General features: G+C 45.9%; 1 protein-coding gene across 1 annotated transcript; it reads left to right on the top strand.

Moving 5' to 3' along the window:
• Nucleotides 1-41,416: 41,416 nt before the first annotated feature.
• LOC146195249 (uncharacterized) lies at nt 41,417-50,995 on the top strand. Its single transcript, XM_084596202.1, has 3 exons — nt 41,417-41,566; nt 42,123-42,187; nt 50,544-50,995. The coding sequence occupies exons 1-3, from the start codon at nt 41,515-41,517 to the stop codon at nt 50,799-50,801; spliced, it is 375 nt and encodes a 124-aa protein (XP_084452328.1). The 5' UTR covers nt 41,417-41,514; the 3' UTR covers nt 50,802-50,995.
• The last annotated feature ends 21,094 nt before the right edge of the window (nt 50,996-72,089 follow it).

The following is a 72,089-nucleotide window of genomic DNA, read 5'->3' as shown; positions in this document are numbered from 1 at the left end:
GCCTCTGGTAGACCTTGTTTTGCCAGTGGGGCTGCGGTTAAAGTCACTGGCCACACATCTGATGATCTTTGACTTGTGGCTGATTGAGTGTTCTGAATTGACATCTCTGGTGTTGCTTCGGATGCCCCTCCGCTTGACGTCCCTTGCACTACCTCGGATGACCATTGGTTTGTGAGAGAATCAGCTATTGCGGTTGACATCTCTGACACTACATCTAATGAAGCTTGGATTGCTGTAAGTTCCGTAAGTGGACTTGAAATCTCTGGTGGTGCTTCGGATGTCCTTTGGGTTGACGTTTCTTGCACTGTCTCTGATGACCCTGGGTTTGTAATTGGCTCACAGGCTGCGGTTGCCATGTCTAGTACTGCCTCTGATGATCCTTGTTTTGCCTTTCAGTTGTCCGGACTCCACATCTCTGGTGTTGTTTCGGATGCCCATTGTGTTGAAATTGCTTCCCCTGCCAATGCAATTGCTTCCCCTGTTTGTCAGTGAGTAAGTGAATGAGGTTAATGTCTCTAACATGACTGCTGATAATCCTTGGCTTGCGGTGGGTTCACTGACCTGACCTGACATTTCGGTCTTGGTACGTACGCCCCTTGGCATAATGTTTCTTGCATGTCCCTGATGACCCTTGGTTTGTAAGTTGCTCCGTGACTGCGGCTGTCGTCGCTGGCACTACAACTGATTATTCTTGGCTAACAGTGGATTCAGTGGCAGCACTTGAACTCACTGGTGTTCTCTCTGATGATCCTTGGCTGGACATCTCTTGCACTTCATCTGACGACACTTGGCTCGTCAGTGGCTCAGTGACTGCGGGTGACGTCTTTGACGATGCGTTGCTTACGGAGGGTCCAGTGAAGGGACTTATCTATGATGCTGCCTCTGATGATCCTTCACTTGATGTCTCTTGCACTAGCTCTAATTACTCATGATTTTCCATTGACTCGGTGACAGCATTTGATGCCTGTGGCACTACTTGTGATAATCCTTGCTTTGTGGCCAGTTCAATAACCAGGCTTGGCATCTTTGGTGCTGTCTCAGATGAACCTTGAGTCGACGTCTCTTGCACTGCCTTGGATAAGAATTGATTTGCAAGTGTTGCTGCTACTGTACGTGATATCTCCGTCTCCAGACCTGTGGATGTTTGGTTAGTGGCTGGTTCAATGGCCGGACATAACGTCTCGCCTGCTGTCCCTGATGGTTCTTGACTCGATATACCACGCCCGGGATCTGATCCTTGGGTCGTCGATTGCTTTGTGACTAAAAGGGGCGTCTCTGTCTCTACACCTGGTGATCCTTGGCTTGTGGTTGGTTCATTGAAAAAACGTGACATATCTGGCGCCCCCTTTGAGGATCCTTGGCTTGACGACCCTTGCACTGCCTCTGATGTCCCTAGGTTTTCTAAAGACTCAGTGACTGCGTTAGACATTTCTAGAGTGATATGAGATGAACCATGCCTCGTGGATGGTCGATTTAGTAGACTTGACATCTTTAGTATTGCCTCTGTAGATGCATGTCTTGATGTTTCTTGAAATGTCTCTGATGATTCTTGATTTCTCAATGACTCAGGTACTGCATTTGATGTCTCTGGAATGACATCTTATGATCCTTCGCTATTTGTCGGTTCTGTTGCTGGACCTGCTAGATTTGGTGTTGCCTTGGATGATCCTAGGCTTGATTTATCTTGCAGTGCTTGTGAGGACCCTTGGCTTGCCAGTGGTTGAGTGGATGCCGTTAGCGCGGGCGGTACTACCTCTAATGGTCCTTGACTTGTGGCCGGCTCAGCAGCAGGATTTGATATCTCGCGTGCTTTTGTGATGAACCATGGCTTGAAGCGACGGACACTGCATCTGGAGAACTTTTCCTTGTCATCTCTGGTGGCATCTTTGATGAACCTTGGCTTGACGTCTCTGTCATTTTGTCTGGATATGATAGAAAAACAGCGGAACAGACGTGGACGGAGGTGAAGAACAAACAGGACGGCCGCTGCACTCACAACTGAAGTTTATTGAAAAAACACAGATATATAACCCAGCCAAGCAGCACCAAACCGCACATTACCAACCAAACCGCACCATACCAACTCGCCCAGATGTCTCTTCCATTACAGTCATTTTGTCTGTTGAGCCTTGGCTTGTAGCTGACTCAGTGGCTGGAGTGAACATCTCCTGCACAGTAGTCGCTGATACTGCTGCTTAACATGATGTCTCTGACATTACTCGCAATGATTCTTGATTTTTCACTGGTTCTGTGGCAGGACTGAACGTCCTTGTTGGCCCCTGTCTAAGGCTCTGGCTTGTTGGCGCAGTCGATGGTTTCGTCAAAGTTGTATTTGCTTTGGTGGTATCCGCTGATGTAGTGTCTTCCTCGTCTGAGTTCGCAGTTTATCCACATGGCCGAGATGTTGTTTGTTGCTTCTTTTTAGCTGACGTGGCTGAAAACAATAGCAAGCAGTATTTTATTACCAATCAAAAATAGACCTCAGTGAGACCCACCTATAACGAGTTTATGATTTTGCTGGTGTCCACAGTTTATAGATAGAGAGTAAATTTTTCAATGGCATTTACCGAAAGATGGATATGTATTTAGAAACGAAGTTTTGAGAGCGCGGAATAGAGAGAGAGAGATAAATAGAATAGATAGGCAGGTAGGTTAACTAGACAATGCACAGTAGGATACCCTACATGCTGGGGAGGGGAACAAATGTAGAAAAAAAAGAACGCCAAGGAACGGAGTCTGTAACATGTCCATAGATCGCGTGGAACATTTCTGGTAAAGCGGGTTAGTTAAGTTCGGCGCAGTGCAGAAAATGAGGCGCAGGCATTACTAGGACGAGCTGAATATTCTGAGCCAGTCTCTGGCAATTTCTAGTTTGGCGATGGTATTAGTGGGTGGCTCTTGGTTTGTCATTACGCGGCAACATGACATGTACGAGCGTGGAAGAGGTGGCCAAAATAGAAATCAAACTAGATACCATAGGATTACAGTCCATTCAAGCTATTACGCACCCCCGTAGCAATGCCTGTACTACGTAGTTAACCCGGTTTTATTTCTGTGTAGTCTGATTTTTTACATACTGTATTCCGTGTGGCTGTATGTTAATGTGCAAATGTGTGAAAGACGAACATATTATCAGGTTAATGATTGTGCATTTGGCGAAGTGCATGTCATCATCATCATCATCATCATCAGCCTGATTATACCCACTGCAGGGCGAAGGCCTCTCCCATATTTCTCCACTTAACCCGGTTCTGTGCTAGCTGCATCCACTTGACCCCTGCGAACTTCTTAATCTCATCCGCCCACCTAACTTTCTGCCGCCCCCTGCTACGCTGAAGAGTATGTAATCGACTGTAAATTCACAATGGGGTTGGAAGAATGCAGAAGGCGGTTGCAAATATTCTGGTGACAAATGTTTAGGGGGGGGGGGATCGTTTTTATGAATGTTCATCTCAACGTGGTTCTGAAGCTTAGCACGGCGCCCATCCTTCTAAGCGTCTCTACTAAATGAGCTAAACTAGGCGGTCTCTACATGATAGCAATAAACAGACTGATTAGACAAGGGCTATATAAGCCGCACGTAGAGCAGGAGAAACTGGTCCGTAGTAGATGCAATTGAGTGTTTGAATAGCGTTAGAAACATAAATACGGAGTGTAACTGTGCTGCATTTTTCCGATATGTATAACTTCAGTGCATATCGCATTTTTCAATATCAGCAGATAGGCGTCCGATTTTATTGCCAGGAAACTTCTCCTCATATGCGTATTTAAATAGAAACAGGATTGAAGACGATAAGGCAAATAATAGCAAGGTATTATTATTTTCCTGAGCTCTGAGGGTATTCCCTATTTCCATCGCGAAGCCCAGAGACGGGTGGACTAGATGAGGAACAGGAGACAATGGGAGTGCGATAACTACGTAGGGAAGCAGGATTTACAAATTACATACGATATTTTTAGGATTATATATTCTTTGATTGTCGTTACATATATATAGCTGTTTCTCGGGCTCATTTAGGTAGCGCAATGAAACAACCGCTAAGAGTTACGTGTAGAATAGGTCTTTGATATATTTTTCTAGTACATAAATCTCCTATATGAAAAAGGTACCTGATATAGATTAGATATTTGAAAAATGATGTGTGTTTTAAAAGCAAGAGCTAGTTGATGGGCTAGTTAGTTCTGCATTGTGAATGACCAGCGCTATTGGCGGCACACAAAAAAAGGAGAACGCACACACGCACTGCCTATCAACTAAGAGTGGATGTTCAGTACCTTAGTGTGTCCTTCCTCGTTTTCCTGTGTCCCGTCAATTGCTCTATCCCTTCACAATTTTGAAAGTACTTAGTGCTCAGCAGTGCACTGCCGGAAGTCTGGTAAACGAGATTATTGTGAGCCTTGAAAATGCGAGGCTCGAGTTTAACACACTGCCCTGCCCTCCGGTGGTAAAACGGCAAATCTTGGGGAAACGAAATTTAAATAAATGTTTTAAGTAGAAAACAAAACATCCGGAAATATTCCAGTGCAAAACGGCGCATCGCGGCGTCGTTGTTAAATCGACAATAGAAGTGTATACAAAATTACATAATTAGGCCTATAACTAGAAGTATAAAATTACACTTTAGAGATATAGTCAGGCAATTTTAAATCTTGGTAAACATCTATGCTCATAGTTAGGCTCTACTTTGATCACGTCTAGAAGGTAATTTTTGGAATATGTCTAAGCAGTGGTTTAAACACAGAATCAAAACGGGTCATTCAAATCTGCCGTGATCCGTGCGACTGCTGGAGAAGAGGAAAGCTGAGAAAGAAACCTCAAAGATGCTGACCGATGTGACGTAATCCGATGTGACCAAATACATTTGGTGCCACCTGCAAGTGCTTTTTGTGCGCGTTGTTTCTTGTCTTGTTTGCGAAACATGTCTGTTGAGTTTTGGGCATTGTTTAACATAAGGCACTGCTCTCCGTTTGCCTGCTGTACAGTCTATGGCTGCTACGATGTCGTCTTTCATAGCATGTTCGATAAGAAAAGTACACCGCGCAATGTGTCGCTGCTAAGAAGAGAGGTGATTTCAAGCCAACCAAAGCAAGTGCGCTAAGCTCGAAGCTCTTTTTTGACATCGACTGCGGGTAGAGATCGTCCCTCGTTAGATATCTAGGGCTTTTTCAAAACATCTTAGCTGTACCTGAACAAGCGCCTTCGAGTTTCTCGCCCAAAATGAGCATGCCGATTATCCCTCCCAAGAAGCGCGGTGAATAAAAGGAGGAAGAGTGAGAGGGGTGTGTACTCCTGATTCTAATATAATTTTGTGCCAACGAATAAGATCACAGTTTTATTGTGTTTATTTGCGTAAACTTCCATTAGCTTACGGAGTTTATTCCCGATACGGTATAAAAAGGCACCTTCTTGGCTGAATTGTATTTACGCGCTTCATTTTCTTCCACGGAGGTACACGCTTTAGGATTCAATGCTGAGCATCGTGACATTAGTCACCCGCAAGCGCTGATGTTTAAACGAATTAGATAGGTGATTTTAGGGTGATAGGTGAATTTAGATAGGTGAGGCTCCAGTTTTAAATTTCCGCTCAAAAAGCTATTACCTCTTTTTGTACTACATTGAATTCAAGTTCGCAATATTGTTACGGGTGAAAATTGAATAACAGCAACAGTCCGTTCGGCAGCCTCTGATCACCAGCGCATTTCTGTCTCTTCGTCTTCACACGAAGGGCCACACCAATTTCACAGTAGATGTGGTGTTACCCCCCTCGTCAAAAGAAGAATCTTCCTGATTATTAAAGAATATAAGCGAAACAAATGAAATGCAAAGGAGGAACAGTTAATGTAAAGGAAAGAAAAGAACGGCACGCAGCAAGTAGGCTGACACGTATAACGTCAGTCTGAGGGGCACGACTCAAGGAGCCTACGGTCCCTTCACGAAGGATTTCGTAATTCTCGGCATTAACACGGCGAAGGACCCTGTAGCACCAAACACCGACGCAATAGTTTTTCGGAGTGACCTCTGTCGTATGAGAAACCATACCCAGACCTGGCCACCGCGATAAAAAATTGACTTCCCGGTGACGGAGGTTGTACGCTGGGCATCACGACTTTGTGTCTGACGAGTGCGAAGCCCAACTAGTCGGCAGGCATCTTCCGCAAGCTGGGCGAATTCTTCGGCGTCGGGCATGGAGCCGGGTGTACCACCCGGGAGGAGCATCGCATGTAACGTTGTAGTAACTTCCCATCCATGAAGAAGAGGTAAAGGCGTGCAGCCGGTACTTTCTTGCGCAGCGGTGTTATAAGCAAACGTGACGTAGGGCAGAATAGCATGCCAATTCTTGTGGTCGACGTCTACGTACATGGAGATCATATTGGTGAGGGTTTAGTTTAGGTGTTCTGTCCGTTCGTTTGTCTGGGGGTGATAGGCGGTACTTCTGAGGTGAGATGTGTAACAAAGTCGCATTACTTTCTGCACGAGCTGCGAATTAAATGCTTTTCCGTGGTTCCTGATACAAGCAATAGAAACTTTATTCATGTTTATGTTGTTTTCTGCGTTGTTCTTTTTCCTACAAATATTTACGTTTTGTTGTTACGAAGTGTATTATCTGCCTCCCACCCTGTCGCGGCCTTCACCGGCCAACAGCATCGAAAAAAAATGGAGAACCCTTGCGAAGCACAGCGTTTTCGACGAAAAACTGAGCAATCTCGGCAGCAGTACAACAGTGGAGGGCTTTTGTTTTGCAATAACGTAATAAATAATAGCTGTCAACAACAATCCATCCGTGGTCTGGATATTAGGAAACGGCTCCAATATGTTGATAACAACTTGATAAAGCGGAGATTTTGGTGGAGAGATAGTTTGGAGCGAACCGGCAGGCTTCACACCGGCAGTGCTGGCAGTCAGGATAGGATTTCACATACTGTCTCACTGCGGCCACCATTTGAGACAGGAATACTTCTGACGCATTCGCGCAAATATTCGACTCAAGCACAGATGTCCAGACTAGGGTTAATCGTTACAGAAGCGCAGAATGTGAACGCGAATCGCAATAGCAATGACTAATAGGCACATTGGTTGAGAGGCTGCGAACATTCGTTTTGCACAAGACTTCGTTGCGTACCGAAAACAAGGCCAGCGCTTGCGACAGACGCCAAGGTGGTAGTGGTCTGCGGGTTTGAAGGCAACCATGCCTCTTCATGCTGGCCTGCATGCTTTGCACTATGAGCAACGAAGCGTATTGAAACGAGAACTTGGAAATCCGTCATTTGTTCGTGTCACTTATAGCCTTCCTCGAGAATAAAAGGTGAAAACAAGCTCTGCACATAAGAGATAACTTACTTCGAAGTGAACAATTTCTGACCCGCATTTAGAAAAGGCAGTATATTCAAGTATTCTCGTCGTAGTTTGTGTAGCAAGGCTCTTCGTTTTCTTGCTGGCACATATTTTTCAAATGAAAAAGGCATAATATACCGAAGAGAGAGCACCCTAGCAATCGTGTTATCCCGTTTGTTTTGACGTCAATGACAGTAAGGAACTCAATGTACATAGCGCAAATCGGACAGTTCACCTACACAAACGGAGTTTTGTCTGGATTATTTTGAGTTCGCCGCAGTATCAGCAAATCGAAGGTAATTTGAGTATTTGTATGACGATCGGAAATAGACGAGCCATGAAGGCGGGTAATTTTGCTTCTTGAGAAGGCTTTTGTCATTGAGCGGTTAATTATCACGGCAAAGATATCTGGCGCATAAAGTTCTTATAGCATGTGAATTGAGAGTAGATGCAGCTCTCATGTCAGTGAAGCGAAATTGTGGACAGGGATTCCAACCCAGAGCTTATGCAAAGAGAGGAGACATCATAAGAACTGCAGAGAAATTCTACAAGCAGGATGATCACAAAAAATTCAAATATCTTCCAAATAACTAAGCATGCGGCATAGAAAACGCAGCGAGCTACGGCTACTGACAAGAAAAAGAAGAGGATAATGAATGAATAAAGCCTTTTCGATTGAAGGGATGACTCTCGGCCGCTGTTTGGGTAATTAGGGAGTGATGAGAGTGTGAATTATCGCTTCTTCAAGATTCTTTAAACTGTTTCGCGTTGTTAACATATAATCATCTAAAGGCTCAGAAGAGGATCTAGATCGCCATCTACAAGCGAGGCCTTCAGGACTTGCAATGTCTGGTAAGCCCAGCTCCTGCCTGGACTGAGGTACGATATGTAGAACAGCTTCGTAACTACATTTTTGTGAGGCGGGCAAACACAAAAGCTTATAAGCTTCTAAATGAGCTCAAGATGTGCTACCAACAAAGCATATCAGCTCTAAGTTTGAAGGGAATGCATTACATTTCATTGAAGTGAATACGCTGCAAATATAGTTTTTGCTGCGAAAGCAATACAAAATCACATATTATGCAAAACAAAAAGATGGTCAGGGGAAGTTAGGAATGCTAACGCTCATTTCCCACTACACAAAAAAAGGATTATAAGTATTATGCTGCCCACTCAAATATTTCCCAAAGGAGTACAATGTTCTCTACTTAATTCTTTGTAATCTTGCAATGTTTGTCAATGTTGATGAGGTCAAGTTCTGGTTGCCTGCTGCATTTCATTAGCATTCGACATTAATGTTGTTGACAATATTGCATTTTTGCTTATTTTTAATTCTTGCGCTAATAAACAACTTTTGTTCATGCGATTCACTTCTAATGTCCTTTAAGGCGGTGTAGGTACCTTTCGTATCCTGTTTAAAAACTGCAGTCCAGTACTTGTTTGAAATTACATTAATTTCCCCTACAAGGAGAAAAATTAGGTCGTTTTTATTTTCTCTCCCTCTATCTGTAAAGGGGGACTTGATCACTCAAGGGCGCGACTCAAGGGCGCGACTTGATTACTCGCAATATAAGGTCCTTGAACAGACTCATGCGCTTTTTCGGTCATTTCCTTTCGCAGTGCACACGCCAATTCTGATTCCCTTTTAGTAAACTCCTTAAATAACTCTTCACATCTGGCGTTGGTTTAGACGACAGACGAATAATTGTTTTTTTTTTACATTGCTATATACGGGAGTGCGGAAGTGCCGCTCCGGAGCTATGTTCAACGCCGTACTTCCTCCTCTTGATAATGCGACAATGGAGGTCACTTATTCGTAATCTGTGTGCACTATATCGTTTGACGCAAGTAGTAAGACTTCATGCACTGCATGAGCAGGCTACTATAGGCTAGCACATCTATGCGTGCACAGGAGGCAATCTGCGCAGCGCAGTAGTGAACGTGACACCCACTGCGTTACCTTCTAAGGTTAGAGTGCTCCTTTGCAGTGAAAATTTGGCTAATTTGTTTCCATGAATTTGAGCCCTGAAAGAACACAGTACAAAACACAGGCCAGGGAGTAAAGCAAGAAACAATGCTACCCAGGAAGCCGACGGAGCTATCACACTGGTTTGACAGCATTAACACGTAATTTCGCGCAAGAAAAACGCGTTCTCCAATGTAATGCGTCGCTTCAAAGCCGCGCTGTCGTAATGTAGTTATAATTATACTGCAGCCATGTACAATGCAACGGCAGCACGCAAAAGCTATGTGTGTGCTGACCGCTCCATGCTTCCGCGCCGCGTGTAGCAGACAACGCGCCCGACAAGGAGCAAGAGTAAAGCCCCTCTATCCTTCCAAAGTACCGCCATTATTAGATCTTGCCGCCTCCGCGCTCCCCCTCAAAATTTCCTCCTCGCCACCTCTGTCTCCCCAGCCTTCTCCGCTCACCCATTCGCCGATGCGTGTCACGTGGAATCGCGTGTTGCGCTTTTGTGTATTTTTTCTTCCCGGCGCGCGCCGGCTGCCATTTTCGGACCAGCACGGCGAAGCAGCTGCACGATAGAGGGGCTTTAGCTGCACGTGGGCGCTTTAGCTGCACGTGGGGCTTTATCCGCACGCGCAAGCTTCATCGTGATGCCGTGTTGCTGTGCCTTCGGTTGCCGGAACCGACAAGGCGAAGGCAAAAGGCTTTTTTGTTTGCCATCTGGCCCGCGCAACGCGAAAAGAAGAAGAGTTTGGATGAACAGGATCGGGCGGGCTGACTTCAAAGAAGTTGCAAAAAACGCACGGCTTTGTAAAGTAAGTGCTACGGTTCATTGCCTTTTTTTAACCTTGCCGACTTCTGTCTTTTTAGGAAAGTGCATTTGTGTCAGTTGTGCGCGGTTTAAGCGTGTGTAAGCTGGCCTTTTTTTAACACGAGCTGTGCATAAAAACGAATTTATCCAGGCCATGATTTAACTCCGCTAGAAATTAGCACATCTCAACACTTTTGCAGGGCCTTGAATACAACCGGCTAGCTTCCTTCCGCGTACGCTCGCACGTATTCATTTAGTTTGCGGTATTAATCTTTTAACCTACCGAAGTAACTTGGCTATGAGGAAGGTCGTAATGTATAGCAGCGGGTAACTTAATTTAGGGCAAATGGGGTGCTTCACGGGCATTTCAATCCCACAGTACACTGGTATCTTGCATTCTGCTTCCATCTTGGCTACTGCCAGACGCGACCTTGAATTGAAGGGATGACAAGCAGCTACTTGCAAATTTTGTGTGTGTTAGCAGACAAAGGCTGTAAAGTACCATAGGCCCCTGGAAATTGATAGCGTTGCTTTAATCTAAAGCTTCTACATGATTCCTTTCATTTTGTTGTTTTTCTTAGAAAGAGTATTACTTTAGAATGGGACCAATTAAGCAAACGGGAGCCGTATTGCGCAATATGTTGCCTTGAATTTGGGGTGAAGTCCTTCCCTCACTGTGATAGCCTAATTGCCACAGTAAATGTAGCGTTTTATTATGGTGTGCTAGCGGATTGCCTATGGAAGCGCACGCACAGCAGTTATAAAGTCTTTTCTCGGTGCAGTATTCAATCGTATTGTTTTCTGCTTTCTTAGGACCATTTCACTGCAGACCAATTTGAACCTCTAATCCTGAAAAACAGCGGCATTAAAAAGCTGAAGCCAGATGCAGTACCGAGCCTGTTTGTACATAGGAAGCCAACAAAATTAAGGAAGCCACCAGCCCACCGTATGTTATTTTTTTTTTATGCATCACAGGCAAATTATGTTTTTGCATTATGTCAAACATGACTTTCTTTATTTGTGCGATACTAGGTGCAGGAATTCATACAACGCTGTGAGACTGATAAGAATATTTATTAAAGCTATTTGAGAACTGTTTGGTTGTAGAGCCCTCTTATTGCTTTGCCTTAAAGTTGTTTCTAGCCTTGTATTCCTTCATGTATTCCTTTTGTGTTGTATGATGTTATGTGACACATTTTAGTTATACAAATAAATAAAGTATTATTTTAAATGCAGTGCACTGCTGTCCACATGTCCAATTTTCCTTTCGTCACAATTTTCCCTCTGACAGTTGGCTTAGCACTTTAAAGAAAGCGTCACTTGTGCTAATGGGGGAATAGTTTTTTTTTTCGGAATCTATGCCCAGTATTGCCAGTTCAGGTTAGACGAATAAAATCTCGCTTCAAAAATTCCGCGCGGCTCGATCATTGCTTTCCGCGTTTTTCCTTCGTAGCGCGCCAGCCGTCGTCTGCTACGGCAGGTCCGTCATAGTCGGCGCCACCGTCGAGGCAGCGCGCGGCCTCGCCGAGTGGGAGAGTGGAACGGAGGAGGAGATGAATGGTTGGCGCTGACTGCCGCGCCGCTAGTTCTCGCGACCGCCACCTGGGACGCACTCCTGCGCTGGGCGGTATGGGAGCTGTGAAACTGAGTTTGTTCTAGTAACTTTGGTCTTGTGTATGCAAGAAACCTCGATCTCGCAATGCCCGCCGCCAGGAGAATAGATGGGAAGGCAGCCCAACAACGTGCTTTTTTTATGTCTGTTCAAGATCTAAATAGGTAGGTAGAAAAACGCTAGGAAGTTTATCAGAACTTTCCGCTCCAATAGGTTTCCTTCGTATTACGTAGTATCCCGACAGTGGTATTTACAACAGTGAAAGTAAACCTAAAATATAAATTTGCTCATTATAGCGTATTTTCTAAACACGCACTACGCCAGAAAACATTATTTTGCGCTTTATAGCTCGATTTGTAAGCACGTACTGCTCCCCATTTGAGCACTTGACCGTCAAGTAGGTGTGCCCTCGAAGACGACAATACTGACAGTGTGAATGCTTAGTCACCCTAGAAGGCTCTGCGCCAAGTTGCGCCCATCGCAGCGCATCCCTCAATGTACACTTCCCCATGACATTTTTGGTGGAATTCGCGGGTTCGAGTCCACCACACGCTGGACCTGAGCAGCGGCCATCACCTCGAAATTATCGCGATGACCAGAGACATGACTCCATCTACGTCTGTAACGCCACCTGTTGTAGCGGCCCACCTGATGAGGTAGATGTCGAGTGCTGGCACGCGGTTTATGAGCGTCTTAGCGAAAACAACAGGTGGGACGCTACACTGATACTGATCAATATGATTTTTCTGCACTATGGGCGCCGCAAGCATGTGGTTTGAAACCAACGAAGAAGGAAACTCCTCCTGGAATGCTTGCAAACAAAATCTCTGAGACCTGTTCAGGCAGCCTGTTGGCCGTCAGCTCACCGGCAAGAGAGAACTAGTAGCTCGCACTCAGGCATCTTCCGAATCATAGGTCACCTATACCCAATGCGTTTTGGCACTGCGCCGTAAGGTTGATAAGGAAATAATCGAAGCTGATAAGGTGAGAAACATCCTCAAATGCATTGCCGATGATGCTTTTAACTTTGTAGAGGGTCTCTCCCTCATAGCCTGAGTTTCTATAGGACGTTAAACTCACAAACCAACCTAACATTGTGCTCTGTAGGAATCGCTCTATGATTGACTCCGTTCTGCAGACGTGTCCACGCCCTGAGCAGGCTAAGCACATTCGCATTGCGCCATGCTGTGACCGGTTCTGCAAAATAGCTGCTAGCTCGACGTGAGAGGATCTATCGCCCAAACGCAGATGTCAAACCCTGAGAATTTCATTCACATCGCGCGCGATGTACTACAAGTCCTCGCTCTCGCTTTCGCTGCATCCAACCTTCCCGCGTGAAACAAAAGCCTTGCCACTAAATCTCTTATTCACGCCGTCGTCCGTCAGGTGGTTTCCAACTTGGGCGTCTTTTCTAGCCGCACCATTGAACAAGAGAGTTCCAACCCCGTCCCTCTCATGATCACTGTGCTACGCTAATCTACGCCTTCATACAAGGTTTCTTATTTGCGCAATCCTGATGTCTGGCATTCTCTTGACAATTGGCCGATCTGCTTCATGTGCTCGCGTTTAGGACACATCTCTCACCATTGCCGCTGCCCCTGTTCCTGATCTCCCATTGATTGCTAATCTGACTATGGTCCCCGCCGTTTGTCGCCTAGTTTTGATTAGAGAATCACCGAGATTGCTCTGGGTTCCGCCTCGTCCCGAGTTCAACCGCTCTCCCTCCCCGCCACGCCGTCATTCCTGTTCACCTCTTCCTCGCCAGAGTTCATCGCCATCCTCCGCCGACTGCTTCACGGCAAACTGATCCATGCAGCTACCTAGAACGTTGCATTAGTTCCGCCACCTGTAAATCCCATAGTGTCCATTGCTTATCCCTGTAATCTCCTCGATATCTTTGTGAATGATGTTCCTGTCTCGGCCCTCATTGACTCAGCGGCCTAAGTCTCGATCCTCAGCTCATCTTCTGCCGCCACGTCAAACCCATGCTGACACATACCGCTTCGCCCGCCATTGATGTTGCCTATTGTAGTACTCCTGTCATATTCTCCTGCCTGTGCACTACCCGACTCAGCGTTCGGGGTAATTACATCCCTGTTTTGTCAACGCTCTCAACCAGTGTCCTCACAATGCCATCCTCGGTAATGACTTTTTAACGAACGACTTCACTCTTATCGACTGCTCAAGCAGCCTTCTTCGATTGTACCTGCCTGTCTGCTCAGATGACACTCACTCTGCACCCCTCCCTAAATTATCCGCTCAGCTTTTTACTTTCCTCTATCACGTTTCCCGCCTTTGTCTGATGGTGACAATTAATGCTTGCCCCATAACAAAAATCTTCCTCCTCCCACCTCCAACGTCATTCTTCCCCACTTCATTTTGCTTCTCACTACGTATATCTTCTCCTGAACTTCAGTTTTTACCCCAATTTATACCCGATTGAGCATATCATGCTACATTGTCCACTCTTACAAACTGTGACATGACTAGCGTTCAAACAATGAGCCCATGTGAGAGTCTTAAAGTGTATACCTTTCTTTAATTCCGTGACTGCGGCTTGAAATGCGGTGGATGAGAGGCTGGATCTCCTTGATCTTGCTCTGAAGAAAGCGTATGATGACTGTGGCTTTAGTGTGCTGTTGAAAATGGAGACCCAACAGTAGGAATCGTGGTACTGTGGAGGTTACAGCGTTTTACACACTACGGTGATGGTTGGAGCGAACGGGGCAGTTTTGATGAAGTGGTGTTCAAATTTATGCGGTTTGTACGACAGAACTACACCTGTGTATGCGTGTAGATGGGATCCGTAGCGAGTTGCAGAGCAGGTTCAAATTGGCTATGGCAGCCCTTGGTAGTTCATAGTGTGATGTCGTGTGCGTATATTTCGTTTTGAAGATCTGGTATATTTTTGAGTATCCGTGCTGAAGGAGTCTGATCGATGTTAAAGAGGATGGGTGAGAGGACTGAACCCTATGGTGTGCTGCGTATGAATAATTGAAGGGTCGGAGAGATGAAGAAGCCGAGTGTGATATTATTTCTTTTTTTATTTGCAATATGCTGCAGCCCAAAGACCAAGTAGAGTGGACAATATCTAATAACATCCACGGACGTATTACCTAGACATCGTGATTTTGGATGGAAAGCCTCAGCGTAGCACCAGATGCATAGTCTGCGCTTACTTGTGTGAAGGGTAGACAGAATATGTTCATGGGTTATATCCAATGTGCTTTGTATATCAAGAGCACGTATGACCCGTGTGGCCTGTATGTAGATGGTGTTATTGAGGATGGTCTCTTTCAGGTGTAGCGAAATGTCTTGGGTGTAGAGACGCAGGCGGAAGCCGGATTGCGTGTGAGCGAACAAGCGGTAGTTTCGAGTTAAGATGGATTTTGCATATGAATTACATGTTCATTGAGTTTGCCGAGACTGCTTGCGAGAGAAATGGGCTTAAATGGCGTAAGGAAAGGGCTTTTCCGGGCTCAGGAATGAAGTCGATTGCGGCGTGTTACAAAGATTCTGGTAAAGTTCCCGCGCTACAGGTTTGGTTGGAGTATGCTGTGAGTTGGAAAAGTGATGTATCATCGCGGTGCCGAAGCAGTTTGTATGCAATTTGGAGGATTCATGTCCAGCAGATCTAGTACCATCTGCCTCCCTCGAACACTGGGAAGCTATTCTCGCCAGCTGAGACCCAGACATCCAGTCCCGGGCCTCAGCAAGAGCGCAAGAAGTCGCTGACAGACTTAATCTGTCAGACACCTGGAGCAGCTGAATGAAACACAAGACAAAAATCATCGCTGACAAATAAAGTTTTTTTTTCTCTCTGTCCTTCTCACTCTGGTCAGACCCGAGTGCGGTGCTACGAATGATGTAGGCATGGGTAGCCCATACCTCCGCAGTGCTTATGTTCTCATCTAGCTTCGGGTTATTTTGTGCAGGGGATTGGTGAGTGGAGAGGGGAGGGAGAGGAACGAAATGGATCGCTGTATGAGATATTGAAGGATTTCTCTGCTTTGAGCAGCAGTGGGAATGAGGCGCTGCGTGTTGGTGGCATTATGTCGTTTGGTACTGGAGGGGCCGAGTAGTTTTTGGAGGATATTCCTGATTTTTTCGTGCCTAAGGTCCCTGAAGGCTTTTGCGGTGGTGATGTGCGCGATATAAAAGCGTAGTTTACTGTACTGTCTCTGCATTTTTCATCTCTGAATGTGAGACTGTGCCTTGCCTCCTAGAGGTGCAGAAGATGAATATCAATTCGGGGTGCTCGCGGTGCGTACTGGATGTGTTTAATTTTGCGTTTGAGTGCAGCCTGAATCTTATTCACCCAGGCTTCTCATTGAAGATCGCTATTCTCGGCAGTTGCTGCCGCTAATTTCTCACGAAATTTGTTCCAAATTTTGAGATGCTGGGTGTAGGTCGTGAAAGTTTGGAGTCAACTGCACTTTAGTTTGGATAGTCTAATGGTCGCTGCCCAGTGCGTCTAGTAGTAGGTTGTAGGAACAGGGGGTGCGAATATTAGTCCATGTAAGGTTTGGGATGACATCTTGTCGGGCTTGTGCTGAATCGGGTAGGGGCGTGAGGGTTCGTGTTGAGGGTGAGGGAGTGTTGCGCGAAGGCGTTGTACAGGCTTGTGCTCTTAGGAGTATTTTAAGGTATTTCCTGGCAGTTTGTCCGTCATAAAAAGCGCCTACGCTCAGCATATGTAACCCATATATGCGTTTTATGTTGACCAGAAATGTGTGGAAGTGATTACCCGTAACTCAGGCTGGGTAGTAATCTTTCGCTATGAAGAGGCTCGGGCGTCTCATGCAGACGGGAGGATTTCAGTGAGCATATGATCAATGGTTTGGTTGCTGAAGGTATGGTCAATGATCGCGAGAGTGTTTATGGCGAGAATCGCTTTGCGTGCAAATAGTGAGTAGGTATTTCGTCCTGTTCCGCGAAAGCGGGAGCGGTCAGCACACACGTAGCTTTTGCGTGCAGCCGTTGCATTGTCCATGGCTGCAGTATAAATATAACTACATTACGACAGCTCTGGCTTCGAAGCGACGCATTGCTTTGGAGAACGCGTTTTTCTCATGCGAAATTCACTTGTTAATGCTGTGAAACAAGTGTGACAGCGCCGTCGGCTTCCTGACTAGCATTGTTGCTTGCTTTGCTCTCTGGCCCGTGTTTTAAACGGTGTTCTTTGAGGGCACAGATCCTGTCACGCAAGCAAATTAGCCAAATTATCAGTGCAGAGGAGCACTCTAACCTTACAAGGTAACACAGTGGGTGTCACGTTCACTACTGCGCTGCGCAGATTGTCTCCATTACACGCATAGATCTGCTAGCCTAGGTAGCCTGTTCATGCAGTGCATGAAGTCTCACTACTTGCGTCAAATGATATAGTGCACATAGATTACGAATAAGCGGCCTCCGTCGTCGCACTATCAAGAGGAGGAGGAATGGCGTGGAACATAGCTCCGGAGCGGCACTTCCGCACTCCTGTATGTAGCAATGTAAAAAAAAAACAATTATTCGTCTGTCGTTTAAACCAACGCCAGATGTGAAGAGTTTTTTAAGGAGTTTACTAAAAGGGAATCAGAATTGGCGTGTGCACTGCGAAAGGAAATGACCGAACAAGCGCATGAGTCTGTTCAAAAAACTTATATTGCGAGGGATCAAGTCGCGCCCTAGAGAGATTTCCCTTTACAGATAAAGAAAAAATAAAAACGACATAATTTTTCCGCTTGTAGGGTAAGTTAATGTAATTTCAAACTAGTACTAGACAGCAGTTTTAAAATACGATATTCAAGGTATCTACAGCGCTGGAAAGGCATAAGAAGTGAATCGCATGAACCGAAGTTATTTATTAGCGCAACAAGAAAAAATGAGCAAAAATGCAATATTGTCAACAACATTAATGTCGAATGCTAATGAAATGCAGCAGTCAACCAGAACTTGACCTTATCAACATAGGGAAACATTGCAAGGATACAAGCAATTAAGTGGAGAACGTTATACGTCTTTTGGGAAATATTTAGTGGGCAACATAATCCTTATAATCCCTTTCTTTCTCTATTGGGAAATGAGCGTTAGAGTTCCTAACTTCAGCTGACCATTTTATTTTTGCATATGTGATTTGTATTGCTTCAACAGCGAAAACTATATTTGCAGCGTGCTCACTTCAATGAAATGCAATGCATTCCCTTCAAGCTTAGAGCTGATATGCTTTGTTGGTAGCACATCTTGAGCTCATTTAGAAGCTTATAAGCTTTTGTGTTTGCCCGCCTCACAAAAATGTAGTTACGAAGCTGTTCTACATATCGTACCTCAGTCCAGGCAGGAGCTGGGCTTACCAGACATTGCAAGTCTGGAAGGCCTAGCTTGTAGATGGCGATCTAGATCCTCTTCTGAGCTTTTAGATGATTATATTTTAAAACGAGAAACAGCTTGAAGAACTGTGAAGAAGCGATAAATTACACTCCCATCACTCCCTAATTACCCGAACCGCGGACGAGAGTCTTCCTTTCAATCGAAAAGGCTTTATTCATTCATTATCTTTTTCTTCTTCTTGTCGGCTGTCGTAGCTCGCTGCGTAGTCTACGCGGCGTGCTCAGTTATTTCGAAAATATTTTAGTTTTTGTGATCATCCTGCTTGTAGAATTTCTCTGCAGTCTTTATGATGTCTCCTCTCTTTGCATAAGCTCTGAGTTGGAATCTCTGTCGACAATTTCGCTTCATTGACATGAGAGCTGCATCTACTCTCAATTCACATGCTATCATAACTTTATGCGCCACATATCTTTGCCGTGATAATTAACCGCTCAATGACAAAAGCCTTCTCAACAAGCAAAATTGCCGCCTTCATGACTCGTCTATTTCCGATCATCCTGCAAATACTCAAATACTCAAAATGATCCAGATAACACTCCGTTTCTGCAGCTGAACTGTCGGATTCGCGTTATATACATTGATAAGCTCTTGTATCTTGTAAGTTCCTTACTGTCATTGCTGTCAAAACAAACTGGACAGCGTGATTACTAGGGTGTTTTTTCTTCGGCATATAATGCTTTTTTCGTTCGAAAAATATGCGCCAGCAAGAAAATAAAGAGCCTTGCTACACGAACTATCACGCGAATTCTTGAATATACTGACTTTTCTAAATGCAGATCAAAAATTGTTCACTTCGAAGTCAGGTATCTCTTATGTGCAGAGCTTGTGACCCCTTTTATTCTCGAGAAAGGCTATCAGTGACATGAACAAATGACGGACTTCCATGTAATTGTTTCACTACGCTTGGTTGCCCAGAGTGCAAAGCATACAGGACAGCATGAAGAGGCCTAGTGTTAGAAACAATATGGCAGAAACATTCATCTTAAGAGAGGACGCGATTGCGCCTTTAACGTAGTCTCTTCATTCCGCCAATAAAAACGCTGTTCAACAATTTCTGGGTCTTTGCGCGTATTATCGGCGGTTAAGTGGGGACGTCTCTCAGACTGCCCCACCCATGACGCGCCTCACAAGGCAGGACACCTCCTTTATGTGGAAATATGACCAACAGACGGCCTTGTCCTTGCTTCGCAAGCGCCTTAACTCGCTTTCAAAAATACTGAACGCGTATTTGGCGGCGAGCCAATGAAAGCACAGGCTGTTCGAATAGGGAGCCGTACACACGCATTTTCAACAGATTAATTTTTTTCCGCAGCTTCATCTCCGGGTAACGCACGTGTCTAACCTCACGCTCAAGAGTAGCAGAAACTTCCACTCCCATTTCGCCCTGAAATCGCAAATAAACACGAATGAGCAGAGGCAGCCCTATCATGTAAACCTTTGAAGTCGCATAGCCATCCGACCGATCTGTAGGCATCCTTGTCATCTGCCAAGTGCGACCTACTAGCGCCACGTCCAAGATATTTCTAAGCAAGGCGCCCGTGGGCTGTGTGATGTCAGTGCACGGTAAAGAACCCCAGATGGTCAGAAGTTCCGGAGTCCTCCACTACGGCGTCGCTCATAGCCTAAGTTGCTTTAGGGTTGTTAAACCCCACAAACCAATCCAAACTATCACAAAAAAAGCCTGATTTTCTTCACACAAACAGAAGTTTAATAAACACCAGGCATATAATGCATATATGTTTACCTATGGTGCAAACAACATATGTACACATATATTTTCTTGTGGTTAGAAAAAAGTTTTATTAGACACAATACATCGACATGTGTGATTACGAATGACGAAAATTCATAACGTACACGGTTAACAACACGAGACATTTCACATATTATGCCTTTGTTGAGGAAATACATTAAAACTCACTATTTACACTCCGAAATAAATTATTAATTGCCTGATTGTAACGATCATATATACAATTTTTAATTACATTGTAAATGAAAGTATACACAGTGTGTAATAATTTGACAATAAATATAAGTGCAAACATATACAGCAATCAAATGCACAGTGTGTATTGCACATGTGTTTTGGGATATATACAGCTGTGAACTGACATATTTACATTATATTAAAGGTACCAAGATGGACTGAAATCCGCCCAGACACCTCCATTCAACACGAAAACAAGAGGACAAGGCCATTGGGGAAGGAACTCTCAGTTGCAAAGGTAGAAGAGTTCTTCAGCCAGAAAGCTTACCATCTCCTTTCGCATATGCGCAAGGACGGGTAAAAGCACACGTCGGCGCTTGCTTGAGGCGGCAGACTCACAACAATTGCGCCATAACACGAATGCGCCAGAGCATATACCATTTGTCTGAAATCGAATGTCGGAAAGACTTCTGAAACTTGCATGAACTGCCCTCCACAAGACACGAGCAACGATGCATTCCTGTGTCATGTGACAACGAGATTATTGAAGTCGGCACAAAGAGCATTTATTATGTACATACACACAACAAGCAAAAACGCACATTACTCACAGATGAAAGCATTATACAAAACACTACAGGGCACTTATACTTAATAAACTCAAAAAACATGATTCCCCAGAGAGTGGAAAACAGTAGAAAAGGCGGGGGTTCTAATAAAGTACGACAGGCATCCCAATTCTGCTAACCCGTAAAACATAGAAGCGCGTGTGTCAGCGCCGCAGAAACCGCGCCTCGCCATTCATTTCTAACTTTCCAGACGGATACTTCCAGATGACAAGGCGCTGCTTCTGCAAAGTTGTGTACGTTGCGCGGGTGGGAGTGCGGCATGCCTCAGCGAGGCACCTACGACGCCACAAAATAAAGAGAACCACAATGAACACAAGATGTTCGAAAGGGTTGCACCGGGGCCTGACGCCGGGGTTCATCCGGACGTTCAAAATCCTATATGCGAGCCGCTACATTGTTCTCGCAACTACACAATCGAAATAAACATGCGAGAGGCTCTCGGGAGCACCGCAGTTGCCACACTAGTCATTCGGTACAATACCTTATTTGGCAAGGCGCTGTCCAGTAGGGAGGACGCCCCAGTGCTTAAGCCAGTCAAAATCTCGTACTTAGTTTGGCAGCCGAGGCTGTTAATTGCGCTCCGGGTCTTCTATTTCCATATGAGTTAGAGCACGCTTCGAAAAAGAATATACATATTCCTAAAAGGTGCGGCATGCCATTCAGTTAATCACTTATTTCGGTCGGGGATCTCGCTACTACTGTCCAGCCGCTCTACATTTTAATGCCACAAAACCTGGTAGCATAGAAGGCTGACGCCTTGATGTTAATGCTCATAATAATAGGCGCTGCATAGTGTGCCGGACACGAGAAGGCTGCAAGGAGAACTTTGCGGCCCCGAGTAATATAGGAAAAAAATCGTTTTAGAAGCATTGAACCTTTCCTCAACTGACATCCGCTAATTCCTGTTCACAATCGGGCACTTTATCTCTCCCCATGTACGACAGTCTTTCTTCGAGGTATACAAAGCTCAGCGTCGTCTGTGTTCTCGTAAGTGATGAGTTTTGCAGGGAAAACACAGCGGAAATAAAGCAATACATTTTATGTCGCGCAACTAATAGTAGGCACAACTAGCCATTGAAATGTCGGAAATGCAAGGTTGGTTTCTTTTCGGTCGCAGCGCTCGCACGTACAGCTGAGCAAGCGTACGCACCGCAACAAAAAACACGCGGGTTTCATTTCTGTCTCCAGAGGCAGTTTTTCTGGTATAGATGAAATGTGGAAACGCCATTGGGGTATTTTTGCGCTATAATTGACACTCGACGGCCGAATTTGACAATATTGCCACGGGTCGACTCACCGAAGATGAAACTGACGAAGTGTGTTTGCGCTTGGGGCGTGCTCGGGGCCCGAATTTTTGGCAGAGGTATCTATGTTTTGACGTCCGATACACCTTGTTCTTTTGGCTAGTTCTGTGTGAGTGTAGCAGTGTTTACGTGGTGTGAACGCCTCCTGCTACGTAACATTTTGGTGGAGGTGAGAACTTTCCCATTCTCCGCTTCCTGTCTTCTTGCACCACGGATCTTCACAGCGGATGCTTCACCGGCACTGCCACCATGACTCAACCCAGCTACTTGCGAACCACCACTGCTCCTACATTCATGGTCATGGATAATCCCCGTAATCCCGACATCTCTTCCAGTGCCTCAGGTTATAATGCTGACAAATGGCTATAGCTGTACAAACCTGTATACACCCATAATAGGTGGGACCCCACCATAATGCTGGCAAATGTAAATTGCTATTTGTCTAGAATAGCGAGGCAATGGTGCGATTCTTACGAATACGACTTAACAAGTTGGGACCTCTTAAAAGAAAATCTTGGCGCTCTTTTAGGACCACCACATACTTTGAAGCTCGCCGCCAATGCACAACTTGAGTCGCGTACACATTCGTCCAGTAAAGCTACGTCACCTACATTCAAGACCTGCTCGCCTTATGTCACCAGGTTCACATCGCCATATTAGAATCTCAAAAGGTGGGCCACATCTTAAAAGGGATTGCGGACGATGCTTTCCCTTTGCTCTACTGCAAAGGCAGTGATACCGTGGATGCTCTTATCAAGGAGTGAAGTCTATTCGAGTAAGCAAAGAGCCCGCGCATTTTTCCAAAGTTTCAATGACTTCCGTATACGGCCGCCACATCTTCATTTGGTATACAGCTGCCCCCAACTAGCGTACCGTCCCCTTGGCCTCTTAATATAACCGACACCGTCACCCGGATTGTTAGCCGCGAAATGACGGCCTGTGTACCCGCCCCACCTCAACACACTGTCCCCAGCCACCTCTTGCCTGATGTCTCCCTTATCCAGGCCATCGTGTGAGAGGAATTGGCAAACTTGGATCTCTCCCCTGCTGTCTCATCGGAAACCCCGTGTCAAGCCACCAAGCACGAAAGATTTCCGCCTCCGATGTGTACTTTCATCGCTGTCAACATCCAGACGAATTGTGGACGCGTGATTATCGCCCCATATTTTCAAGTGTTCCTGTTCCTGCCACATTCCCCGGCATTGCCGCAATAGACGGCCTCCGACTTTTCGTACCGAGAGTTCTTATGACTACTGTCCAGATATTCCCCGTTGTTTTTCATCCCGACCACTGCCTGGTCAATCAGATTCGCCCAACGATTTCTCAAGCTTCGAACCACGTCGTTTTTTCCTCTCTCCATCTCCACAAGCTCGTCGATTTCGGTACCCGCAGCCCCCTAGATCTTCGGCTGCAGCCTGATACGGCGGATTTGGTTTTGGAAACTAGCTGATGCAGCTCCTGGAGGTGACGCTGCATCCACGACCAGGTTCACAAAACCTCCACAGACCTCCCACTTGAACCAACTAGGCATTTGTGTTGATGGTGTCCCCGTGCGTGCGCTTTTACTCACTAGAGCGCATATATCTGTCACGAGGTCAAACCTTCGTCGTCGTTTACGTAGTTCTCAAGATGTCCCTGTCTCGGGTGCGTGTCACTGACGGCGCGACGGGTGATGTTGACAGACTGTGCACTGCTCGCGTTAGTGTTCCTGCCCATGACTTTCCGTTGCAGTTCACTGTTTTGAACCCTTGTGCCCATGACCTCATCCTCGGCCTCGATTTCCTAGCAGAACACTGCTCTGATCAGCAGCTAGCAAGGCGCCCTGCACCTAGATCTCCCAATCATCGAACCTGAATTTTTGCATTCTTCTCCCCGACTGTATTCGGACCAACCAAGTTTCTTTGTTCTACTACCCACCTCATTTCTTACCTTGCGTCCTACCTCGTCTTTCCCGATGATGACTACTTAGTTGCGCCTAATTCTGATCTCTTGCCGAGCCGCAACGTTGCATTGCCCCATACCGTCTCCACAATCAAGGCGAATAGTGTGTCACTACTGTTGATCAATTGGAACTATTTGGCCTAAGTGCGTCCACCTGATATATGCTTGGTCACGCTCTCATCTCTTAGCTCCTGTCAAGGTGCCCCATTAGACACTGACCCTGCTCCAGCTTCTGCAGACCCTGCCCACGATACTACTCGGACTGACACGATCGTGGCAATGATGTCTTCTGATTTACTCCTTCCCCAATTTTGTCAACTGCGTGTACTTCTAGAGTCCTATTCCGACATCTTCAACCTCAAAAACAGCGCCCGTGGCCAAGCTATAACTGTCACGCACCATATCGACACCGGTGACGCTCCTCCTACACTCTTTATCCGGTTCCACAAAATTCCAGTTAGAACATTTTTCAAAGTTCCACTTATAACTGGAACATATGGGGGATAAGATTAAGAGTGTGCCCACAGCCTGCCAAACCGGGTCTCCTATGCAGAATGACAGGTAATCCAGGCGGAAGTTTCAAAAATGCCGGAAAAGAACATTTGTATGCCATCTTATAGTCCCTGGGCTTTACCTGTCGTCCTAGTCAAGAAGAAAGATGGCCCATGGTGCTTCTGCGTGGATTAGCGACTCCGGAATAAGGTCACTAACAATTATCTCTATCCGTTTCCTAGAATCGGTGATGCCTTGGATTGTCTCTACGGATCTAAACTATCGTTCATTGACCTACAATGTGGTTATTGGCCGATTGCTGTCGATGCCCAGGATGGAAAGAATACTTCGTGTGTCACTGAGAATGGTCTGTATCAGGTTAAGATTATGTCTTTCCGCTTATGTAACATGCCAGACAATTTTGAGCGCATGATGTACTCCTTGCTGCAAGGATTAAAATGGTTCACCAGCCTGTGCTATTTAGACAATGTAATTGTGTTTCACCCACGTTTTCGTCCCACATGAAATGCACATATCCTCCCCACACCGCGATCTAACAAGACGAGAGGCCGTCCAATGGCGCAAACTACAACCTGGCAGCTTCCCACACCCCCTCTTATACAGCAGGACCTTTCCGGATCAGATAGCCCCCATGTGTAAACACTGCTCAACTCCGGCCACACTCATACACATGGTGTGGGCTTGTACACATTACAACACAGACAACTCAAACACCCCAGAGACGTGGGAGTCTCTCCTGTGTACTTCCGAACCAGCAGACTAACGCTGGCTTATCCAGCTTCGGTGGAGGCCGCGGCATCCCAAAGAATCCCCGCCGACCTCCTCTAAGTCAGCGCAACTGGTCCTTTCACTAGTCCCCTGTTTTTGGTCGCAATAAAAGAGGTCACCACCACCAAACCTCTCTGAAGTTCGTTCACTCTTCCACTATGCTAGACAATCGCTCAACTCCTCTTCGAAATGCCGTTTCGCCCGTCGTCAGCTCAATATACAAGGTCATGTCGTCGATGCTACGGGGTTTTGTCTCGATCCAGGCAAGATCCTAGCAGTAAAAGACTTCCCTGTGCCCTTTTTAGCAATGACATCTGAAGTGTTTCGGGTCTTTGGTCCTACTTTCTTAGGTTTATTTCAATTTTTTCCGACATTGCTCAACAGTTCACAGATCTTCTTAAAAAGCATGTAAGGTTTTTTTGGGGTCGTCTGAACTGCAAGCCTTTGCCCAACTTATAAAAGAAGCTTACTACCGCACCAGTCTGGTACACTTTGATGTATCAGCTCCTACGGGAGTACGTACTGATACCAGTGGTATTGGCATCGGGGCCATCCTTTCCCCGCGCAAATCCGGCAATCATCGTGGAATTGCCTATGCCAGCCGGAGCCTATCCCCTCCTTAAAAGAACTACTCCATTACCGAACGAGAGTGCTTGTCTCTCGTCTGATCTGTCGGAAACTTTCGACCCTACCTACAAGACAGTCCATTTACAGTTGTCACAGATAATCACACACTGTGCTGGCTTTTTTCTCTGAATGACACTACTGGTCGCCTCGGGCATTGGGCGCTACGACTCATAAGAGCATGACTACACTGTGATCTATTAGTCCGACCCGTTGCACAAATATGCCGACTGCCTCTCTCGTTACCCTGGTGGGCAGATTGATATTGCCGCTATAACATACACCAGTAACCTGTTCTCTTTATCACCATTTGCAACTATTGGCGAAGAACAGCGTCGGGATGTGGAGCTTTTCTCTGTCAATAATCGCCTGACGTCGGCCCGAACCGATTTTTCACTGAACCGCTTTGCTCTGGTTGATGGCATTTTATACCACCAGAATCTTCTGCCCACTGGTCCTGATTTTCTCCTAGACGTCCCTAAGCACTTACGAACGGTCGTTGTCCACGAACTCCACGGCTCCGCGATCTCCCTAGCTGCTGGCCATCCACGCATTACAAGCACGTACAATCGCATCCGTCGTCGGTTCTTCTGGCCTGGCCTCTACCGCGGAGTGCGCGGTTATGTCGGGCCTGCAATGAGTGTCAGCGTCGAAAGCGGACTGCGACTGCTCCCGCTGGCTTTCTTCAGCCTATCGACACCCCTCCAGAACTATTCTCCCGTGTCAGCTTGTACCTGCTGGGAGATTTTACTCAGTCCACTTCTGGCAGCAGATAGGTTGTAGTAGCCATAGATTATGCCGCCCGGTACGCTATAACGAGCGCGCTCCCCACATATACTGCCGCTGATGTCGCTGACTTTCTCCTTCACGAGCTCATTCCTCAACACGGAGCTCCATGCCAACTGCTCACTCACCGTGGCCGCACCTTTCTTTCAGCAGTTGTGGACGACATTATTGGCGTGTGCTCAACTAAACATAAGCTGACGACCACTTACAACCCACAAACTAATAGCCTCACTGAGCGACTCAATTCCACTCTCACTAACATGCTCGCAATGCACGTTTTCTGTGATCACCGTGACTAGGACGTCGTCCTCCCATGCGTCAAATTTGCATATAACTCATCCCGCCACGATACTGCCGGCTGCTCTCTGTTTTACCTCTTGTACGGCTTTGGGCCTCAACTGCCGCTTGACACTTTGTTTCGCCCATCTGGTCCCCCACAGTATCAACATGTCCGTAAAGCAAATACCCGTGCCGATCATACTCGCCGAAACGCCAGTTCCCGCTTGAAAGCTTCCCAAGCTTCCCAATGAGAGCTCTGCAAAAGCCTCCACCTCAACAGCTTCTTCTCACCTGGGTCCCTTGTGTTGCTCTGGGTTCCTTCTTGCCGTATTGGGATCTGGGAAAAGCTTCTTTCTCGCTATGTGGACCCGTATCGTGTGCTGCGCCAAGTAACAGCGTCACCTACGAGATTGACCCTGCCTTCGGCGAGAGCACTTCCCGTAACGTACACTCCGATATTGTTCACGTCTCGCGCCTTGAGCTCTACAATCTACTTTACCAAGACACTCACTAAGCAGCAGCAGGACGGTCATTCTGCGCCCGGGGACCATGCTACGAATCAGGTCATCGAAGATGAGACTCACGAAATGTGCTTGCGCTTGACGCGTGCTCGGGGCGTGAATCGCTGGCAGTGGTCTCTGTGTTTTGACGTCCGATACGCCTTTTGCTTATGTCTAGTTCTTTGTGAGTGCACTTGTGTTTACACGGTGGGAACGCCTAGATCGTGAGTGGGGTCGTGCGGAGACCCAGGAGGCCTGCGTGCCTCGAATTCTTCTGAAAATAAAGTTTTTTCCTCCTCCTCCTCCTCCTCCTCCTCATGCCACATAACAATATTTTCTTTACGGCGGGCATTGGCTCTCAGCGGCGGCACATTGCAATCGTCAAGCAGAGAGATGGATTTATTGAAAGGAAAAGCCAGAGAGGTTGGCCCGAATTATTCAAATCTGGATTGCTACTCTGCACTAAGGAAGGGGAACGAGAGAAGAAAGAAGGTCATGATGGGTGACGATGTGGGAGAAGGCATATGAAATATATATACAGGCACAGCAGCTTGCTTTACAAGCGCGAATCAAGTCCGCTGGCGCTCAAATAACGGCATGGTCAAGCAGTGTTTTAACGCACACAGGCTATTTGAACCAGCTGCAGAACATGTGCTTTCGGTCTTACATTTCTCTCTTTAAGAGGCGGTATAGTTAACTTAAGCAATAGCGCACGTGGCGATGAATGTAAAACAAATTTTGCGATGAATGTATTCGAGAAGAACTTTGTAAAGATCAATAGACGCATTCGCGCTGCTATCCGCCTACGTATGCAATCGCAGCAGGTAAGGCATAAAGTGGCAGTACATAATTACATGCCGACAGCAATTTCAATCATTCTGAGCCCTGGCCGCACCTGACCACTAGGGCACCGAGCAAACCCACTAAGCCTAAATTACAATTGCCTTCTATTCAAATTCAAAATAAGCGCATTAAGTGGCGAGCAAAATCTGGACGTGCAGTGGAGCGCAGTGTAAGCACTTAAATATATTCTTACATCGCAGCCGAATATAGACTCGCAGAGATGTGGATGTATCTTCGCGATTTCACATCTAATGCAACTCTTAAATCAGCAAGTTCCGCCAATGCATATAGCAGGGACTCTTGGCAAGCCTCTGTCCCTTGTATGAGTGCGTATATACGACAGTAGAGGTTTCACCTTCCGAACGCTAGTGGAAAGCCAAGCAAACGCTGAAAAAGCACGTCTTCTTCCCTTAAAAGTAGCCCAACCAAAACTCTTCACCACTCCACATGACAACGCACCGAACCATAGGTCAGCATACAATGTCCCTATTGCTTCCAGTGAGACGCCGCTCTTTAAAGCCTAAGGCGGATGACAATCAATATTGTTTACGAAATGCTTGTGCAACACAAGAAGAAAAAAATTGTTAGATGCATCCTCATTATGATACGCAGAGGAAAAGCACTCGATGCAGCCACTTCTGCCTGCTCTCTCCTGTGGTACTACAACATTATGAATCTGTATTTACTGTCCCCATTTTATACCCTTCGCACAATACGACTAGACACTTCTCTCACTGAGTTGCAAAGCTACAGTTGAGAGCAAGAACAGTTTTGGAGAGAGCATTCTGCGTTAGAGGCATTGAAAGTTCTGTCCGCTATCACTACGCTCAGCCCGGCCACTAAATTCATCTGAAGAAAAATAGGTTCATCTCTGCGGGATGTGGTTGGTTCGAAATCCACCATCGGATTCTAACTAGAAACAATGGACACAAGCAGATCCCCGGCCTTGGAGCCTAGCTTCCTCAAGGGGTGAGCTTGGAAGAACTCCGCTAGCCCTATTGTATCCTCTGGGGCATAATCAGTTTCGAACACTTCAACTTGTTAAGATGGTTCGAGACTTAGTTTGAGCATTGTTAGACCTTGCAGAGTTCAGTGATGAGGTGGTTTTATGTAAGGGGGTTGGAACGCAGCAAGTTCGGCGATGAGGTGACTCCAGCCAGAGGACAGCTCGACCCCGCGAGTGGGGAGCAGATTCTAGACCGAAACAGTCGTCGAGTTGACAGACCGTTTGGTGAAGCCTAATATAAAAAAATAAGGGCCACAGTTTTGTAGAGAGCATTCTGCGTTATAGGCATTGAAAGTTCTGCCCGCTAACACTACGCTCAGCCCGGCCACTAAATTCATCTGAAGAACAATAGGTTCACCTCTGCGGGAGGTAGTTGGTTCGAAATCCCCCATCGGATTCTAACCAGTAAAAATGGGCACAAGCAGATCCCCGGCCTTGGAGCCTAGCTTCCTCAGGGGGTGAGCTTGGAAGAGGCTCCGCTAACCCTACTGTATCCTCTGGGGCGTAATCAGTTTCGAACACTTCAACTTCTTAAGATGGTTCGAGATTTAGTTTGAGCATTCTTAGAACTTGCAGAGGTCAATGATGAGGTTGTTCCAAGTAAGGGGGTTGGAACGTAGGAAGTGTCGGCGATGAGGTGATTCCAACCAGACGGCAGCTCGACCCCGCGAGTGGGGAGCAGATTCAAGACCGAAACAGTCGTCGAGTTGACAGACCGTTTGGTGAAGCCCAATAAACACAAATAAGGGCCACAGTTATGGAGAGAGCATTCTGCGTTAGAGACATTGAAAGTTCTGACCGCTAACACTACGCTCAGCCCGGCCACTAAATTCATCTGAAGAACAATAGGTTCACCTCTGCGGGATGTAGTTAGTTCGAAATCCACCATCAGATTCTAACCAGTAAAAATGGTCACAAGCAGATCCCCGACCGTGGAGCCTAGCTTCCTCAGGGGGTCAGCTTAGAAGAGGCTCCGCTAACCCCACTGTATCATTTGGGGCGTAATCAGTTTCGAACACTGCAGCTTGTTAAGATGGTTCGAGATTTAGTTTGAGCATTGTTAGAACTTGCAGAGGTCAGTGATGAAGTGGTTCCAAGTAAGGGGGTTGGAACGTAGGAAGTTCGGCGATGAGGTGACTCCAACCAAAGGGCAGCTCGACCCCGCGAGTGGGGAGCAGATTCGAGACCGAAACAGTCGTCGAGTTGACAGACCATTCGGGGAAGCCTAATAAACACAAATAAGGGCCACAGTTATGGAGAGGGCACTGTGCGTTAGAGACATTGAAAGTTCTGATCGCTAACACTACGCTCAGCCCGGCCACTAAATTCATCTGAAGAACAATAGGTTCACCTCTGCGGGAGGTAGTTGGTTCGAAATCCCCCATCGGATTCTAACCAATAAAAATGGGCACAAGCAGATCCCCGGTCGTGGAGCCTAGCTTGCTCAGGGGGTCAGCTTGGAAGAGGCTCCGCTAACCCCACTGTATCATTTGGAGCGTAATCAGTTTCGAACACTGCAGTTTGTTAAGATGGTTCGAGATTTAGTTTGAGCATTGTTAGAACTTGCAGAGGTCAGTGATGAGGTGGTTCCAAGTAAGGGTGTTGGAACGTAGGAAGTTCGGCGATGAGAAGACTCCAACCAGAGGGCAGCTCGACCCCGCGAGTGGGGAGCAGATTCTAGACCGAAACAGTCGTCGAGTTAACAGACCGTTTGGTGAAGCCTAATATAAAAAAATAAGGGCCACAGTTTTGTAGAGAGCATTCTGCGTTATAGGCATTGAAAGTTCTGCCCGCTAACACTACGCTCAGCCCGGCCACTAAATTCATCTGAAGAACAATAGGTTCACCTCTGCGGGAGGTAGTTGGTTCGAAATCCCCCATCGGATTCTAACCAGTAAAAATGGGCACAAGCAGATCCCCGGCCTTGGAGCCTAGCTTCCTCAGGGGGTGAGCTTGGAAGAGGCTCCGCTAACCCTACTCTATCCTCTGGGGCGTAATCAGTTTCGAACACTTCAACTTGTTAAGATGGTTCGAGATTTAGTTTGAGCATTCTTAGAACTTGCAGAGGTCAATGATGAGGTGGTTCCAAGTAAGGAGGTTGGAACGTAGGAAGTGTCGGCGATGAGGTGATTCCAACCAGACGGCAGCTCGACCCCGCGAGTGGGGAGCAGATTCAAGACCGAAACAGTCGTCGAGTTGACAGACCGTTTGGTGAAGCCCAATAAACACAAATAAGGGCCACAGTTATGGAGAGAGCATTCTGCGTTAGAGACATTGAAAGTTCTGACCGCTAACACTACGCTCAGCCCGGCCACTAAATTCATCTGAAGAACAGTAGGTTCACCTCTGCGGGATGTAGTTGGTTCGAAATCCACCATCAGATTCTAACCAGTAAAAATGGTCACAAGCAGATCCCCGACCGTGGAGCCTAGCTTCCTCAGGGGGTCAGCTTGGAAGAGGCTCCGCTAACCCCACTGTATCATTTGGGGCGTAATCAGTTTCGAACACTGCAGCTTGTTAAGATGGTTCGAGATTTAGTTTGAGCATTGTTAGAACTTGCAGAGGTCAGTGATGAAGTGGTTCCAAGTAAGGGGGTTGGAACGTAGGAAGTTCGGCGATGAGGTGACTCCAACCAAAGGGCAGCTCGACCCCGCGAGTGGGGAGCAGATTCGAGACCGAAACAGTCGTCGAGTTGACAGACCATTCGGGGAAGCCTAATAAACACAAATAAGGGCCACAGTTATGGAGAGGGCACTGTGCGTTAGAGACATTGAAAGTTCTGATCGCTAACACTAGGCTCAGCCCGGCCACTAAATTCATCTGAAGAACAATAGGTTCACCTCTGCGGGAGGTAGTTGGTTCGAAATCCCCCATCGGATTCTAACCAATAAAAATGGGCACAAGCAGATCCCCGGCCGTGGAGCCTAGCTTGCTCAGGGGGTCAGCTTGGAAGAGGCTCCGCTAACCCCACTGTATCATTTGGAGCGTAATCAGTTTCGAACACTGCAGTTTGTTAAGATGGTTCGAGATTTAGTTTGAGCATTGTTAGAACTTGCAGAGGTCAGTGATGAGGTGGTTCCAAGTAAGGGTGTTGGAACGTAGGAAGTTCGGCGATGAGAAGACTCCAACCAGAGGGCAGCTCGACCCCGCGAGTGGGGAGCAGATTCTAGACCGAAACAGTCGTCGAGTTAACAGACCGTTTGGTGAAGCCTAATATAAAAAAATAAGGGCCACAGTTTTGTAGAGAGCATTCTGCGTTATAGGCATTGAAAGTTCTGCCCGCTAACACTACGCTCAGCCCGGCCACTAAATTCATCTGAAAAACAATAGGTTCACCTCTGCGGGAGGTAGTTGGTTCGAAATCCCCCATCGGATTCTAACCAGTAAAAATGGGCACAAGCAGATCCCCGGCCTTGGAGCCTAGCTTCCTCAGGGGGTGAGCTTGGAAGAGGCTCCGCTAACCCTACTGTATCCTCTGGGGCGTAATCAGTTTCGAACACTTCAACTTATTAAGATGGTTCGAGATTTAGTTTGAGCATTCTTAGAACTTGCAGAGGTCAATGATGAGGTGGTTCCAAGTAAGGGGGTTGGAACGTAGGAAGTGTCGGCGATGAGGTGATTCCAACCAGAGGGCAGCTCGACCCCGCGAGTGGGGAGCAGATTCAAGACCGAAACAGTCGTCGAGTTGACAGACCGTTTGGTGAAGCCCAATAAACACAAATAAGGGCCACAGTTATGGAGAGAGCATTCTGCGTTAGAGACATTGAAAGTTCTGACCGCTAACACTACGCTCAGCCCGGCCACTAAATTCATCTGAAGAACAATAGGTTCACCTCTGCGGGATGTAGTTGGTTCGAAATCCACCATCGGATTCTAACCAGTAAAAATGGTCACAAGCAGATCCCCGACCGTGGAGCCTAGCTTGCTCAGGGGGTCAGCTTGGAAGAGGCTCCGCTAACCCCACTGTATCATTTGGGGCGTAATCAGTTTCGAACACTGCAGCTTGTTAAGATGGTTCGAGATTTAGTTTGAGCATTGTTAGAACTTGCAGAGGTCAGTGATGAAGTGGTTCCAAGTAAGGAGGTTGGAACGTAGGAAGTTCGGCGACGAGGTGACTCCAACCAAAGGGCTGCTCGACCCCGCGAGTGGGGAGCAGATTCGAGACCGAAACAGTCGTCGAGTTGACAGACCATTCGGGGAAGCCTAATAAACACAAATAAGGGCCACAGTTATGGAGAGAGCACTGTGCGTTAGAGACATTGAAAGTTCTGATCGCTAACACTACGCTCAGCCCGGCCACTAAATTCATCTGAAGAACAATAGGTTCACCTCTGCGGGAGGTAGTTGGTTCGAAATCCCCCATCGGATTCTAACCAATAAAAATGGGCACAAGCAGATCCCCGGCCGTGGAGCCTAGCTTGCTCAGGGGGTCAGCTTGGAAGAGGCTCCGCTAACCCCACTGTATCATTTGGAGCGTAATCAGTTTCGAACACTGCAGTTGTTAAGATGGTTCGAGATTTAGTTTGAGCATTGTAAGAACTTGCAGAGGTCAGTGATGAGGTGGTTCCAAGTAAGGGTGTTGGAACGTAGGAAGTTCGGCGATGAGAAGACTCCAACCAGAGGGCAGCTCGACCCCGCGAGTGGGGAGCAGATTCGAGACCGAAACAGTCGTCGAGTTGACAGACCGTTTGGTGAAGCCTAATGAACACAAATAAGGGCCACAGTTATGGAGAGAGCATTCTGCGTTAGAGACATTGAAAGTTCTGACCGCTAACAATACGCTCAGCCCGGCCACTAAATTCATCTGAAGAACAATAGGTTCACCTCTGCGGGAGGTAGTTGGTTCGAAATCCACCATCGGATTCTAACCAGTAAAACTGGGCACAAGCAGATCCCCGGCCTTGGAGCCTAGCTTCCTCAGGGGGTCAGCTTGGAAGAGGCTCCGCTAACCCTACTGTATCCTTTGGGGCGTAATCAGTTTCGAACACTTCAGCAGGTTAAGATGGTTCGAGATTTGGTTTGAGCATTGTTAGAACTTGCAGAGCTCAGTGATGAAGTGGTTCCACGTAAGGGGGTTGGAACGTAGGAAGTTCGGCGATGAGGTGATTCCAGCCAGAGGACAGCTCGACCCCGCGAGTGGGGAGCAGATTCGAGACCAAAACAGTCATCGAGTTGACAGACCGTTTGGTGCCGCCTAGGAAAAATAAAATAAGGGCCACGTAATGGGCTTCTGCCGCGGGAGGAGGACTTATTGTTGTGCGATGGCGGAACATATCACTGTCGCGTCGGCGCAACTATCTGGGACCTATGACCCCTTCCCCAAGCAGTTCATACCGAAAAGCCGAGCACCGGGCCCGGGGAAAGATTGTACCCAATAAAAACCGGTGGGTGCCGAGCGGCGCAAGGGATCGAAACTGGTACCTCCTGAATGCGAGGCCAATGATCTACCGCCAGGCCACCGCCAGGCCACCGCGAGCCACGACGCTCAACGGTGCTAAAGAGTTGCGCGTCTAGATTTAATCTACATCCCTCTGCCAATATGAAAAAATAGATGCTAGAATTTAAAATAAACCAGAAAATGAGTTGTACGCCGCCACACTGAGGAATGAAAAACTCAATTCTGGCAACGGCTAAGGTCCGTCTCTAATGCTCTGACGCGAGAGCTTCAACGGCGACGAACAGAGATTTCCCTCGCTACACCTATTAAATATAAGCGCCATAAAGTGTAAAAAATGTCCCTAGCCTATATCCGCATAGCCAATATCCAGGAGGAGGGATTGGCTAGGGCAAAGTGTTCATTGTTAAAATGTGTTTTCCATTCTTTCCTTGGCAAACAAATTGCGACGAGTGCTCTAACCACTCATTTGGGAGCCGTGGGAGTAGATTCTTATGTTTTACCGTTCTTTTAGACAAAATACAAACACTGTAATTTTAGTTATTTAATATACTAAGCAGTAGACTACAGCAAGCATGCTAGTTTTTTGTTCTTTAGAAGCCTGGAAAAACAAACATTTCTTTAGATGCGGGACACTTCAGGCAAGCTAAGAACTTATTCAGACTTCTTGAGCCCACAAAGAGATGAAATGGGCGTACGAGTAGAGACCAAACATTCACGACCAGATTAAGCAGTTTCTAAGATGAGATACCATGATTAATAAAATTGAGAGGCGAAGACTGATTTCAGTATCCAGTAGCTGGTGATCTGTAATAGCCGTCACTAGATGGTACAAAACATTATTTTTTTACTTTTCACTTACTAATGCGCAGTAAACAATAAACAGTATCAGCTCCTCTGCAATCGACATCACCGGAGACTGGCAACTGCAAATTGCATTGATTCAAACTGAGTGGGTGCAAACTCCAGTATTAGCTAGCCTTATTAGCCAGTATTTCCCCCATTGCATTAGACCACTGCAGTAGCCAGGATAAAAAAGGTAGCCAGGATGTTGATGGAGCGAAAGCAGCAGCGTCGCGCAGTTTTCCCAGGTCTTCAGTTATTCTAGGCCCCACGGGGCAGGGTCCGCCCGGCAGAGGGAGAGGACGTGGATTGAAGAGGAAAAGGGTTCTTGGCAAAGAATAGAAGCAGGAGTGTGGAAGGAAGGATAGTAGTGGGAAAGGGTAAGTGGTGAAGCAGGAGTGCGTGTTTCCAGTCTGCGCCATAGTGTTGCGTGGCTTTTGTCTAGGGAGGAGTGGGGTGGGCGGTAGATCTGGCGCGAGGCTCTGTAGGCCTGCGTCTGCTCGCTGAACCTTAATTCGAGCTGATCATTCACTAATAACGTCACATTTATACTAGTACCTGCTCCTTGAAGGTTACTGCGTTCCAGCCTTTATGCTGGCAGCCAATGAAGTGTAAATAAACCTCCTGCAGAAAAAGTGCAACCGCAATATTTATTCTCCCTGTTTTTGTTTCCTCCGTTTTTATTCCCTTCATAGTTAGCAAGAACAGCAGAGACCAGGAACTCAAGGATATTTCTTTCTAGTTGAAAACCCGGTACTCGTTCAAAGTAACCAGCATGAATGGAGCCCTGCTTTCAGGCGGTGGTTACTGTACAGCCATGCTAATTCCTGCCTTATCATTTCCACAGACAGTGCAGGTTCAGTTCCTCAAAGTGCTGCTTTCGAATCGTTTCTGGACATAACTATTATACCTCAGAATGAAGCTATTCTTACTTAAGCATAATTCGAGGTAGATTGAAATGACGTGGCTTAGCTGCATACCGGCAACTTATCATTAAAACAAGGATGTAGAGGCACGGCAATGATGTCAGCGCTGCTCACGCATGTATGGCGCAACCTTTAGAGCCTGTCACACGAGGTTACCATCTTTCGTGAAGCTGCACAGCAGTGATTAATATGGTGTGAATACAAATGCACGTTGGCTTGCAAAACATCTGCATGAGATCACTGCGTTTAAAACACTTAGCCTATGTGTTGCACCGCATGGACGACACCACCGCTGAGCAGGTAGGTTTGTGGGCGGTTAACGTGTGCCTAGTAATAGGCGAGCAAGTTCTGACGGTTATGTGTCTGGCCCTGTAGTGGATTCCGAATATGCACAGGTTCTGTCAGGAAGATCAATTGGACCGCGATCTGCACTTGTTCTCTGCCTCAGAACTAACCATAAATAGTTCGATACTGCTCATTCCAAACAGCTTACGTAAAAAAGAAGAAATATGCACGTTTGGCAGGACCCTGGAAACAAGCTCTGAATATATATTAGTCTGAAAGAACAAGAAATAGCTTCTTACATACCTTTGTGATCGTCTTCAGAACATTGAATATACATATACATATGTACATATATGTATATATATATATATATATATATATATATATATATATATATATATATATATATATATATATATGTATATTGTCACGTAGTGGTGACGAGGTCGACGACACAAATGAAGGGTCGATGATTGCACTGAAGAAGCTCTTTATTTGGGCTGACTTGCGCCCGCAAAAGAACTAAGCAACTCGCCGGCGGCGATAGCAACAAACGCGCTCGTCGGTCGTCGGACAAAGAATGCGCGTCACACTCGGCAACGGTCAATTTAAAGGCTGCAATACTGCCACGTGCCTAGCGCCGCACGACAGCTGTGTTTGGTGCCGACGACGACGAAGCGGTGGTTGGCACGAGCGGCGCGCTGGTGCTGGACTCTGTGACTCTGTGTTCGGAACTACAAGCCGACCTTATTCTCGGGTCCTCGGCTACGTGTACTTTCACGGCTCCCTCTGACTTCAGTCGTGACAATATATATATATATATATATATATATATATATGTGTGTGTGTGTGTGTGTGTGTGTGTGTGTGTATGTGTGTGTGTGTGTGTGTGTGTGTGTGTGTGTGTGTGTGTGTGTGTGTGTGTGTGTGTGTGTGTGTGTGTGTGTGTGTGCGTGTGTGTGCGTGTGTGTGTGTGTGCGCGTGCGTGTGCGTGTGCGTGTGCGTGTGCGTGTGTGTGTGTGTGTGTGTGTGTGTGTGTGTGTGTGTGTGTGTGTGTGTGTGTGTGTGTGTGTGTGTGTGTGTGTGTGTGTGTGTGTGTGTGTGTGTGTGTGTGTGTGTGTGTGTGTGTGTGTGTGTGTGTGTGTGTGTGTGTGTGTGTGTGTGTGTGTGCAGGTAGCATTATGTACCTAGCGCGGATGTTAAATTAACGCCCCATAGGGCGCGAATGTAACCAGGTGTGCAATTTTAGCGCTATCCCTACATACACCTAAAGGGGTCTTGTAATTATCTACTCAACATAGTCAGAAATATGCATAATTACTGCAGACTTCACCCGGGATAAGCCAAACTGCAGGAAACATAAGGACCTCTTAAATATCGTTTTCAACACAAAATATCTCGTGTGCTCTTTTTTCTGCGTTCACAAAAAGCGTGTGAAATATGGAATAAATGTAATGTGATCGGCCATGGAGCGCTGGCGCATCGCTATATTACATCTCTCAAACATGCGATGGATACGCAAGGGCAGAAACAGTAGAGATATTTAGTTTAGCAGATTTTGTGGTGATTGCATAAATAGCGAAATAGCGGCTCCGAAATTCGCATGCGCTAAAGCAACGCTAAAGCAAAATAGCGCTAGCGCATGCACGCAATTGTGAGAACTTAGCGCGCGTCTTTTGCGCATTTAGCGTGAAAACATATCGGCGTCCTTGGATCGGGCAGCCGTCCGCTTCAGGCGAACAACGAGTTGTTGCAGCTCCGGTTGGCACGTTTACGAGCAGCTACTCGTACTGTCGTCTTTCGCTTTCACAAATCTTGCTTCGACGACAGTGTGCAGGCGGAAAGAAGCTTTTGTGTTGCGATTCGGTCTGGAATGTGATGCTCATAGGCCTAATTGGGTCGCCTACGACGATGCTACCGCTATGACTTCAGCGAATTGGTTTCCAGTCGCGTTTGGACGGTTATTATATTTTGCTACTAATTTTGGTTACTATATACTTTTAACTCACGAAAAAGTATTGAGCTAGCTGTGAAGTTTGCACTGCCCCTTTTAAATGTTAAAAGCCTCACTTCAAAGGGGCATGCAAGCGGGGTTCTCGTAGAATACGTCCATCAATCCTCAGAGCAGAAGAGGGCAGATGAGAAGCGTCATAATCAAAATGTCCAGCGCAAGAGTCGGAGCGCGGTTTAAAAGAACTATGCATGTACGTTTAACTTCCGCACTTCCAGTGCGTACGCACTGGAAGTGCGGAACCTGAGTCTAGCTGTTTAGGGCATCGGAACAGCTGTGGTTTAACTACCGTGGTCCGCGTATGGCTGGTTTTCACGTGCTATCAGTTTTTGATTCGAAGCGTACACGACAGTAAAAAAAAAAAAACACCTTTTTTTAATAATTGTGTGAATACTCACTGTAGCGAATTCCTCCGCCCGCGAACTGGGATTGGTGCTGCCGTCAGCCAGCCGTGATTGTTGACATGGCTAAGAATGTGCAGAAAACTCCCAACAATGCTTGCTGATAGTTTGAGCCATGACGGTGGACATCACTGATGAATGCAGACCGAAGAAGCTGTTGGGATACGCGAGCCGTCTTAGTGCAATAAAAAGTGCCTGTCGGCCAGGCACCTAAACGCGTTTGGCACTGTGAAAGTTCTGGCACAGCAAGCCAGTTGTAAAGTTGCTCAAATTATATTTTCAAACCGGAACGGATACCTGAACAGCACAGAGCCCACAGCAGATATATCCAGTTGACCATTCCTCGAGCGGCAGCGGTATATCATCAGCCCACTTCTGCCTTGCAGGGAGATTTGCAAACTGTCGGCTTCAAACAAGTCAGGATGAGCGAGCTTGTGAGCATGCACTTCTAGATGCAGTTCTTCGTACTCCACCCATGTCAACATCGATGCATATCGTAAATCATTCAAGACGCTCGACGGTATAGTTGAAAGACGCCTAAAGAACATGCAGTTCAGAATCAAAGCGCCACGCTGGATGGAAGCAGACGTGTGAAACGTTTAGAAGCAGAACGTCTGTGGCGCCTGTAAAAAGCAGACGTTCGTCTGCTTCTAAACATTCCGCGCGTCTGCTTCCAAAGCAGACGGCTAGTCTTTCCAGGTTCGTTTGCTTCCACAGGCGCCACAGACGCTCGTCTGCATCTGAACGTTTCGCTTTGCTCGTGACTTCAAAGTGGCTCCCTGCAGCTCAACCTATGGCTTGGTTAATTTCAGGAAACACTTTGCTTACCAGGCTGCGCTAGCAATCACCTCGAATATGTCATCAATCGCTGATACCTCATACAAAATAGTTTCTGTACCATTGGCTAAACTCTATACTAAAACTCGTTCTGAAGGTGAGTCTTTTGCGGCACGCTAACTTTATTTCCGTTAGCACCGCTATTTACGCTAACGCTAAACTAAAGCTCTCTAGTGTGACTGTAGGCCATAATATTATATCGCCCTAACTTAGTGTCGAGTTCATGTGCTCCTGCTTTGTTATCGCTATCGCCTATACGCCTCCGTTTTATCTGATCTGCTCCAAGGCTACCGTACACATTCCTTGTGAATCACTTGTACATTTTCGAAATACTGGTTACATGCAATGCGCAGGAGTGTTTTGATTAGTACCCTCTGAAATAGATGAATCGCAAAGGCCGTGATAATTGTGGGAGGTGAAGTTTTCCTTGACACTGCTGCTTTTCTTGAGACCGTCGGGTATTCATGACATACGATGCGACTTGGTCCCAATCTAGTTAGGTCCGCAGCCAACGTACAAATCTGCTACTACATCAGAGCCGATCGACCGCAACGTCCATATCCGACATGCATTGTACGTTGATGACCTTACATTCTCAGATGGTGCTAATCATGATGATGTTCTTGATGCGATAGCATAATGGCCAGAGGGCTCTTCAATCTATTTTCAATCTTATTCTTATTTTCTAATCATACATTTTGAGTCTTGAAAATAAAGGAAATGGTTTACGAAAAGGCCAAGAACTACAGGTGATCATAAATGTCAGTAACGATGGGACAAATTAGTGGCCACAAAGAACGTACCGGCGCTTTCTGCGAAATGCGCACTAATGTATTTGAAAATATATCAATCCGACCTTCCACTTCGTTCACCCACTGTAAAAAGTTGGTTTCCGAGACCAGTATGTTATAGAGCACGCATCGACATAGGCTCTTGTGCTCGGCGCTATGCCACTGACTATACTGGCAATTGGCCAAGCACAACTAGGTAGCTTCGTGACAGCCACCAAAAACTGTCGCAGCTTTTGAAGGCGGATATTTCTATTTTGCAAGCACAAGACCAAATCTAGTGCCTTACAAGGCAAGTGTTCCGAGTAAACTCCGCCAGGGTGGCAACCACTGCAAACGCGGTCTGCCATCTGTGCCAAATGAAAAGATTCCACGTACATGTTTCGCTTACGCTGTTCAGACGAGAGAAAGTTCCACGTCTCTCCGCAATACTATTGCCGCAGAGCATATGGCATCCGTTTTTTTCGTAACGTGCGCACATGAGTGCACAACATTTGTGTGTCACTACGGAAGTGATGCAACTTGATGTACACTAGTCTCGGAGAGTTTTCCGACGAAAGCACCTAGACTTCATTTGGCGAAATAATCAATGACAAATAAAAATACGCTCTCGCAGCAAAGCTGGTGCGTGACAAAACTCGGTATGCGAGCCGTTTTAGTAAGCCATGAATCAGCACGTCTTATCCGATAGTTTAAAAGCTGCAGGTGTTGCTCAGAAAAGCACATAGACGTGTCTAGGAGCCACGGCTGTAAACTCGGAGTTAGGTTAAGTGCGGTATAACGTCAGTTCGGAGTTTGAACGCTTATCATTATGAAGCCCTTAGCTGCGCTTTTTTTCTTTTCGTGTGTTGCAGTCACTTACGGTGAGTATCCAATTCTTTATTTATGTCTTTTGGCATGTCTGAGCTCTCATTAATAACATATATGTAATTGCTTTATATGCAGTTTAAATGTATCCAATACGTTAGGACCCAATTTAATCCAGTCAATTATTCGGAATTCTTTATGCATCTCTAGCATTAGCCATTACACTAAAACAAGAACTTTATCAAATGCGTGCTCCGTAAATTCTGCATTGTTTCTGTGCTTACATGGATTTATTTCTTATAAGATAAAGCGCGTAAAGAGAAGAATCCCAACGTTGGATAACATGTGGAGAAGGCTCTATTTTTGCAATGCGGAACCTGCAGAACAACGCAGTCATTATTTAAATGTTTCCTTCCGTTAGAATGCCAAGGCACACTGAAATATTACGACTAGGTCCTTAACCAGAACAGCACTTACCATCTGCAACAATTTTCACTTGAGCAAGTGCATTAAATTATTTACCTCGTGTTTTAGCAGGCGACTTTATCCAGACACGTTATTTACTGTTGCGCTGCTGAAAACTGCGCAAGCAATAACTTTTTCTCTATGCAGCTTTCCCGTTTCCCGGCCTATTTCCATTTGGTCATCGGAGACCTGAGCTGAACTTGGTGTTTAACGTAAGAAATCTTCTCCAGTTCAGATTTTATGTGCACTAAGACCTATGCGACGAGTTTTCTCCGATATTGGCAGGTTATTAGAAAGAAACGATGTCTAGTTTATATTTAACCTTGAAGAAAAGTAGGCAAACAGAGGTGTTTAGTATGCATTTTCAAAAATAATGTACGCTGGACGAACCACTCGAGTATCACGCAATGCCACATCAGTTTATGAACTACGAAACACGGTCTCTGGTATTGAGGCTGGCATCTTTTGCCAAAGTTATGCACTAATTGTAGTTTTAGCTCAATATAAACAATTCTTTACCTTGCACTGGCACCTGCTCTACAACTAACTTTGATAAACTTCATGCTTTGTTTTTTAGATGACACCTGTGTTCCTCTGCTCCAGAAGAGAAACGAATCTATAACTGTAAACTGCAGATATATGTTTCAGATATATAGGAGCTTTCATGAAATAGGTTGGCTTATAAACAATCAGACTGCATAAAAGCATTTCGCTGGGGGTCTCTGTCACTGGTACTGCCTATCACTGGCAGTGGAAAGATTTCAGACATATATAAGAGAGATACAGCACAGCATAGCGTGATGCGTATTTAAGGGAAACTAAATCAGTATGCCGCTAAACCCTTCTTTTCTGATATATATTTGAGTATTGCTTTTCCATACTGCAAATTGGTTTCAATCATATTCAGTCGGACCAAACCCACTGCAGTGGGAAGGTGTTCTTCATTTTCCTCCACTTAACCCGGTCCTGCGCTAGCTGCCTCCACTCGACCCCTGCGAATTTCTTATTCTCATCCACCGATCTAATTTTCTGTCACCCCCGGCTACGCTTACCTTCCCCTGGAATCTATTTGGTTATTCTTAGAAACCATCAGTTATCCCCCCTCTTTAACTACATCTGCTACCCACAACATTTCTTCCTAATTTAGACTTTAATATTAGTAACTTCATTTATTCCTTAGAACCATTCTGTACGCTTCCTATTTCTTATCGTTACACCTGCCATTTTCTGTTCTATACCCATCTGGGTAGTACTCAACTGAAGTATAACCTTTTTCGTTAAGTCCCATGTTTCAGTCCCATAGGTAAGTACAGGTCGGATGCAAATGTTGTAGACTTCCCTTTTTAGTGATACCGATAAGCTTCTAGTCATATTCTTTGAGCGCCTCCCATATGTGCGTGATCCCAATTTTATTATCCTTATTATTCCCTTTCGTCTGGACCACAAATGAGTCGGACCGGCATTGCTTATCAAATGCTTTTAAAGCCAATTAATGCTGTTACGGTCAATACGGCCACTAAAATGCTCAAGCATTGCCTAGACCAATAAACTATATATTGTCACGTAGCGGCGAAAACGCCATTGGGCAGTAATTAACATACAGGTAGGTGTTGAACTGAAAGGACCTGACTTACGCTGACTTACGCCCGCAAAAGTACTCAGCTACTCGGCGACGGCTATAGCACTAATGGTTCTCGCCGGTCGTCATGCAGAAAATGCGTGTGTTACTCCTCCGTGCTGAATTTAAATGCACAGAAGATACATGTAGATAAAACTGCAGATGGTTTTTAGCATGACCTGCAAGATTGCAGAAATACAAGCGTATGGCTGGAAGCCTTCAACCTACGTTACGACGCATCCTCTTGGACAAAAGAAATGATAAATCCGCGTTTCGTCAAAACAAGCATGAATAAACAGCCCATACTCGGTCCGTACACTTCAATCATAGAGACAAGGCCGCACACTACAGGTTGTTGAAAAAAAGCATATGAAGTTTCGAATGATTCGCTGCAATATACAATAAGAAATGTAACCCTAGAGTTGGCGTGTAGCTAAATGAATGCTAAGCACAGACGCAAAACAAGTGTACTTTATTCAGACGACATAAGATGCTGGAATTATTTTCGAGAATTTGTGTATATTGCGTATTCAGCTGTTGAAATGCCTAAAAAGCTATCACAAAGCCATAACTCTCGCTGTGTCACGTCTTTGCCACCTACAACGTTCTGATCAGTTGCAGATGGTAGCATAAGAGGTTTTGGTCTATTAGGCTTCGGGGAACCAGAATGAAGAGCTCATCGTGAAACCTGTGCTAAACTGTAGCCTCAATTTTGTCTTCAAATCACGACCACTTATAGGAACTTGAGAAACAGTAGCGGCAATTGCTAAAAGTATCAATAAGGCTCGCAGTGCCAACTAATTGAGTTGAGGCGAGCGGCTCTTGATTTTAAAGAGGCAACCATGCTTTCACGCTAAATGAGCGAAAATCACAGAGTTAACGTCCGCAATTTGAGGGCTAAAATATTTCGCCGTTGCCGTTGTGGATATGCACGCTTTAGACTCCCTATTCTGTTGAGCTCGCAGCCGTGCAAGCCCCCTTGCACTGAATCTTTAAATAAAGCATTCAAGCGATGAGTCAGTAAATATTTTTTAGGCAAACAGTCCCTACAATTGACTCAATCGGAGGCAATTCTTGTTTTAAACTAAAAAAAAATCTAATTTGCCGTTGATATTCGTTGCAAAATACTTTGAGGTAAAAGAATCGGATGACCTCTTTTTGATTTCTTTTTGTGCAGTAGTAGAATATCAACTATAAACTGCCTATAAACACTCCCTTATTGGTACCGTCATCGAACAAATCCATTAGCACAGAGAACTGTTATTAGTAAGGAAATTCTACTCCGCTCATGACTTCATTTTATTCCTTTATCCAGTAATTCATCTCTCCACCAGACCCTAGGTTTCGGCGTACATACCCGTGTGCGCGCGTGTGTGTGTGCGCGCACCAGCTTGCGAAGATTCGCCTCCAGGTGTCTACTTCCGCCAGTCTCCCTGTCAACACTAGATCACGAGGATCCCGAGGTAGACATACAATCGTTAGGCCTCGTAGGGGTATTCGGGCAGCTCCGTTAAAGTGGCACTTCATATTAATGTTGGGTGACCTTTCATATACTTATACAGCTTACGGCAGTAAGCTACGTATGCTTAAGATTGTGTGTGAAATATTACGGGCGCCAAATAAGAGAGTACTGATTAGGGATTAACAAAATGCATAACGAGAACATTGATTGGCAAGATGAGGCGTCGAGAGCTTGACGAGATCGGGTCATTGCACGATTTTCATGCCTTTGAAATCGAAGCATAAGGAACACGCATCCTGAACTATACCAACTGCAGGAAAAAAGCATTTCCTATACTCTAATTAAACTGGCCTAAGCCAGTTGCATTCTTTTGACCACCACGAACTTTGTCTCTGCAGTCCACGCAATTTCCGTCAAACCCTGCTAAGTTTGTAGTCCCTTGGAACCCTATCATATTTATTATTACATGTCTCTCGACCCCCAATTCGTTTCTTTATTTTCTGCATGGGTTCGGCCTCTTAGCATTAAGCATGTCCTTTTCGGTTCCATAACTCTTTGCGCAGCTTTCATATAGGTAGAATGCTCTTCGCTATCCCATGTCTCTGCCCCACAGAACAAGTAGCAGTGAGATATAGTTCTTATATGCTTTCCTCTAGAGAGATACTAGTAAGTTACTATGCATTACAATACAAGAATTGCCAAATACGATGCAAATTGTCTCATTCGTCTATACTATTTTCCTTTCCTTGTCCAGATGTGAGGATACTACATGACATAATTAGGCTCATTCCCTAATCAATTACAGCACATCACTATCTGTAGTAAATTTGATCTTCCTATACGAGGATGGGAAAAAATAATTTAGTTTTCTGCATTTTATTTTTACGCGATGGCGTTAAAGGAAGCTTTCTTGAGCAAACACAGCATTAGCGTTGCTTGCGCAGTGAGTGAAAAATCCCCAGCAAGGAGTTGTCGTATGAACGCTTACACCAGCTTCTCAGTGGTCAAAGGGTGCTGTGACGTCACGAGACAACCTGAAATGACCTTTTGGCAGGCGATGTAAAGTCGTTTTCGTCTCATACGGGAGGTGAGCGAAATTCTGCACTCCAGGATCCTTGAACTGCGACTTTAGATGCCTGCCCTTGGCCTCGCAGGGGCGTTTTGTACAGCGCCGGTAAGCGGGTATTTATAAGATTTCGTTCGTTTTATGGTGACTAACTTTCCAAAACGGCCGAGGTTATGAGAGACGCAGGGGTTTATATACCTATGCTTGGTGAACGTTCACATAATGTGATAGCTTTCCAATGTATGCGAAATAGTACATGTGAGTTTAGACATACAAAAACTTCGTCATTATGGATCTCGTCAGTTGCGGAGTGATTATACGTGCAAGAACATACGAAAGGGAGCTGGGAACAGGGGTCACAAGCGTCATCGCGTCATATCCTGGTGATCGTGAGCCGCCACACTATACCCATTACTGAGCGAAGGCCTCTCTGATATTACTCCATTAACTCGGTTCTGTGCTAGCTGCATCCACTTAAACAATGCGAACATCTTAGCCCAACCCGACCACCTAACCTTCCGCCACCCCCTGCTATGCTTTCCTACCTTGGAATCCATTTTTTCACCCTACGTGACCATATGCTATCCTCTCTTCACACTACATGACCTGCCCATCTCTATTTCTTCTTTGTTTACTAGAGGTTCTGTAACACGAGTTATTTCTCTGATCCATTGCGCAGAGGTTTTTATTTATTTCCCTCCATTTACCATTATAATTTGGTTTCATAGCGTTCTGCATTTTACTCAACGTTTCAGCTCCCTAGGTGAGTACAGGTAAGGTGCAACTGTTATATACATTTCTCTTGAGCAATAATAGTACGCTGCTAATCATAATCGGCGAGCACTTGCAAAATGCGCTCCCTCCCAAACCTATGCTCCTTGTTATTTCCCTTTCATGGTCCGGATCTGCCGTTGCTAGCTGTGATAAGTACACATATTCGGCTGCCACTTCCAATGCTTCGTTATCAATTTAAACTGCCGTTAATTTCCGATTAGGGTGAGCATTGTCTTTGTCTTCAGCATATTTGACTTTCATGCCTACCTTTCTACTTTTTTTTTGTCTAGGGCTTAAAATATTATCCGAAATTCATTACCTGAGAAAATTACCAAGATAATTTCGTTGCCGATTCGCAGATTGCAGAGGTATTCTTCATCAATGCTTATCCCTAACTGCTCCCATTTCAAATCTGAATACTTCTTCCAAGCAAGCTGAGAATATTACTGGGTAATGGTATCTTCTTGCATTTAACCCCTTAGTTAATGGGAATGTTTCACTTTCTTCATGGAAAACTATAGTTGCTGGGCATCCACTATAGAAACCTTCCAGTACTGTCACATATAGCTCGTCTACACCTTGATTTCGTAAAGCCTATGCAAAGGACCTGGTTATATTCCGAACTTTTTTCTATCCCTTTTTAATAGTATGGATATGGTTGACAGTAGAGTATCCCTTTCCGAAAACCTTCCTGATCCTTTGGTTAATAGAAGTTTTGAGTTGTCCTGATTCTGTTAGCGATTATATTAGAAAATACTTCGCGCGTAACCGATAGTAAGCTGACATGTTTGTAATTTTTAAAGTCCTTAGTGTCCTCTTTCTTATTAACATAGATATTATTAGCGTTTTTCAATGTTTCCGGTACCGTCGATGACACCAGACATTGCGTACACAGGCAGGTAGAACATCTGACTGCTCTTCACTACTGTTATACTTATTATTTTCCTGGGTACTATCGTATACACCAGTGTAGACCGTCTAAGATACTTTGACTCGCTTGCCCATATTCGTGATGACGTAAGACGCATTGTATCTTAGCACAAAGATCTGACTTTTTCTTATGCCTAATTTCTTCTTTACCGCTTCTAGGCTGCCCCCGTTCTTTAGAGCATGCTTGATTTTCTCAATGCTATTTTTACTTATGTCGGACAATTTGCACCTATTGGTTACCTTTTATAGCTATCCTAGGTCTATCCTGTCTGCTGGGGTGCAGGATTTCATATATTGGCATTTCTTAATCAAATATTTTTTCTGCTTAGCTAATTTACCCAACTGCTGTCTAACTCTCCTCCCTCTTACTTGCACAGTGCACCCTGTAAAAAAATTTGAGGACTCTTTGGAGAATAAAGAGATGAAAGGCGAAAGCCTGAGTTCGGCATACTGCTATGCGACTATTGCGCATGTACCGACGAGTGCTGTTACGCGTAAAGCGAGCGACTATACTTTCACATTCCGCGAGTGCATTTAATCAGTGAATTCTGCTTGGCAGCGACGAGATCGCACTCCTTCTATACTCGCAGTTATACGTTTATTGTTGTGTGGTTGATTTTACCGGGTGCGCGGAATAATTAGGGATGATTAATTGTTTACGCAAATAGCATTTAATAGTATGTGTTATTTATTGAGCAAATAATAAGTATTGAATGTACAATTAATTAATTATAGGCATTGATCAGTAATTGGTATTTAATAATTATTAGTATTATTATTGATTGTCATATGGCCATATAAGGCACGCACTCGCGCATGATGTAGTTGTGCTCTGTGATTGGTCGAGAGCTCTATGACGTCATCCAGTCTCGACCAATCAGAGGCATAGCAAAAACGTGACACTTTTGCTGATGACAACGATCAGCTAATAAAGGCTTTCGCCTTAATAATATCTCTGAAGGTATCGTTCATCGATTCTACACTAAGATCTAAATCAATAGTTAAAGTCGAATATTTGTTCTGTAGAGAGATCCTAAAATCTGCTTTCCCCCTCACTACTAATTTGTCTATGGATTTCTTCCTTGTTAACCTGTTTCGCTCCCTATTCAAATCTAGACAAATTAACGACTTTACCACCATTCAATCACTGCATCGTACCTTTCCAGTTGCCTCAAAATCCTGCATAATGCCGGGGTTAGAGCACGCTATGAAATAAATTTCGTTTTTAGTCTCCCCGTTAGGGCTTTTCCGCGCCCACTTCCGGCTCTTGTGTTTGCTGTAGAAGGCATTCATGCTTCTTAAGTTATTGCTACCTGTAAACTCAACTACTAACTCCAACTTTATATTCCTTGAACGAATGACATAGTTACCCACTGCACGGTTTCCAGTCTGCTTTTTCCTTACCTTGGCATTGTTGTCGCCAATTTTCAGTATGCAGCGTCTTTGCTTGCCCCAATGCTAATTTTACACCATCGTAGATTCTTTCCGCTGATTGGTCATTAGGACTACATGTAGGCGCGAAGGTGTATAAAAAATTGAATTTATACCGCCTATTAAGATTAATTACAACGCCATGACCACTCAATTACTAGTATAAAATTCATATGTATTACCATTTATAACCTAATTGACAAGGAAGCCTACACTAATTCTCGTCTCCTCTGTAAGCCTTGATATCACTGTACATCACTGCCCTTCGGCACAGTATATGCCTCATTTGGCTCCTAAGTTCACTAAGCCCTACAATATCCAATTGTGAAATTCTCCTGATATACCATGAGGTTCCGGAGTTTTGGAAAGCGGCAAACGGTCACTTGCGTCGTCTACTACACTTAATGGTAATGGAAAGCGGCTTAATCATAGAAACAAGGCGCTCTACATGAACGTCGTCATCATTAGCTGTAGTGGCAGAAAAAATACTGGTGTAGTAATTTGCAAGCTCGGTTACTATTGCATCAGAAGTAGATAGCAAGGAACTACTACAATGGAATTCAGAGACTCTTTTGCAGCCGCATGGCGATGCTCATCAAGAATGCCTGTGTAGTAGGCACATTAGGCTGCGCCATGCTCGGGATCATGAAACCCATAACATAATTTTCGTCGTCTACCATGAGGATAATAGTAGCGATGATAATTACGCTGAAGTTGGTGATAATGTCAGTGATGACAGTAGCAATGACAGTGATGGTGCATTCAGTTTGTAATGATAATGAGAGGAAATGTGATATACCTTGTTCAGCAGGAATGCTCCGCCTTTGCATTTCTGCGGTTTAGATTCTACAGTGCTCTCGGAGTGTTTATTGGAGCAGGCTAAAATGTTCAACTTGAGCAGGAAACATCCTTGGCGGGGTGTCCGGCCCATAAGACTATGCTGGCGTTCAGGCAGTTTATTTGACGCGTTAGCCTCCCAATGCTCTTTAGTTTAAAAGTTGCAACTAGTGGATCCATGCGGTCCCATACCGGTTTATTATATATGGCAGGGTATTTGGTGCCTCGGAAAAGATGCAAACATGGCACTAGCTTTTGGCTGAGTGCGTGTGCAGCGAAAAAAAAGCGTAATTTGAAAAGCTGAAATCTACATTTATGGCTACTACTGCTGTAGGTCTTTGAACTAGAACAGTTCTCACTCATAGCCTGAGTCGCTTTGGGACGTTAAACCCAATAAACCAACCAACCAGTTCTATTTTTTTCTAAATATCATTTTCGTGTTCTGTGCAGGTTGACGTGAACGAAAATAAGCCATGCGATAACAAGCTTTCTACTCCCTCGTCTAATGATGAGGTTTCTAATGGAACAGACTCTACTTCAGAAGGAGCCACAAATGTTGACCAACCAACCACGCAAGCCTCTGCTGGAGACCTCCCAAATGAAGGAACACCAGAAGCCTTACCAGAAACATCCTCAAGTGCACCTACAGACGACCAAACTGCGCCAGAAACAGCACGTGCGGAGCCCCCTTCAAAGACAGCCGCTTAGGCTCCAATCGACGAGAAAGACCGAGAACTCTACTGATTCCTCTTTAAATGCTAAATACCCAGACACTGTTAATGAAACAGCGGGACCGGGTAAGGCAAATCGAGGGACGGTTCAAGAGGCTTCATAATGCGTGGTTGCACTTGAAATGGTCTCCCATTGAAGTGGCACAAATGAATAAACCTCTGGATTTCTGATCAGACATGTTTTGAGTTTGTACCTTTACTCATAGAAGCTGCCAGTAACCAACAAAGTGTACGTACCTGGCAATTTCCAGCATAATAGGCCATATGACGTTTTCTGGAGTGGTTGCGACTCTCAGTTGCCCAGAAATTTTTCCTATAGAAATTCGGTTCGTTGCTGTATATACGCCAAAACTCCTAATGTAGCAGTGACCGGGATGCGCAGTCATACAAACGTTCCTGACCAGCTCCTTCTTTCATTCCCGTCAGGAACTTACGATCTAGGAATTGAGCCCGCATGTAACAAAGGGGATGTTTTTGTGGGCCTTAGGTTCATAAAATATTAGGAGACAGGAGAAAGTGGGACCCCAGCAGAGCGGGCAAAAAAAGAAGACGATCTGTTGTCGCGCAGAGCCGATCCTTCGCTACTATAAAGCTTAAACAGCTAGGGCAATAGAGAAACAATAATACATTACCAGAGCTCCTGAATGTGACTGCCGCCCAAGGCAACTGCAGCTCAGTAGACTAGCAGGGTTTTCCATGCCCAGATCGATGAAAGGCGACACTAAGTTACAACAATTTATTTATCCTGTACATTTCTGTTCGTAGGTGGGTACCAGTAAGATGCAACTCTTATATCTTTTTCTCTTAAGGCATACCGGTATGCTGCGTAATCTGCCACCTTCTTTAGCTTGTCCAGCGGGGTCGTCACCGCTTTACGCTACCAGTACCAGTACTCAAATTTCTTCTCCATCGAGTATGCATTTCTACATAATCCTGCAATTCTGTTTTGCTTGCTCGTTTTTTGAAAGACGTGTATGCACGAAATAATATTTTTGAACCAAATGCATAAACAAGATACAAGCCGTGAGCATAGCGCCATGCGACCTGCTTGCTGCCCTCATCTGCGCGCATGTGCTGCGCTGAGCAGGCAGCACTCCGTTCTTTTTTTGCTGTTGCTTGGCTTCTTCTTCGAGTTGGGCCTACCAGCTGTTTGTTTAGTCATAACAGACCAGACTGTGCAAGGCGGCTCACCGCCTCCATTCAACGCGTCCTCATATCATGTGGCTTCCAGCATCGTCAAGGACACAACCTCGGACCCGCACATGTCATTACGCCTTCTGTGGCGGTTACCATGCCAGATCCTGCCTCCAGGTCTGCCAGTTCACATTTTGAGCTGTCGGGAAGCCGGGGCGGAGGGCCCCAGCCAACTGCAGACTCGGAGTCGTGCAATAGAGCAGTTTGGAGCTTGGCACGGACAGTGACGCCATGAGGGTCCATGAGCTATTCTGAGCAAGGATACAAGGCTGGTCCACAAGCAAGGCAGTTTTGCCTCTGTGCCTGTATCGTCACACTTAGCACTTAGCATTTGCGGTCACGTAGCTGAATAATTCACAAATGCTTCAGACGCCTTTGGGTGTGCGAAACTGTGAACTGGGTGCCCTCGAATGCGGCTTACTGGAGCAACTATCCAAGCCAGCACAGCTGCTGAGCACGTTTCCGGAGGAAGACAGCAACCCAGCTCTTTCGGACATTTCATGTCGCTATGAGGGGCGCTTTAGTATCGCATCTACAGGGAGACAGCCATTGATTCCCCTGATGCGATCTCTGCCATTTGAGTCTCCTCCTTCCGGAGACTCCTACCCGTATCCCCAGACGCACCAGACGTTATTAACATGAATTGAATTCCTAGACCACCTCGACAGTGAGGCTGTGGCTCTGCTCAAGGCGAACGTTGATCCAGAAGCGCAAGCCATTGGAGCTGATACCTCCAGGGCCCCCGGTCGCGCCAACCAGTTACTCCCATGAATCCTGAGGAACTCGTTCGTCTGAAGTCAGCCATCCTGCTGAATGATTCCATGTGGACCACATACAACGTCCGAATCCCCAAACAGCAGAGCCCGAGCGTTTGACTGTAGTTGACCCCGATATCAGCCCGGAGCAGCTAATCGCGCCCCAACCATCACCGTACAGTCTAAAACGCTCTAACATCCACAGTACCACGATTCCGACTGTTGGGTCTCCATATTCAACAGGACACTAGAACCACACTCATCATACGCTTCCTGCAGAGCAAGGTCAAGGAGATCACGCCTCTCACCCGCCGCATTTCAAGCCGCAGTCACGGAAGTAAAGAAAAGTACACTTTAAATCTCCTACGTGGGCTCATTGTTAGAACACTAGTCATGTCACAGTTTGTAAGAGTGAACAATGTACCATGGTGTATTCGTTCAGGGATAAATTTCAGTGAAAACTGAAGTTCAGAAGAGGATATACGTAGTGACGAGCACAATTAGGTAGGGAAGAATGACGTCGGGGGGGGGGGGGGGAACGGTATGTGTCAGCATAGGTTTGACGCGGCGGCAGAAGCTCAACTGAGGATGAAGACTTAGGCGGCAGAATCAATGAGGGCCGAGACAGGAACATCATTCACAAAGATAACGAGGAGATTACAGGGGTATAAGTAATTGACACTTTGGCACTACGAGGTTTACAGGTTTCTGTACTAATGCAGCGTTCTTGGCAGCTGCATGGGTCAGTTTCCCGTGAAGCAGTCGGTGGAGGACGGCGATGAACTGTGGTGAGCAAGAGGTGAACAGGAATGACGGCGTGGCGGGGAGGGGGAGCGTTTGTACTCGGGACGAGGTGGAGCCCTGAGCGATCTCTGCGATTGGCTAATCAAAACTAGGCGACAAACGGCGGGGACCATAGTCAGATCAGCAATCAATGGGTGATCAGGAACAGTGGCTGCGGCAGTGGTGAGAGATCTGTCCTGAATGCGAACACATGAAGTAGATCGCCAAATTGTCAGGGGAATTTGCCACTCATCAGGATTGCGTAAATCAGAAACATTGTATGAAGGCGTTGATGGGCGTAACGCTAGCGATCATGAGAGGGAGAGGGCCGGACATCTATTGTTCCATGGAGCGGTTAGAAGAAACGCCCAAGTTGGTAACCACCTGACGGACGACGGCGTGAATAATAGAATTAGTGGCAAGGCTTATGTCCAACGCGGGAAGGTTGGATGCAGCAAAGCGAGTGTTCATAGTTCATGGCGCGCTATTTGAGTAAAGTTATCAGGGTTTGACGGCTGCTTTTGGTCGACAGATCCTCTCAAGTTGAGCTAGCAGCCGTTTTGGAGAGCCGGTCAAAGCGGGGCGGAGTGCGACGGTGCTTAGCCTGCTCAGGGCGTGGATACGTCTACAGAACGGCGTCAGCCATGAGCAATCCCTACAGAGTACAAGGTTAGGCTGGTTTGTGGGTTTAAAGTCCCAAAGCAACTCAGGCTATGAGGGAGAGACGCTGTACAAAGTTAAAAGCATCATCGGCAATGCATTTTAGGATGTGCCCCATCTTATCAGCTTCGATCATTTCGTTATCAACCTTAAGCGCAGTGCCAAAACGCCTCGGGTATAGGTGATCTATGATTCGGCAGATGCCTGAGAGCGAGCTGCTAGTCCCCTCTTGGCGGTGAGCTAACGGCGAACAGGCTTCCAGACCAGGTCTCAGAGATTTTGTTTGCAAGCATTCCAGGAGAAATTTCTTCTTCGTTGGTTTCGAACCACACGCTAGTGGTGCCGGTAGTGTAGAAAAATCATACTGATCAACATCAGTGTAGCGTCCCACCTGTTGTTTTCGCTATCACGCTCATAAATTGCGAGCCAGCACTCGACATCCACCTCACCAGGTGGGCCGCTACAACAGTTGGTGTTACAGATGTATATGGAGCCATGTCTCGAGTAATCGCGAGAATTTCGAGGTGGCGGCCGCTGCGCAGGTCCAGCATTTTTTGGGCTCGAACCCACTGATTCCACCAAGAATGTTCAGGGGATGTGTTCATTTAGGTATGCGCTGCGATGGGCACAACTCTGCGCAGAGCTTTCTACTGTGACTAAGCATTCACACTGTCGACATTGCCATCGTCTTCGAGTGCACACCACCTTGACGCTCAAGCATACCCCGATATAAATAAATAGGAAGTAGTACGTGTCCTCAAATCAAGCTATAAAGTGCAAAATAATGTTTTTGCGTAGTACATTTTTAGAAAACACGCTATAAAGAGCAAAATTATGTTTCAGGTTTACTTTCACTGTTGTAAATACCACTGTCGGGGTACTACGTAATACCGAGGATGCCATCTACATATTTATTTAGACTTCTCGGACATAAGACTAGCAGTGGTAAAACCGCCTATATTTATACCTGTCCACTACAGCTGAAAAGTTTATTCGGAATTTCTTCAAACTACCACAAAGTAGAATAATTTCCTCCATAGAACCTATTTGCTTTACCAGACGTATTGGAAAAGCTAATTCTCATGTCACGAAAAAAACGTCGACCACTTTTAGCACTCCCTCGATGTAACATGTAGACCGCTACCACGGCCTTGATATGTTCAATGGTTGCACGTAGCATTTGAAATTAGCACAACAGTACGACAATTCTCGGGAACAAAGAGTCATGTCCAAGAATGTCGGATAAATACCCAAAGTGTGCTTAATAAATAGAAAAGCTCGAAGTTGATAAAGACAGAAAAGGTACTGTCATTACTGTCGTGTGCTACGGTTACGATTGGTTTAAAATCCGGAACAAAACTCCTACGAACAAAACAGCACACTCTCTCTAGCTCCAACGGTGAAATTAAAAATGAAACTTTCTTGTGCAATTCAGAGAGATAGACAGCTTACTGAGCACTTGGGTGATGTGTCAGTGATGTCAAACACCAGGGCATTTTATAAAAATGTATATTCTGTAAGGCTATGCTGTATATATATTTTATAATCCTTAAATTCAGTAGGATAAGATGAAGGAGGCAGAAAGACGCACAGCGAGAAAACACAGAAGCAGGCAGGAAAGAGGCGGGATTACCAACTGTTTATTCGCGGGTTTAGGATCAAATATTTATACTTCATTCCGTCACATAACTTTTGCACTATCACTGCCACAACCTTGCATCAATGAAAACCCAAATTTATACCCTTTTACATGTTTACCAATCGTTCAATCAATTCCCGTTGCCTACTTCTAGTACACATTAGTTTTTGCAAAAGACGTATCAGAAAAAAATGCAAAAAAACAAAGTGAGAAGAATAAAACAGCCACAAAACTACATCACGTGGTTAAGTGACATAATATCAGCCCCTTGCAGACAGGACACCTGTAATATCAAGGCCTGGTGTTGTAACCAGGGGTCTTCCTATTCACCCATTCTTGGCCGGAACTGATGAATATAGGTGAAAAAAAAAATAAATATATCCGAAAATGCAGGAACACATTATACTAGAAAATTAAGGCTAATAATTATAGAATGAATGGTTAGTTAACTATAGTGAAAATTTCAAGTTTTTGTTAATATAGTAAGCTAGTTGATGGAGCCACAGGAAAGCAAAAACAGCGCGAACATCACAATTGCCCCAAAATTTAAAATGGTGTGTTTCTGTCGATTTAGACAGGGAACGCTGAATTAAGACGCGCTTATGCTTAAGGTCTGCAAAAGGTTATAATTTCGGTCAAAAAAAAAAAAGCTAGGGTTATAATTTCGGTCAAAAAAAAAACTAGGGTTGTGATGTTACATCAGTCAGAAGTCAACGAAGTATTGTGAAAATATTATATAATGAACAAAAATAACTCCGCATATGTGTCACAATGTATCAAAATCTATATAATTTTACCAACTATTAATTAGGAACACCCAGGAACTGATAATTTGGATCAAATGTTTTAAATGAGAAATAATTCATAAAATGTCAATACAAACAAAAATAGAAATTTTGCACCAGTGTTATGCATTGATTAGAAACTAAAAGAAAACTTGATTAGTTCCTAGTTAGTAATTAGTAACATGTTATAAGGCAGCGAAACACTAATCGTTTAATATTCATGTCTGCGTGCCTTGCAAAGTGCCAGCGTGCCAATAGCAACAAAGGTTCCAAACGGCTTTCACAAGCGTTATAAAGTTCTTCAAAACAGTTCATTTACTAAGAGGCTACACTGTAGAAAGCTTGAACTCCGCTAACGAAGAAATGTCCTAAATCACAATGTTTATTCTAATGTACAACAGACATCGTCATTACGCCATGTGGTGAGTGGAGCGCCAACAGTTTGTCTTGATCGGAGTTAATCTAAGAATGCATTACACGTCTATATTTCCAACTTCCTCTTTCCGGTCATATATAGGCATGACAAGGAGTTTACTAATTGACTTGGGGCTTATAACTTGAACACTATATGAGAAGTACTTGCAAAAACAACATCCCCCTGAAAAGTTTCTCTGACGAAACACAATAGAACTCAAACTGTTTTGGGTAAGTGTGTACGGGGCGGTAATGAAACCAGGTCCTCCCGACCACGAATTGCCAATCACGCTGCGAAGGCTCTTTGGTTCAAAGGATAAAAATGTAAACCTGCTGATAGTGTGACGCGTACGTAGAGATCCGATAATGCAGCCAAGCTACGTCTGGAGACAACGATCATGAACCAACAAATAATAATACAGAATCGATGCGTGCGCTAAAATCACAGTTCTAAGGCCGCATGCTAGTGGTATTTGAAAAAGAACAAATAAAGATTTCAACGGTTCGCGGTAATGTATTGTCATACAAGGATGTATTTGAAGATGTCTTGTGAAATTCCTCCTAGCAGACACGACAGCAGATATGCAGTCATTCGTCAAAATGCATTACGTACAAAGGAAAAAGAGAAACCTTTGTTCCCGTCATTACCATGTGTAAAACAGGCACGTTGCCTCCTTCTTCCAGCACTATTATATATCTTCGAGTTCTATACATTGCCTCTCCCAGATCCTCCTTATGATACACTTTTTCTTAGTATCCCTTTTTGATTCATGGGAAAGCTAAACTGTATAGCTGTATGGATACATACAGCTATCTACGTCACATATTTAAGGTACGAACAGTATCCTTCAAGCTGATAAATGTGGCACAATCCCACCAGTTCTGTATTCGCAATTTTCCTTTCTGTGTGGAAAATGCCGCTTCTGAAATAGTTGTGGTATGTGCTTTAAGCAAGACGTGAGCCATTTTGCAGGTCCTTTAGGACACGTTGACTTCTGCATCTCTAAATGATGGTAGAGTGGACGAAACAAAACCAATGCAACCTAATAAGAGTAATAAATTAAAGCAACCTGACGCCATACAGTAAGCTGTGTGTCACACTGAGAAAAGCAGGAAAAAATTCAACGTATATGAATACGATGCCTAAAACACCTACACACCTTTTGTTCGTATACACAACAAGAGGTGTAGTAAGGTGACTATAAACGAAGCACAGCAAACTATTTTGAACACACGTATGTTGTTAAATGCTCGCCGCTACGACAACAAAGCTGGTTTCTTGTTGAAGCTTGCCTCAGTTAGATTTCACTAAAAGGTGCTAAGACTGCTGTTGAATTGCCGCCAAACATTATTTCAAAACGCCTGGGCAAAAATTAAAACCTAATGCCAGAATTTCGATAATATTGCAAGATTGAGCAACACAGAAACCTAGAAACGAAAACCTTCAACAGCCGGTCCGAAGATAATTTGAGGTGAAAAGAGAAGACCACATAGACGAGTGCACGCTCTCGAAGATATTTTAAACAAAACACAACTCAGCTAGGTTGCAACCTTGATTGAGTGTAAAAGCGTTGTATTGCTCTCCCTCATGTCATACAGCGTTCGGATGCATTCTCAGATCCTCTGATTTATTCTCAAATGCGGAAAGCCAAGAGTTCAACAGTCGTCCACACGCATTTGCAGAGCGCTCGAATGGTTCACCGCAGAATTCACGCGCGTCAATTACGCGTGGCTTTGTGCTCGAGGCATGCAATTGTGCTTCCCACTTCAATGGATGATGTTGTAACGCATTGCGACTTTAAATTTAAAACGCACGAGGCAGGTAGAGGCGATTGTTATAAAAGTATGAGGGCGCCGCTCGTGTATTCCAAACAGGGATGCAGACGACCTACCTCTATCGTTTTTTTTTTTTCTGTGCGAAAATCAGTTGGCTTCTCGAGCCAGCTGCTGTTGAGCGCATTGTGACACGTTAGAAATTTAAAATTTTACGTTCCAAATTTGGAACGAAAGCTTCCTATGGGTTTATTTCGACCATGCGAGCTTATATCACTAACAATGTTTGCCATATTGCCACAGACATCTTCACAACCTGGTAAATGAACAGTAATAGACTGAATGCCCTTCTTCCAAACACGCAACAGGGTTTTGAACTTCATAAAAGGAACATCTTGGCTAGTTCGCGTTCGGTATACCTTCATTCGAAAACAGGTGGAAAAGCAGGCCGCGTTTTTTCATACCTCTGTTTAATGATAGCTCTGCACTTCTACTTCCTAAGTAGCTGTTATTGCGACAGCGTTTTGATTTCTCTTCGGCCAAGAGCGGGGAGTCGCCCTTGAGTTCTCAGCGATGTCATCGAAACACCTAGGCCATGCCTATAATAGGCGATACCTGGCAGGTGTCACAGGCGGCCACTTATTTGGTTGCAGGTTGTGTGGTGTCCCGGTGCAACGACGTGGCTCAGATGGCTCTGCAATCGACTACGCCAGAGCCGTTTTGATGAGAAAGAGAGATAAGAACGTGCCCTTAAACGCCGAATTTAATATGTTATCGCTAGGCAACGCAGGCCTGTTCGCATGCCTTGCTAAAGTTATCTATGACACGGCGTTTTTTGTGTAATTTGCCAACTGAGAACGTTATGCTAATCAGTATGTCTGGGATAAACGAGGCACAAAAAAGAAACAGTAAATAAGCAGTTCCAAGGTGAACATACACGAAATAGGACTCGTAAGAGAACACTTTACGCTGGCACGTCACAGTTTTAAAGGTGCAGCTAAAGGATCAAGATTAAGTTCCTAAAACTACTTTGCACACGATTGAACGTTAAGAGAGCGAGGTCCCGCTCTTTGTCGAAAAGGTGTATCGCAATTAGAAATTGAGTTAGACAATATTGCCACCTAAGCCCTGTTGTCCGTGACAATATATGAAGAAAATAGCCGATGTCGGGTATCCTTTGATTTGTTAATTTGACTGTTCTGGAGGAAATAGAAGTCTAATAGTGCTGTTCCTGCTATAAAAGTCATGAACCGCTTAAAGGTGGTAGACGCAGCTGTGCAGGCAAGGACACAGAAGAAATTCACACACAAACTTGGATAATGCCGCTATGTGTGCGTTTCTTTTGTGTCGCTCTCTGCTTTGCTGACTTCTCCATCTGTGCGGCTCGGTCAAAAATGCACTTTCCCCATTTCTTAGTCGTTGCTTGACTTCGGCGTTTCAACTTGAGCAAAATAAGGCAACACGGTTTTCTATCTAAGATTGTATTTTAACATAACAAAACTCCTTATTTGGGGCTTTCGATCAATGAAGTCTGCTTTGTAATTTTATTCCTCGCACTCAATGTTTTGACCATGGCATTAGCTATACGGTAATTTATACTGGATTTACCTAAGTGCTGTTAAACATATCTTGATGCGGGTTTCCAGCTGCCGCTTGAATGCATCACAAAACTGGTTATTCTGGTCTAGTCCAAGGGGCTGTGTTTCACATTTCCGTGAGGAACTTATCAGGTTAAATTTGACTGCCCATTGAAGCCAATACCCCAATCTACCTACAGGGGACCATGCAGACATGTGCTGACAAGCAGAAACTGCGACTCCTGAAGCCTTGCTTTGTGCTGAACTACGTATTGTTGCCGTAAGGCATCTGTTTTGTGCAATCTTTTCCGCCTGGTGGGTACAGTCGAATGCCTGTTTTGCTATTTTTTTGCTCTTCGTCCGTGATAAGAAAAACGATAGACGACCAGACCTACCCACCTAGCAACGCATATATTTATCGGGGCACATTTCACAGGACACGAGTCAGACCAACCAATAGGACTAAAAGGGAATACATATTGCAAAAGTCCCCGGGTCAGGTGCACAGGGTCGGCGAGGTGCCTAGGTTCTGTGAGACACGAGGAATACAAGGAAGGGTGCGGGCGTCTAGGGCACTGGAAGGTTCCCGGTTGAGACAACTGGCCTCAGGTTGTCGTTCAAAGGTCAAAACGTCTGCCTTCCTAGCGCGCATGAGTCGAGCACGGCGCCGAAAGCGCGTGCTGGCGATGAGCTGCAGTCAAGGAACAAGACTCGATCGGCGACTACCAGGCCCAATCACCCGGTAATGCAGCACGGCCAAAGGAAATATACAGCAGGAAGGCCCCTGTTCTGATCATCTAGGTCGCAGGTCTTGTGGAACGCGATCTCCAAATTCTCCTGGGATGCCTGTCCCCCAGTTGTTGCTCGCCCCTTGAAACATGGCACGTACCCACCATTTGGCATGCCAAGGTGTAGTGTCGTACACAAAGGAATTTCCATGAGCTATGCGAGGCAAATGTTTGGCGCAAAGCGAGAGCGCGGACAAGTGGAAGTCTAACAATGTAGCTATTAAAAATTCTGTTAGACATTAATTACAATCACAACAGTATTGAAGACATGCCTTGCAGAATGTCGAGAAAGTTTAACAAGCTAACCTAAAAGTCGCAATAGTAAGTAATTGATGATTTCGCAAATAGTGTCTAAAGCGAACTCCTTGGCCCTATCATAGAACGATAGTAAAACGGCTAGTGACAAGGGGAGTCTTAACCTACACAGGGTGACATCCAGGTATGTCTTTCTTTGTAGTCTGAACCACCGGAAAGAGAGAAGCAAAGGATCTATGAATTCCATTTTCCTGTATGATGAGCATGGATTTGTCGGTGTCCACCCACATCTGCACATACATAAATTCAAGCTCAAAATGCTCTCACCGCAAAAGCGTCATTTTTCACTCACTGTCTGTTTTTTAATGAACATGCATTCCAATTATATATGTGCTGATAATTCTTGGTGGGAATCGCGCAGGAATTGCGTATTCTTGGTGATATATCCTGGAACCTCTGGAACTGGGATTTCGCCTATGTACTAAAATTAGGGATGGGATATTGTCACGTAGTGATGACGAGGTCGACGACACAATTGAAGGGTCGATGATTACACTAAAGAAACTGTTTATTTGGGCTGACTTGCGCCCGCAAAAGAACTAAGCAACTCGGCGGCGGCGACAGAAACAAACGTGCTCGTCGATCGTCGAACAAAGAATGCTCGTCACACTCGGCAACGCTCAATTTAAAGGCTGCACAGAAGAATCTAGATAACGTCGCAAACAACTACCAGCACAAGCTGGAACATTGTGGAAAGACAAGCGAGTGGCCGGAACCTTCGAGACAGATGTCGGTGCGTCTTGCGCTACAACAAAACTGATAAAGGTGTGACTCGCGACATCGAGCAGTAACAAACAAAGATTACGGAACTGATACGCGGTCCAGAATCACAGTGATAAGCCTGTATGCCGGCGGCAGTTAAAAACAACAAATACTGTTTTGAAGGTTTCGCGGCATTACTCCCCCCTTAAAAAAACATCGCCACGATGTTCAAAACAAAGGAACTTAAACATAAACACTGCAAAGTTTAAACACCACAGATTCTTTAACGCGCGTAATATGGCTTCAGTCGTACAACATGTACAATTTCTGGGCGTGCGCGTCGCCGTTGTGATGCTGATGTTCCGTCGGGAATGACTTCATAGTCCAGTGGTCCGACGCGGCGAAGGATTTTGTATGGCCCAAAGTATCGACGAAGCAACTTTTCACTTAATCCGCGACGGCGAATTGGTGTCCAAACCCACACTTGGTCTCCTGGATTGTACTCTGCGTGGCGTCGTCGTAAATTGTATCGTCGGCTGTCAGTGCGCTGTTGGTCCTTAATACGCAGCCGTGCGAGTCGTCGGGCTTCCTCTGCACGCTGCATGTAGGCGTTGACGTCAAGGTTGTCTTCGCTGGTTACGTGCGGCAGCATTGCGTCGAGCGTCGTCGTGGGCTCCCTGCCGTACACAAGCTTAAACGGGGTCGCTCTGGTCGTCTCCTGGACTGCCGTGTTATACGCGAAGATCACGTACGGCAAGATGGCGTCCCAGGTCTTCTGTTCAGCGTCGACGTACATAGCGATCATGTCCGCGATCGTTTTGTTCAGGCGCTCCGTAAGGCCATTGGTCTGCGGATGGTACGCAGTTGTTCGTCGATGGCTTGTGTGACTGTATTCCAGGATGGCTTGCGTCAACTCTGCCGTAAACGCCGTTCCCCTGTCCGTGATGAGAACTTCTGGGGCGCCTTGTCGCAAGAGAATTCGTTCGACAAAAAATTTGGCGACTTCTGCCGCGGTACCAATTGGTAGTGTTCTTGCTTCGGCGTAACGGGTAAGGTAGTCAAAGGCCACAATGATCCACTTGTTACCCATAGACGAAGATGGAAAGGGGTCGAGGAGATCCATCCCAATTTGTTGAAAGGGCACGATTGGGGGCGGAATAGGGTTTAGTAGTCCTGCTGGTCTGTTCGGCGGCGTCTTGCGTCGTTGGCACTCACGACACGCCTTCACGTAGTGGGCAACTTCGGCAGGCAGTCGCTGCCAGTAATACTTCTGGATTCGACGCAATGTGCGCGCAAATTCGAGGTGGCCTGCTGTGGGCTCATCGTGCAAAGCCTGCAGAATTTCTTGCCGAAGGGTTTTAGGCACTACGAGAAGCTGCGTAGTCTTGTTAGGTGCGAAGTTCTTCACGAGGAGGCCATTGCTTAACGTGAAGGATGATAAATGTCGCCTAAACACACCAGGAGGGGAAGCGGTCTTTCCTTCCAATTAATCGGCTAGCGCTTTCAGCTCAGGGTCTGATCGCTGTTGTTCTGCGAAACTGCTGGCGCTTACCGGTCCCAAAAAGGCGTCGTCGTCATTGTCCTTCGGGGGAGCATCGACCGGAGCGCGGGATAAGCAGTCTGCCTCGGAATGCTTCCGGCCCGACTTATAGACTACAGTCATGTCAAATTCTTGAAGTCGTAGGCTCCATCTGGCAAGGCGGCCGGAAGGATCTTTCAAATTAGCCAGCCAGCAGAGCGCGTGATGGTCGCTTACCACCTTGAATGGTCGGCCGTATAGGTATGGACGAAACATAGAAGTGGCCCAGATAATTGCAAGGCACTCCTTCTCGGTCGTCGAGTAATTGACTTCGGCTTTTGTGAGGGATCTGCTAGCGTAGGCGATTACTTTCTCCTGTCCGGCACTCTTCTGGACAAGAACGGCTCCTAGGCCCACACTGCTCGCGTCGGTGTGAATTTCGGTCTCGGCGTTTTCATCAAAGTGGCCAAGTACAGGAAGGCATTGCAGGCGGCGCTTAAGTTCGTCGAAGGCTTCTTCTTGCGGCGCTTTCCATTTAAAAGGTACGTCAGCCTTTGTAAGCTGCGTCAACGGTTCGGCGATGCGCGAAAAGTTTCTGACAAATCGTCGATATTAAGCGCACAGCCCAAGGGATCGGCGCACAGCTTTCTTGTCGGCAGGCGGTGGGAATTGTGCGATTGCAGCTGTTTTCTCCGGGTCTGGGCGAATGCCGTCCTTGCTAACGATGTGACCTAGGAACCGAAGTTCTTCGTAGGCGAAGTGACACTTCTCTGCTTTTAGCGTTAGTCCCGATGATTTGATGGCTTCCAGCACTGTTTGTAGTCGTTTTAGGCGGTCTTCAAAGTTTGACGAGAAGACAACAACGTCGTCCAAATATACCAAACAAGTTTGCCACTTCAAGCCTGCCAGGACTGTGTCCATTACTCGTTGAAACGTGGCTGGTGCGAGCAGAGGCCAAATGGCATCACCTTGAACTCATAAAGGCCGTCCGGTGTGATGAATGCGGTCTTTTCGCGATCTCTTTCGTCGACCTCAATATGCCAATATCCGCTCTTCAGGTCCATCGATGAGAAGTACCTTGCATTGCAGAGCCGGTCGAGAGTGTCGTCGATGCGGGGAAGCGGGTAGACATCCTTCTTCGTTATGCTATTCAAGCGGTGGTAATCAACGCAGAAGCGAAGTGTGCTGTCTTTCTTCTTGACCAAAACGACTGGTGCCGCCCAGGGGCTGTTCGAGGACTGGTTTACGTCATCACGTAGCATTTCCTCAACTTGATCGCGAATGGCCTGGCGTTCTCGCGGCGATACACGATAAGGGCTTTGGCGCAGAGGTCGGGCGTGTTCGTCCGTTATAATGCGGTGCTTGGCCACTTGTGTTTGTCGTACCTTCGATGATGACGAGAAGCACTCCCCGTAGCTTCGAAGAAGACTAAGAATCTGGTCTTTCCTGCTGTGGGTCAATGCCGGGTTGATGTCAAATTTGGGCTGACGGAATTGGTCCGGTGAGTCTTCCAGCGTTTGGTCGTGGAGGGCGAATACATCTTTGAGGTCGGCTAATTCGTCGAGAAAAGCGATCGTCGTGCCCTTGTTGAGATGCCGGCATTCTTCGGTGAAGTTTGTCACCAGCACCTGAGTTTGACCTCTCCGGAATTTCGCGATGCCTCTTGCGATACCGACACCTCGTTCTAAGAGCAATTGGATATTTCCTTCGACGATGCCTTCAGCGGTTTCGATGTTTGCGCTACCTAGGCAGACTGCGATGCTTGATCGGGGCGGGACGGTCAATTCTTCATCGAGGACGTTTAGAGCGATGTGTTGCATCGACGTCGTCGTAGCAGGAATGGCTTTGTCTGCAGAGAGCTTGATGAGCTTGGATCGCAGGTCGATGATAGCCCAATGTTCATTTAGGAAGTCCATGCCTAAAATCACGTCGCGGGAGCACTGCTGCAAGACCACAAAGCTGGTGGGGTAAGTACGCCCATTTACGGTTATTTATTTACGGTTAGTGGCGCATCCGGGTGTACAACGTCTTCTCGATGGCAGACGCTTCCGTTTCGAATTCCGCCACTGTTTTTGGCGGATTTCGGACAAGATTTCCAAAAAGCGATTCTTTGACGCCTCGCATTAAAAGTTTGACTCTTTCACCTTCAGTCATGTTAGGGTCGGCGCGGCGAAAGAGGCGCTTCATCTCCTCAACGTACGCCAGGACAGACTCGTTAGGAAGTTGCAGTCTTGACTGAAGAAGGGCCTGGGCTTTTTCCTTTCGGACGATGCTTGAAAAGGCAGTCAGAAACGCTTCCTTGAAAGTCTCCCAATCCTTCATAGTTGCCTCATGATTTTCGAACCAAACTCGGGCATGTGCTTGAAGAACAACGTAGACTTGCCTAAGTTTCTCGGCGTCATTACAGCCGTTGAAATCTGCCACACGGTCGAAAAGGTCCATCCAATCTCCCGCATCTTCATCCGAGTCCATGGAAGCGGGGGGGCTCCCGGGGTTGGACGAAAATAACCGGTGCTGTAGGGTAGGCCATTGTCAGCGTCGATGCCTTCCGAGATCGAATGGGGTCAGCAGCGGACCGTGTTTGGGTTGTAGGCCTTGAAGTCGGCGGCTGGCTCGGTGACCTGTAGGCTGGTCTTCCAGGGCGACAGGAACACGGCTTGGGTCTTTGCTTGTAGGATCAAAGGAGGCACCTCCACTAGATGTCACGTAGTGGTGACGAGGTCGACGACACAATTGAAGGGTCGATGATTGCACTAATGAAACTGTTTATTTGGGCTGACTTGCGCCCGCAAAAGAACTAAGCAACTCGGCGGCGGCGATAGAAACAAACGCGATCGTCGATCGTCGAACAAAGAATGCTCGTCACACTCGGCAACGCTCAATTTAAAGGCTGCACAGAAGAATCTAGATAACGTCGCAAACAGCTACCAGCACGGGCTTGAACATTGTGGAAAGACAAGCGAGTGGCCGGAACCTTCGAGACAGATCTCGGTGCGTCTTGCGCTACAACAAAACTGATAAAGGTGTGACTCGCGACATCGAGCAGTAACAAACAAAGATTACGGAACTGATACGCGGTCCAGAATCAGAGTGATAAGCCTGTATGCTGGCGGCTGTTAAAAAACAACAAATACTGTGTTGAAGGTTTCGCGGCAATATATTACCAACTCATTAAGGGCCGACCTCATTAATGAATCCACCACCTTGTCGAATGAACACCTTCGTGACCATGGACCCATACTGAACAGATTTTTAAAGTATGCGCAAAAAAACGCAACATTTCTCTTAAAGAATAAATTTATCAGGTTTCAAGCGAGATTAACACTTGTAAACATTCAGCGATGTTGATTAGGTGTGGTACATGGCGTCTAATTTTGTTCAGAGCCAAAACAAGAGCTTAAAATAGAGTAAAGAATATAGGATTTTAATTCGAGATGCGCAGATCCTGCGAAATATGCCAAGTGCAGCTTTTTCGTTGCTGATGGAGGCATCTCTAGGTCGAACTGTATGACAGGAAGATTTTTCTTGGTAATCAGAAAGAAGACGGTTTAGAACGTTTGCAGAAATATTTTTTGATAATAAGGAAATATGTCATAATGGACGTCAACCACAGCCTGCATGTCACCAATTCATTGCAAAGGAATCACGTCGACACGAATTGGTGCTAAATGTTTCTGCGTTAATGTAACTTGTGGCTGTCTATAGCGTGGCCAATGCTAAAAAAAATCAGGGTCGGTTGAGACACCAAAATTGGAGGAACGACATCAGAGCCGACGTTAAAGAAGTTCTTACCTTGAGTAGCAAGTTGTAAAATAAATCGGGGATACGGGCTTGCAGATAAAGCATATTGTTAGAAATGTAATTTGGAAGTGTGAGACAGGGACGTACGTGTGCGACTTTGCAATAACAGTAAAGGATTAAGTTTTTAGTTCGCACTGCCTGAGAAAAGAACGCAGCTAAATTCATTGTTTCCACATAGGCTTTGTAGAAAAACTACAAAGTGTCATGACGCTTTCCAAACTTTTTATTCCTAATTCATATCATCCACCCTAGAGCAGGTTCTCCTTTAACCACAATCGATCTTTATATGGAGGCTGCAATCCAATCTTAGGTCATGCGTAACCCCTAAATGTTTAACCGATTCTGAGTGTGAAACCTGATTGGAGCAATGAGCTCAGGAAATTTACAAAGGTGCGTCCGGGGGAAATAAAAGCACACCACCGTTAGTGAGATCAAGGGATAATTTCAGGTTAAACCCGACTTCAATCTCATCCAAATAGGATTGGAGAGTGTGATTTAAGGAATGAATATTTAAAGCCGCGGCAAAAAACGCTATATGGTCTAGGTAAAGAAAATATTTTGTATTAAGACAGTAGAGAAAATTATTAGCAAAAATATTAAAATCAGCTGTGAAAGAAGTGATCCCTGTAGCACACGTCAGGACTGATAATATACATCAGAACAGAGGGCTCAATCTGTACATTAAAGGGCAGCTGCATCACTTTTAAAAAAAAAAAAGAGTTTGGAATACAGATATATAGTTTACGACCCCCTGAACACGAATACGACGTTAAATTTAGTCATAAGTGACCGCAAACTACTTTTTCATTGAAAAACGTGCACCAACGCCGTGGAGCGTTTTGAAAGTGGCGCTCTTGCCTCTGATTGGTCAAGCGCGCCGTGACGTCAATGACGGCGTGCCATTGAGTGGTAGCGGCGGTCCAAGCGATTGTACATGCACGCACGTGCTTTTCTGTGGATGTATGCCGCTGAACATGCAACGATCACGCTGCTCAGGGGAATATGATATTGAGCCGTACTTGTTGGAACCAGCGGCGGCTTCGGAACAAGGTGACACTGGCGGCAGCGGCGACATGACGAGCGAGGAGACAGCGCTAATCTTTTCCCGCATGGGAAATTCACACCGTTACGTACCGCTGCGCTGCACTGCTGTATGCGCCTGTGATCCGCTCTCAATTGAACATATCTGCGTTACTCGTGCCTTAAATCTCCTGCCTGACTCGAACGAAGCAGTGTCACGTCATTGAGCTTGATGTGCCGATTGTAAACAATTCATCCAGACGAGCCGTCGGCCCAGTTTTGTTGCGTGAATTTAGTCATTTATATGTCAGCAAGAGCAGCAAAAGTCATGCTCTCAGCTCCCGCAACCTCGAGTACGTATACATTTTATTCTGGCGGGATTTAGCAAATTAACGCGGGAGCGCGGTATCCGACGAGAAGCCAGGCTGCTGCCTTGCTGCGCACGCGAAATCCCATTTAGAACACCGGTAAAAATACCGAAACGCTAGGACAGCTATCGGCAGTCACGCGCTGTCATGTCGCGAGTTTAGCACACTTCATTTAGCTGCGCTTAACATCGCGACTTCGACCACAGACATCAAGCTGCCCCGATTTCTTTTCTTAATTGGGATAGTTGTTGATATGAGTCTGACAGTGGGTAGCTCAAAAGAAAGATGGCCCCAGAAGGCAGGGGGACAAGACACGCACTAGACTTGCGACTGAATTTTACTCCGGAAAGAGCGGGTTTATACGCATTTTTTAATCTTTATCCAGGTGCAACCAAGGAAGATAAAAACATGCATAAATTCATCCTCTTCGGAGTAAAATTCTGTCGCAAGTCTAGCGTGTGTCCTTGTTCCACTGACAGAGATATATAACGCGCCCCAGTCCGACGCGGTCGTTCACGTTCTCCCGGTTCAAGTTACGAAGCACGGCGCGCACTTCGTGCATTGGGTGCGGCGTTGGGGTTCCTGGCTATGCATGAGCGCGTGGAGAAGGTATGGTGCTCCTCACATCCCACTAATTACCCACTCCCTCCTCTTAAAAAAAAAAAAGTCCTACTCTCTGACATTACTTCTCACAGTTTTCCAGCCGCGTCAGCGGGCGCCAATGCTGAATAGTTTTACTTTCACCTGTGCCTTCATCTGCCCGCCCACCCATCTGCCCCACAGAACAAAAACGTAAACAGAACAGAAGAGCAATATGATGTATTGGACCTCTTACCTCGAGTTTTCTTTTTGCGGAAGCAGCTCTTGGCGGCGGAGATGTGCTCTTGTTGTGCGAAGACAGAAGGCACAGCCCCGGTTTTCAATCGCGCAGATTTGATCGGTAGCCCAAAAGATCGCATCAACGACAAGCTTTGGTGATAGTCACTGTCGCGAAAATGATCTGAGCAGATCACCGACGATTTTGTAGGCGTGAAATCCTTCCTCTTGACCGCGGCAACCCACTGCGCCGATAGCTTGCGCTCCTTTGGAAATTTATGAAACGCGACATCCCCTCGGCCGCCAGCGTTCGTGCAGCCATAGGCTGCGCAGAACCACGGCATGATCGTTCTTTTCGTGAAGAACGGTGCAAGATGCAGTGAAAAAGCTTGCGGTAACGTTCGCAAGAAGAAAACAAGCGCGAGACAAGAAAAAGGTTGCACTGCGTAGCCTGCAAGCGACAGGTGATGCGAGACCTGCTCGGGCAATAGAAGCGAAAGAGAGGTAGACGCCGTCCTTGACGTCACTACCGCCTGTCGTACTCCTGTCGTCTGCTACTGACATCCCCCCCTCCAGCGCTGTGCACTGCGGAGAAGCCTGAACGCGGTAGCACCTTTAATCGATGATTACGTCACTGTTTCAAAAGCTAAAGCCAAAATATTTCGTATACTTAACATACAAACCCTGCAGATTCGACCCTCTGAAGCGCATCAAATTCTAAAACCAGTGCAGCTTCTCTTTAAGAATTGCCGAAGATTATGGGACTTTTTAAAGGGAAGTCTGAGCGCAGCTCGCGAGCTGCTTGGTTCTCAAAGATGACATTTATGCAAGTACTTCGCGAGTTTTTCACAGCCGTAGGAGACGTTACGAGCGAGAGGAACTATGTTTTTTCGCATCAGTGGCAAGACATTCCTGTTTGTCTTTATGTCCCTCACTACTAACATTGGTGTGGATCAATGGGCGATTCACAGTGCGAACGGGGGCAGCTATGCATTTCGGCTCGGGCGGTGCTCATATCGAGATCAGCCACCAAGGATCCAGCAAGGCCGAGACTCGTGCGACACTGTGAAAATTTCATTTCCTTGGTACGTGGTCGGTGACCTGACCTCAACTCATTGCAGTGTTATTTATAATTATAAACGGTTTACAGGGAAGGGAAAGCGCTATATCTGTCACACTTTCTCCGGCAACTGTGTTTGGGCGTTACATCATCACTCCTATCGTGTGGCGTTTATTGGCTCTATAAATTGTGGGTTTGCAGATGGCAGCAACGCTAGACAACACATTGCGCAGAATCTCGCTTACAGATCTCGCGCATGCAACACTTCGACCATGAGCCAAGAAAGACTTTCGCTACGAAATGTGATTGATACTGTGTCTTTCCCACACACACACACACACACACACACACACACACACACACACGCACAGTAAGCGTGAGACTGTTGCTATGCTGTGCAGGAGTCCACATAAATTCACAGGAAAGGAAAGGCGTCGCATCTGTCGCATTTATTTTTGTGTACACCTGAATGGCGTTATTATCATTGCTACTATTATCCTGACGGTTAACAAGGATAATTATGATGTGCATTTCACGATCACGGGAATGGCGCAGTTGGTTAAGGTGCTTGGCTGGGGATCCAAAAGATGGAGGTTGATTCCCCGCGGAGACAGGATTTAATATTTATTTATGTATGCAGCTGGTTATAAGGAATGACGCCGACGGCAATGCCGCGAGATGCAGGAACGGGAGACAAAGAGCCGCGCTCAAAAAATTAATCCTTCAGATATTCACATACCCATTCATAAATAAAATGGAAGATGTAACTGAGCAATTTTACCCAGCAGGATCGTATGTTCTACGCTATTGTAGATCAAGCCACATCAAGCGTCACCAGGGCTAAACCTTCCTTCCTGCATAGCGAGAGACGGATTCGGCTCTCAAGATCACGGACCATAAGGAGCAACCACGACGAAACCCAGTCCGTGGCCGTACGCCCAATTTCTTTTCATGCTAAGACCTCGTACACCCCTCCAACAGGTGTCTACGTGGCTTTTAATTTATAGACTTTTTTTGTTTTGTAACACCCTCATTGATGTCATATTTCGTAATGCAGCAGTATTCGTTGAAAATATAGTGAGCCTTTTACAGAAGCGCATGCATGGGTCACGTGTTTTAGTGGTAGTTTATTGTAAACACGGCCAATAAGAAATGCGTAAACTAAAATCTCGCATAGAGCCCGCAATCTACTCTGTAGTGAGTCTCCGTTACTAAGAATAGAGAGAAATCCCGTTGCTGGCGGCGACTGTTTAACATCGCGGTTGGAAACAGGAGAGGGGTGCGCCTCCATGTTCA

Source organism: Amblyomma maculatum, chromosome 3 (genome assembly GCF_055883805.1).
Source record: "Amblyomma maculatum isolate TAMU_Amacu chromosome 3, ASM5588380v1, whole genome shotgun sequence".
NCBI lineage: Eukaryota > Metazoa > Arthropoda > Arachnida > Ixodida > Ixodidae > Amblyomma > Amblyomma maculatum.
This window is presented reverse-complemented; position numbering and strand designations above follow the sequence as displayed.

Coding starts and splice junctions, on each gene's coding strand:
- LOC146195249 (XM_084596202.1), top strand. CDS start 41,515: ATGAAGCCCTTAGCTGCGCTTTTTTTCTTTTCGTGTGTTGCAGTCACT. Junction 41,567..42,122: donor GTGTGTTGCAGTCACTTACG/GTGAGTATCCAA, acceptor TTCTCTATGCAG/CTTTCCCGTTTCCCGGCCTA. Junction 42,188..50,543: donor AGCTGAACTTGGTGTTTAAC/GTAAGAAATCTT, acceptor TGTTCTGTGCAG/GTTGACGTGAACGAAAATAA.